The sequence below is a fragment of the Rhododendron vialii genome, chromosome 4a, assembly GCF_030253575.1.
Source record: "Rhododendron vialii isolate Sample 1 chromosome 4a, ASM3025357v1".
NCBI classification, from domain to species: domain Eukaryota; kingdom Viridiplantae; phylum Streptophyta; class Magnoliopsida; order Ericales; family Ericaceae; genus Rhododendron; species Rhododendron vialii.
This window is the reverse complement of record NC_080560.1, coordinates 12,455,619-12,521,359: the sequence shown is the minus strand read 5'-3', so window position 1 is coordinate 12,521,359 and position 65,741 is coordinate 12,455,619. Positions and strand designations below refer to the sequence as shown.

Sequence of the window (65,741 nt, the reverse complement as noted above, 5' to 3'; positions counted from 1 at the left end):
AGTGTATGCCCGTGCTTGAAGGCACAAATCGAACAATCAACACATGCAAATGATCAACACTGTATCCGTGAACAAAGTACGTATCAACCTGTTCAAGTAACATCGAGGGGTCGCATAGTTTCATGTAACACTGACACTTCTAGAGATCGACGTATCCGTGTCAGACACTTCGGAGACAAGTGACACGACAGGCACACTTTGCAAGACCCTAAATCATATGAAAATAATATCAACGTGTTTATGTTACCACACCCAGTTTTTTCGTTACCACTTTAGAGGGGAGAAATACAGATAAGGGAAAATTATCAACTATCAAAAACTTATTAAGGGCACTGCAACAAACAGAAGAGAGAAAATAGGAAACACAATTTGATTAACATAACAGAGTTACCTTAACCTAACATAAATTGACTAACTATAACCTTCCCAAACAAATAACCAAAAAAATAAAATTGTGGAGTTGTGAGATTGATCAGTGAACACGACTCTAATTTGTGCTCCAAATTGCTGCAGATGGAGTGAAAACCTAAAAAAAACCTACATTAATTGGCTAGCTACCGGTACACCACCATTAGCTGCACATGAAACCAAAAAAATATTGAAACCAACCAAGGTAATGAAACAATGATGATCAATGCAACAATCATAAAATTGAAGGGGAGATCAGTATAAAAAAAATACTTCACAATTTCCCTTCTCAACTAAATGTCCCAACCACAAATTAGAACCAACCATCATATGGGTTTTTAATCGAATGAGATATTACGCCAGATCCATACCACCACACAATCATTTGAACACTGAAAATTCTATAGCAACTAAGAAGAGCATTGTTCATGGGTACCTTACAAATGTATCTGACCATTATATGTTTTACTAGCTAAGTTTCTTGGGATTTATACATACACAAAATCGGCATGGTCTGTTGGGTTAATTGATAGGTGCGTGATATCTTGGATATGAGCACCTAAGTAGGGCAAATTAGCGCATTAGAGGCGCGTTTTATTCCATTTGCCACTTGATGCCGTGCTTTGCTTTGGTTTTGTGTTTTTATTATTTTCACAGGTAATAGGGTGGTTTTAGCGCCAAGGTTGGAATGAGTGGTTTCGAGGCCGGTTCATACGTTGCCGGGATGCCAAAGCGGAGGCGTAAACGTCGGGTGACGTCGTTTGCATGTCGGGTGGTCAAAACCCATGCAAGGATCGAAAGATGGCCACTGTAGCGGGCGGTATCGATACTGCCATGGCATGTATCGATACAATGCAGTATTAAATTGGTCCAAGGCTTAACAAAAGTTTTTGTATCGATACACCAATTCCCTGTATCGATACCGACAGCCACAGGAAAAATAATCATTCTTAATTACTTCGATACCGATGGCAACAGGAAAAGAATCATTGTTTAATTACGTCGTTTTTTTTTCCCGTTTTTATTTATTTTCAGAATATAGGGGTTTTGTTTAAATACCCCGGAGAACTTTGTTTTTAGGGTTGGTACTTTTTATTAGCAGCTATTCTTTTCACATTCTTTCTTTCAGAGCTCTTTTCTTTCGAAGCTTTCAAGTTTTGCTCAAGAACACATCTTCCGGTAACTCATATCACGTTTTGTTCTTAATTAAAGTTGCTCGTGGTTCTCTTTTTAGTTTTAATCCTTTGTTTAATTTTTGATTCCAAGCATGATGCAAGTTAAAGTTTATTTTTCTTTCTTTTTATTTTTAATAATGAGTGAGTAGTTTTTCTGAGGTTTGGTCGCTGGGTAAAGGCGCGCCGCGACCCAATTAGGATTCGTCTCGCAATTTTCTGCACATTAATTCAATTAAATAAATTTAGTTGGTGAAAACTACGTCCGTTGGACGATTCGAGGCATTACCAGGGCTCATGTGAGCGGGAACGGGGGACTAAAACTTGTTCGCCGCTGTGTACGGGACCGGCAACCTTAGGATTCGCATTCTTCAGGGTTTCCAATTCTCCCTAAATTTAACCATTTTTCTAGAACTATGAAAAGCGAGTGAATTCTGATTGGGTAGCAAGCGCCGGATTCCCTACGACCGCGTCTCTCTTTTTAATCTTTCAAGCAATTTATCAGTAGCATTAGTTAATCAATCAACCAAAAGATTAGGGGTGGCTACCTAAGAGCTAATTTAAATACTACAACCCGAGGTTCCACAGCACACACTTCACTGTCCTTAGTGGATTCGACTCCGGACTTACCGGATATTGTGCTACATCGGTCTCCGCCCTACGCTTGGGGCAACCCATTATTTTAGGACTAGAAATCGGTCAAGCATTAATCAAGGACCCAGATTTTACACTCACTCAAAATCGTCAGTGCTGGATAGAGAATTCACCACGGGTAGAGAATAAAGAACTAATTTTTTAAACAATAAATATGAACACCTTTATAGAATAAAGAGCCATACCTGTGGAGAGAGAACTGGAGAGAGGGCAAGAGTTAGAGAGACAGGAAAGAGGACCGGAAAGAAAACGATTAGGGAGGGAGAGAGAGAAATTTGTTCACCCAAAATTAGACTTAACCAAAAATTTGTTCTTTCAACGGCAAATAAATCATTACCAATTCGTTCACCCAATCAAAGGCATTATAGCATGTCATTGTATTCTCTTACCTAATATATAGCATTTCATTATATTCTCACCCAATTAATGCTAGTCAACGGCAATTTCAGAAATCATTACCAAAAATCCCATATAAAGTCTTACCCGATTTATAGCACCCAATGAAGTCTTTGTATGACTGAAATTATTGTCCATATAATCTTCCCGTAATGAGCAACTCTCGTCAACCCAATCATTACCAAAAATTCTAATTCGACTGAAACCATTTTGAGCAACTCTCAACCGTCGGATGAAATCTATCTAAGCCATCCAATGCCAAAGGTTGAATGAATGGTGGAGATTTATGCAGAAAAATGTGTACTAAATCCAATGGCCAATATATATGCAAAGAAAATGTGTGGGCTACCACACTGTCGCGATTTGTGTAATAAATAAATATATATACACACACACACACACACCCATTCATTATTATTTGAACGTGAAAGTCAGATTCGGGGAGCATGTGGTGAAGGAGGTCACCATAGGGTTGCAGCTAGGCTAAAATGACGTTGTTTCGTTTATTTAGTGAGGCACTCCCATCAAACTCTAATAGCTACGCTCAAAGTAGGGGTTAAAAATTTCCAAATAGTGATGAAAAAGAGATACGAGCCCTAAGAGCATCTCCACCCCTTACTCAAATTTTACTACAAGAAAATTGGGATCTAGTAACGATAAAAAAACGTCACTAAAGAACAAAAAAAGGGTCGCTAAAGGCTATACCAACGGTTCACCAACCGTCGGCCAAACCGTCACAATATATCCGTCACTGTAGAAGTATAGCGACGGTTTTGACGAGCGTTGGTACATAATTCTTTTTAGGTATAGTGACGGTTTTGACGAGAGTTGGTACAGGATTTTTTTTAGTAACGATTTCTTTAGCGACGCTTATAACCGTTGCTAAAGAATTTTTTTTTTTTTAAAATCACTGTTGTGGGACGTAATGGCCACGTGTCCTCCACGTGGTGCTGACGTGGCACCCACATGTCACCTGCATGGCACTGACGTGTCAACCCCAGGTCGCCTACGTGGCGCTGATGTCGCACTGCTTCGCCTTCAAACCTCGCCTTCAAATATAAGGTTGAAAGCCCCAAGCGTAGGGCTAGATCGTCGGTAGCATAATATCCGGAAGTCCGGGATCGTACCCACAGAGAATTCGAATGTAGCTTAATCGGATTGTAGGTTTTATAAGGTGGATTGTGGCGTTTAAGACGGCCAATTTGGTTTTGCTTCTAACGGTGGAAAATTGCCAAGGCAAAAGACTAGGAAAACGCTCGATTAACTTAAAGGAGGCAAGTCTAGGGATCGTCTAACCCTTGACTTAAGCCGTTACCGGTTCTCAATTATAACTCAGGCGAGAGTCACGACCGCGTGCTTACGCCCGGAAGATTTAGCTGTAAAAGACTACATTTATCGGAAGATGTGATTAACCGGAATTAAATCAACCTATTTTTGCTAATGTATTTAACACGTAGGGGGCCACGAGCCCTCAATATATCGTTTGCCAAGACCACTTGACTAAACTTCATACCAAGGAGTTAACACACCTCGCTTAGACCAAAAAGGCTAGGTTAATCCAATTCCGAAAACCATGATTTTAAGCCCGAAGTTTCGAGAACCAAATAACCGCCTAGATCTTTAGGATAGATTAGCCCAAGACTTAGCCAAAAGACTACTCACACATAGCTAAAAGACTAGACATGGTAAGAAAATGGAGCGAAAGATTTAACCGAAGAAAATGAAAATAAACTTGATTTATGCAAAGATCCAAAGCGTAGCTACAACATTAATAAACGAGAAATTAACATAAAGTAAATACTTACTTGAGTTCTAAGAAAATTTCAATAGGAAAAGCATGGACAACAATGGAGATCTCTCCTAGAGAGAGAACTAAAACTAGAACATAAAGTAGATATGAGATAAAGTGGGAGAGAAGAGTATTTATACAACTCAACTTCTCTCCCAACAAATATCTTAGAAACATACTATAAGTAGCAACTATTCCATAAATGGAAAGTCCAAAAAGCAGCAAATATCTGGCCGAGAGCTCCCCATATCGATACAGATTATGCAAAGTATCGATACCACATCGCTAAGCTGAGAAGACCAATTTCCCGTAACTCTCCTGTATCGATACGGTCCATAATCCGTATCGATACGGAACAATCTGGCTGCCCACTTAACCAACGCGTATCGATACGGTCCATAAGCCGTATCGATACGCAGAGCTTATCTCCAAAACTTCAGGCCAGCCTCCAAGACTTGGCACCTGACGGCTCCCAGCAACTTCCACAGCACCTTATTTTCATTCTCTAAAGTTAAGTAAAGACTACATTTTAAACCTTTCTTTTACCTTTTCTTTACTTTAATTTATCTAAAGTTAAGTAAAGACTACATTTTAAACCTTTCTTTTACCTTTTCTTTACTTTAATTTATTTAATGAAAATAAGAAAGTACCCCCAATTTGGAAACAATGGCATTACCAGAATTTCAAGATTCCAATTAAATCAAAATGTCAACCCCCCACTTTTAGTATAAAATGGAAATCTGTACATTTTTCGCAAGAGAAAATGGCTCAAAATATGACCTTGCTCTTCAAATAAAACCTTGTAACTTTGTAGTTACTCTTACAAAAATTCAAGGATCAATTACCGCCATTTTTAATCTCGAGAATCGATACTTTTTCTGAAAGTCATTTTTCCATACTTAAACAGATTTTAAGGGGCCGACAGGGTCTTCGGGTACTTGGAAGCACTTGGGCCATCCATGGCGTTGAAATGCGCCTTATTAGCACGTTTTACCTGAAAACACTAAAAACACACCTTACGTGCAATATCGTTATAAAAGCTAGATAAATGCAAGTTAAAGCAACATAAAACGGGACTAGTCGCACCAAATATCTACAATATTGGGTGCGCATCAGGCACCCGCGTGTTGCCCTCATGGCGTGTACGTGGCGCCCGCGTGCAACAAATTTTGCTCCTCTTGGAAATCAAATCCAAGACCTCACGTTCATACGAGCGCGCGAACCAGCTGAGCTAGCACAGCACTTGTGTAAAATGAAGCACTTACTAATATTTATACTATATTAACCAGACTTTTCTTAATCCAATTTTTAGTAACGGTTATTAAAAACCATCACTATAGTCCGGTTTATAATAACGGTTTTTGGAAACCGTCACTATAGTCTAGTTTTTAGTAATGGTTATTAAAAACCGTCACTATAGTCTTGTAATCTAGTATTGGTTGCGTGATAACCGTCTTTATAGTCCTGTTTGTTATACACCATCTATACCGACAGTTTTTCCAAGCGTTACTAAAAAAAACCGTTGGGAGATTCCAAATTTCTTGTAGTGTTTGAGTAAAAACCACCCAAAATACTACTCCACTCCTTACTTAAACTCATACCAAATTTGAGTTTTACTCAAATTTCTCACCAAATTTGATTTGAACAAAATCGTTACTCAAATTTTGAAGACTACCCCTCAAATTTACAACTATGTCATTTGAAACCTTTACTTCATATCAAATGCCCATTGGATTGCTACCCATTGGAGACTACCCACCAAATTTTGAAGACTACCCATTGAATTTTTTAATTTTTTTTTATCAGATGCCCATTGGATTGCTTCATATCAAATGAAGCTTTCACTCAATTTTTTACTCAAATATGAGTAAGGGGTGAAGATGCTCTAAAATCAGATTGATTCACTATTCCGCGTTTCATTGGCTCCCCAGTCAATCCGTTAACTCCTCACCACCACCAGTGTCGCCCACTGTCGATTCGTTCCCTCCAATGTTCCCATCTCCACGGCACCGATTCATCCCCACTGGCATCTCCAATAGATATGAACTTGTTAGAAACATTCAAGAGCAAATTAGTGAAGTTTTGGGAAGAAGAGCAATTGGCTTAGCTAGAACAAAGATTGAGAGGCTTCAAGTTCAGGTTACCAATAGGCTGAGTATTTTTGGTTCTCAAACAGAGCCCATTTCGGAATCTGGAGAAACGGGAATGGGAAATGTGCTTTTATGCAGTCATGTGGAAAGCTTCTTGTCTTTAAGAATGTAGTTTCAGAGGTTGGTGAAATTATGAATATTGCTAAAACAAGGATGACCGTGTGGATCGAATGAAATTCAACATTAGAAATGACGCAATGGAGGATTTCAAGAGGAATTTGGAAGGGATTAGAAGACTGTTGTGAAATAAACCATGTTACTGTGTTTTTCGTCAACAAACAAGGTGAGATATTTTTTTTTGCCATATTTTATAGTTAGCGGGAGTTAGTGAAATTAAAGTTAGTCAACAATGGGGCTCGGAGGCTATCCATAGCCCTGAAATCCCAAACCCTGCCCCTCCTGGAACTCGAACATTGGCCTCTACGAAAGAGGAACATGAGCAAACCATCTCACCATGCATAGTTTTTATGGGGCGTGAGTTCATTTCTCGATAAAAGGTTTATTTGATGAGGTTTCTCCATACTCTCTTCTTTAATCTTTCCTAGCAAGGCCCTTTACAAACAACCGACAATGAAAGTTTCTTATAGTGAATCACACTTACTCCACTTGTATAGGGACAAACACAAGTGGGGTCCCATGAGGGCATGGGCTCTCACACGATTTTGTAATATTATATTAATTTATTTAAATATTCAATTATTCCCAATAACTTTATGATGGTGTTTCAATAAAATTATTCTAGATTTTCTTTATGAGGATATTTATTTGATTTATTTTTTAAAATGCTAAATTGTCACACCGTCTTTTTGTGTAAACACATTCTCTCTACTAATTGTAAGATGAAGTTACATAAATACTCATCAATTTGTTATTTTAGCGGCAAAAAATGTACCCCCAATGTCCCCTTTTAAGAGTCTAACATTTCATTTTGAGCTATCCTTAATAAATGTTCATTTTGTAAAGTTGGTGGATAAAGTTGGTACATTTTCTTTTTTTTCTCTAAAAGTAGATTCTATTTTGAAAACTGTGGTGGGCCGAAATTTTCACGGCTCGGAAAGGTAAAAAGGGTCAGGGTCAGACCTGGCTTCCGCTATGCATATGATAAGCATCCAACAATACATATTCTTGGTGCTTAAGTCCTTAGTTTTATTGTATTTATATTTATAAAGTTAATGTTTTATGCGATATTGTACGTAAAGTAGGTTTTTGTATGTTTCAGGTAAATTCATATAAATAAGGCGCGTTTGAATGCCAAAAAATGCTCTGGGTGCGACCAAGTACTCAAGGCCATGTGCCACCCCGGTGTGGTGCCCAAAAAGTCATGAACAGATGGTTTGGAGGTTGTTTAGGTCGCCCAAGAGTCAAGGGAATTGAAGGAAATATGAGGGATTTTACCAAAACTATTCATTTTCTGACTAGCTGAGGGTAGAATCATCATATCTTTTGATGCCCAAATTATCTTGGATCCAAACAACTTGGGTTAGAAAGTAGACTCAATGAGCTTTTCAACGCTCCAAAGAACACCTAAATCCAAGTTCGGGAGTGTCTGGAGCTAGCCTGCAAAGTTGCCTAAAAATCTGTCAAGCAAAGCCGGTACTGGTACTGAGAAATTACCAGTACCGGTACCCACTGTCCAAAGAGCAGAAATCCAGCCCGTTGAAGCCTGGTACCGATACTGAGAATTAGTGCCGGTACCACTTGGAAAAATTTGTAAATTTTTGTTAACTTTTTCAACCTTCTATTTATGGAAAGTTTTCAATTTTGACAAGTTTTTTGGATATTTTTTGGGGCTTTTTGGTCCTTTGTAACCCATCTTTTAGGCCCTGTATATATGGGTGTATACCATTTATGGATAGGATGGCCATTTTTAGTTAGCTTTAGGCCTAAGTGTTTCTTTTTCTCTAGGAACTCCATAGTTTTAGCTTCAAGCTTTTCAAGTGTATTTCCTTAAGAATTCAAGTAAGTTTAGTTCGTTTATTGTTTTCTCGTTTATTAATGTTGTAGCTACAGACTTGACCCTTCTTAATATTAAGTTTATTTCCGTTTTTGTCGGTTGAATATTATGCCTCAATTTCTTGGCATGTTTAGTTCTTGTAAAATGGTTGAGTAGTCACTTAAGCTTGGTTGTGGGGTGACCTTTTCCCCATGACTTAATCGTTTTAATGGTTTAACTATGACTTGATCATGATTTTAGTAAGAAAAGGGCTTAATCTCTAATTTTCGGTCAAACCAAAGGGCTAATACCTTCTTTGATCGTGTGTTGGCCGGAGTTTTAACTTTCGTCTTGCACTCGGGGCCTGGAGCTTTTAACACACCCGGCGTTTGAGTTAAATATCTTCTAAATGAGATTAAGTCATTCCCGAGATAATACCAAAATTATGCTCGGCATTTAACGTTGAGTGCTTTGGGGTAAGATTGTCTACGTTTTGTCTTGGAGTTGTTAGAAAGAAACGGCAAAAACGGCTAAGTCATCAGGCAGTTTGAGCCCCTAGACCTTGCTGCTTGTTTTATTTAAGTTCAAACCTCATTTCTAGTCTTTTTACCATAGTTTTCCACTTTCTAAAGAAAAACCGACAGTTGGCCGTTTTAAATGCCGAAAACCTCACATAAAGCCTACAATCCGAACAAGCTAAATTCGAGCTCCCTGTGGATCATCTCGGTCTTACCGAGTTATTCTACAAACAACTAAAAGCCCTACACTTCGTGCTATTACATCTAGGAGTGCATCTTTCCGTCGTAAGCAGCATACGTCATCCCCCACACGTACCAGTTGTCTCAGTTCGTCTGTAACGTCATCATGAACCTCACGAAGGCATTCAATTGCTCTGTCGAACGTTCGCCAAGCCCTAGTGTCTTTGCCAAATGTACACCCACTTCGTAGTGTCTCCACCATTTGATCATTAGGCACACATGTAATACGCTCAACAGGTAAGGCTATCATTCGGCGGGGAAAGCTATCGTTTGGGAGACATATTTACGTTCGGGCATTTTTTCTCTTTAAGAGACAATGCTTGCCAGCTGATGCTCAGGAATCATCTAGAAGCTTCCATTGTTGACAGAAGGGATGTATCTGACGATTAAGGTGATATGTCTAACATTCGCATGTGCTCTCTGTTTACCTTGCACAACGCCGCTTATTTAATGACTCTGACGCCATTCAAGTAGTACTACGCAGGGGCGGTACTGTTAATGGGCTACAGTAGGCTGTAGACCAGGTGGATTTTGGAAAACAAAAAAAAAAAATTTGTAAAAAACATAGCCCATACAACTTTTAACCCATTTAGCCCAGCCCACCTTTTACAGCCTAACCTAATTGCGAGATAAAAACAAATAATGCACTGAAATATAGAAATATGTGATGTCGAAAGCAGACTTCATGGAAGCAACACACTGAATACTCGGTCGGGTCGGGAAAGCATACTTCATGGAAATATGAAACAACGCAATGAATACTCTATTACTCCGAATCGGACGAACTCGAAAGCAGAACAGAGTATTTGTCTCCTGACTCTCCTCGAAATCCATCCCATTCACTTGCGACGTTTAATATTTGTAAGTATTCACTTATTATGCAGAGCACTGGCTGGTGTGCTTAGATTTGCTCTTATGTTGTTAAATGCAGAGCACTGGCTGGTGTGCTTAATTTTTTACTGATTTAGTTGATGCAGAGCACTGGCTAATGTGCTTATATTGGTTTTAATTGTTGGTTCTTACAATGTTACTCTTTTAGGTTTAAATTATAATGGAACAACAACAAAAAAAGGGAGGAAAAACTCTTATGTCGTTCTTCAAACGAAGAGTGAATATATCAGAAAGTGATGCTCCTTCTCAGATCAATGTTGATACTTCAATTAACGATGAGCAACCTCCTCCTAAAATTCAAAGAGTTGAATTTGATGATACTTCTCTTGTACGGGAGCCGGGGTTACGTTTTCCGATATGGGAACATTCCGTTAATCAACATGATGAGATTAGACGAGCTTATATTAAAGCAGGGCCATATCAACCTAATTGTCTGGAGTTTCCACGATCCAAGTTTGGAATTCAATATCGTCGATTTCAATCCTCTTGGTTCAGCAAATTTCCTTGGTTAGAGTATTCCCCACAAAAAGATGCAGCATTTTGTTTTCCATGCTTCATTTTTGAAAAGAAGACAGCAAACCGTTCTACATTAACTGGTGCGGGGTTTACAAATTGGAAGGTTGTTTTCGATGCCTTTTCGATGCATGTAGGAGGTCCTAATTCACCACATTCCAATGCTGTGAATTATTGTGATGATTTAATGAATGTTGGTCGGCATATTGACAAAGTAATGAATGCACAATCTTCAGAAGACATTCAGAAAAATAGGGTGCGGCTTATGGCAACTATTGAGAGTATTCGATGGCTTACTTTGCAAGGATGTGCTCTTAGAGGCCATGATGAATCTGTTGATTCAAAAAACCGAGGTAATTTCATTGAATTGATAAAGTTTGAGGGAAAATTGGATGATAATATTGCGGATGTTGTCTTAGAAAACGCTCCAAAAAATGCAAAGTATACCTCACCATTGATTCAAAAGGAGATTTTGCATATTTTTGGTAACAAAGTGAGAAACAAGATTCGTGAGGAAGTTGGGATGCCAAATTTTGTATTCTGGTAGATGAAGCAAAGGATACATCTAATAGAGAGCAAATGGTAATTGTTTTGAGATTTGTTGATGTCCAAGGATTTTTACGGGAGCGTTTTTTTCATATTGTGCATGTTAAAGACACCACTGCATTAACTCTGAAGAAAGAGATATCTGATATCCTCACTCGTTACAATTTGGACATTCATAATATGTGAGGTCAAGGGTATGATGGTGCTAGCAATATGCGTGGTGCATGGAATGGATTACAAGCCTTATTTCTTAAAGATTGCCCGTATGCTTATTATATACATTGTTTTGCCCACCGCCTACAACTAGCATTAGTTGCTGCTGCTGAAACAGAGAGCTCTATCTGGTTGTTCTTTTCAAAATTGACTTCTATTGTCACTCTTGTTGATGCTTCTCCAAAACGACATACTGAGTTACAATCTGCCCAAGCCATTGAAATTGAACATATGTTAAATACCGGTGAACGTGAGACGGGTAGAGGGGCTAATCAGATTGGTACTTTGCATCGACCTGGAAAAACTCGTTGGAGCTCTAATTTTGATTCTATTTGGAGCTTGGTTGATATGTTTACTGCAACTATTAAAGTTCTTGAAATGATGTTTGAGAATGGATCCTCTAACTCTATACGTGGGGAAGCTAAAGGTGCTTTGCTTGCGATGAAGTCATTTGAGTTCATATTTATTTTGCATTTGATGCATAGAATTATGGGAATTACTGATTTGCTTTGTCGAGCCTTGCAACACAAATCTCTTAACATCATAAATGCCATGGACTTGGTCTCTACTACAAAAACACTCCTTCACACATTGAGAGAAGAAGGTTTTGACCTTCTTATGATGCATGTGAAATCAATTTGCACAGAGTACGACATTGACATGCCCGACATGAGTGCTCGTTACAAAACAGCTACTGGTCGTACTTGTCAGCAAAAGGATGTCCTCACAATTGAGCATCATTACCACATTGATATATTCAACGCCGCAATAGATTTTCAGTTGGCGGAGTTGAATGACAGATTCAACGAGGGGGTAGTGGAACTCCTTGTCCTTAGCTCGGCTTTAGAACCTAAGGATGGCTTTAAATCATTCAACGTTGATCATATTTGCACTCTTGTTGAGAAATTTTATCCTGATGATTTCACAAATCAAGAGAGACATTATTTGATATTACAGTTGGAACATTATAAGCTTGATGTACCTCGTCAACAGAAATTCCAGAATATGACCACCATTTCTGAATTATGTCAAGGATTAGTTGAGACAAAAAAGTCGGAGAGCTATCATTTGATCGAAAGGTTGATTCGCCTTGTTGCAACTCTTCTGGTTACCACGGCAACAGCGGAAAGAGCATTTTCAGCTATGAAGCATGTGAAAACTAATCTGCGCAACAAAATGGATGATGATTTTCTAGCGGATTCTATGATTATGTACATCGAAAGAGATCTTGTCCAAGACATCGACTCAGATTCGATAATAGATGATTTCTATTCTGTGAAACATCGTAGGGTACAACTTTAATAGTGTACGTTTTTTTGTACTTCACTTTTATATATTTTTGAACATTTACGTATTTATATATAAGTTTGCCTCTTTTTGGTTTATATATATGTAATTTGGATTAGCCCATGGTAAATTTAATTCCTGGTTCCGCCCTTGGTACTACGTGCGTGCAAGGCATGACCTACTTGTTCAACACTCCAAGGTTTGCCTATAAATAGTGGACTACCCCCCAGGTGGGGGGATCTTTTTCTTCATACTCTTTTTAAAAGTTCAAATTCACTCTTCCTCCATATATAACTTGTTCGTCGGAGCTTTTTTTCGGAGGTACACTCCCCTTCGATTTTCAGGTACACAGGTCACCGTTCCATCCCTCCACCGTTCAACAGAAGGAAGAAAATGGTTCAAAGTTGTTTCAGCCCCCCACAAAAAGTTAGTGGGGTAAAAGTTAAATAATGATGTCTTTATAGGGCAAATATGAAAAGTTCTAAATTTTAGAATGTAGTAATGATATCTTCATAAAAGTGGAATTTATGAAGTAGGATTGCTAAAAAGAGACGGAGAGAGTATTAATTAAAGAATTATAAACGTACGGATTAAATTTACTTATCAATTTGTGTACCCCAATTAATGCAAATTTCTGGATTGTCCCTTGAATATACGACGAACTTGCTTGGTTAGACTGCATGCAATGACAGGGTTTCCAACTAGTTAGTTTTCCACAGATGAGTTTTCTATAGAATTCTTGCATTTTGCTACTTGTGAGAGGGAGGACCTAAGCCAAATGCGGTATACAATTACAAAGCTATATGGTAGAAGAAAATCAAATACGCCATCTCATTACGCTTTAATTTTATCATGTAACTTCCACATTCTTATATCTGCATCCAACACAAGCGCACACACTTCTCAATACACTTGTGGCATTTTAGTTAAGCTAGAAGTTGTGGATCACTATTTTGAGTCAAATTGCTTTCACTAAACTATATGTAGACAATTTTTTATACTTTGGGCCTCGGAGGAAGAAAACGTGTAAGTGTTTTAGTTTAGTGAAAAAAAAACCTTAACTAAAGCTAATAAATTTTAGAGAAATATAATATGGTGGAAACAAGGCCTAAATTACTCACCCCCTCTACCCTCAACCAATTTACACTACATCTCTCGTCATCTTAAATTTCGAACTACACTTTTTATGACAACCATAAAACTCATTAATCTAGTAGTTCTCTGACATACACACCATCTCAATCTTTCCTTCTTCTTCTTCTTTTTTTTTTTAAAACTTGCATATAAAAGTATTAAATACCTACATTAAAATTAATACCAAAATAATAAACCAAATGTTACACCCAATAACATTTTCACTGAAGGAAAATACGGGGCATGGCATTAACTATGGGGAGTGTACGTTAATAATGACATCCTCAATAAAGTGTTGAATAGAATTATACGACGACCCTCCTTCCTTTATGGCAATCTTGCTCTTTTCGGTCATTTCCTTCACCTTTTGCTTGATTCCTTCAGTACTACTTTTATCCCCATTCTCCATCAATCTTCGTATCCCATTCTCTATCTCATCTGCTGTCACTAACTTAGGCTCAATACTATCATACTTCATATCTCTCTTGTAGTCCAACTTTATGTCAACGGCCAATCCCAATTCCCTTACCAGCTGAAACGCATTCATTTGTTGTTCGGCATACATCGGCCATGTGGCCACCGGCACACCGCACCACAAGCTCTCCAACGTAGAGTTCCATCCGCAGTGTGACACAAACCCTCCTACAGCCTTGTGGGACAACACTGCCACCTGTGGCGCCCAACCGATAACTTTCCCAATCCCTGCTGTACGTTCCAGGAATCCTTCTGGTAGCACTTGGTTCAAGTCTTGGTACTCACTCGGCATCTCTACTTTGCCCTTTGGCGGAGGCTGCCGGATAGACCACAAGAATCGATGCTTGCTTTGCTCTAGGGCCTCTGCTATCTCCCTCACCTGTAATGGCAGAACAAGAGTTTTTCTTGATGTTATTTATCAAAACTGAAATTCTTTTTTGTGCCAGATTTGTAGTTGGAAAAGTAAAGTGTAGGTTGGAAATTCAAGATAGACTTGAATGGGTCTTTGTTTAAAGGAAAAAAAAGGAATCATTGTTTAAAATTAACACTATCCTTTGCTTTGACATACTATATAGCTAGCACCCCCTTTTTAAATTAGAGTCCACTTTCACTATTATTAAACTTCCAAAAACAGTACTAACATTATTTATTTTTAAATTTACAAAAGTTATACATGCGGTATGGATCTTCTTTGATAAATTCAACTAGTTCTATTACACAAAATTTTTAAAATTATTTAAAATAAAATAAATTGTAAGATATAGGTGATTTGCTAATTGACACGTAGAGGTGTCAAATGTGTGCATGACACAGGCATGGTTTTAGATGGGCCTGACACGGGCATGGCATGGCATGGACACAGAAGTGGGCGAGCACGACACTAAAGTGAGCCAGACAAGCACGACAGGGAAGTGGGCCGAGCACGACACGACACAACATGGTTCTAGTTGGGCCCGGGGCACCAAAAAATAAATACTAATTTTAAATTTGTTAAATAAATTAACTCGCTATGTCAATAATTAAGGTAAAAACAAATTGACGCGCTATAGTATTAAATAAGTTGAATCGTTATGTGGCTAATATAAGGTAAAAATAGTAAACAAAGCATATTAAGGGGGTGTTTGGATCCCCACTTTTTCCATTTTCCACTTCTCCTTTTTGAGTTTTGGCTTTTTGGCAGGAGGAGGGAAAATGGGTTTTCCGGAAATGGGTTTTCCATTTTCAGGTTTCTAGAGCAAAATGTAGAAAGAGCTTTGGAGGAGCTTTTCCAATTTTCATTTTCCCGTTCTCTTCTCCTACCATGCCAAAAAGACTTATCTATCCTCTCCCTTTTGGGATTATTTCCACAAAGCCGTAGTTTTTGAACATTATCCTTTCAACTGTGATTTTCCTTCACATTCACACCATAAAAAGGGGGACACTTTTAATTCATGTACATAAGCAATTTCGGAAATTGATTAAAACATTATTTATATACACTATACACAATTATTAATAACCGGGGGCAACATAGTAAAAAACCAATTCATAATTCATTTTCATTCCATATCTCCTAAACATTACTCCTGCTGCAAAATGCATTCTGCACATGTCAGTCAAACGCTCTACCAAATACAAAATACATTTTGATCATAATCCCAAAAGCCAAAAAGACAAAAAGTTGAAAATGAAAAGCCAAAAAGTAGGCTCCCAAACACCCATTAACTTTGAAATTTAACCAAAACAAGCTTTTAAATTTTTTATACAATTAGGAATGTGTGTTTTTTGGGAAGATTTTTTTAGGATGAAAATCGGTTGGCGATGTGCCGGCATGGGCGCGGCACGACACGATTAAAAAACGGCACGGCACGACATGACATAATTAAGTAAACTGGCCGGCACAACATAACACAATTGAAAAATGACACGGCATGACATGACATCATTAAGTATATGGGCCGACATGACGCGATTAAAAAATGGCACGACAAGGGCATGATTAAGTAAATGGGCCAATACGGCATGACAAGAAACACATTTGGCATGAAGCTAAATGGGCCAAGCCGGGACGGCACGACCCGTTTGACACCTCTAGCAACACGCATGTTAAAAAATGACTCTCATTTAGGAATGATGGAGGGAGTATGTATTACTTTTCTTAGAATTTGGCTGGTTCCAAATCATTGGGGGACACATAATTTATACTCAACAGGGCTCGAATCACATCTATTTTAAAGAAATAAAAAAAAAAGTCTATAAGATAACTATTGCTACTTACTAGTTATGAGAAGAACACGAGATTGTGTATATATATATATACATAAGAATTGTAAGGTTTACGTGATCATGTATGAGTATTACATTGTGTTTTCTATTTTAAAAGAGTAATAATTATTCCATACTCTTAGGCACGACGTGGCGGTACCTAAATTATTTTCTACCTCATATTTGTGTGTGCTTCATACACATTGTGATGAAAATCACACAAATATGTGCCGAAGAAATTTTTTAGGAAACTACGCGCGTGGTGTTGCCACAAAGACATAATAATTTTCCATTTGAACCCCGCTTTTATAAATGGTCAAGTTATGCTTCAATCACTACAAGAAATTCAGGATCTCCCAACGGTTTTTCCGCAACGGTTGAAAAAACCGTCGCTATAGATGGTGTATAGTAATGGTTTACAAAACGATACTAGAAACAGGACTATAGCAACGGTTTTCGTGTGACCGTTAGTAGATTACAACACTATGGCAACGGTTTTCATTAACCGTTAGTAAAAACTAACCTATAGCAACGGTTTTCAATAACCGTTACTATAAGCTGGATTATAGCAACGGTTTTAAATAACCGTTACTATAAACTGGACTGTAGCAACGGTTTTCATTAACCGTTAGTAGAATTTTACACCACCAAAATCAATTTTCTTTCATGCGATCGATTTTCCAAACCCGAACTAACGATCGAGACCGTTGATTTTTTTTTCATGTTGATTAAATCGTTCTCGTAGAAATTTGGCTCGATCAAATTTAGAAAATTTCTTTATCGATACACAATTTCATTAATAAAATGAGTTTTTCTGTCCGATAAGTGTGTAGCGATACTCGATTAACTTCATTCTTGAACATACTTTAGCCCTTTGACCGTGAAACAATCATGATGATCGAGACCATTGCTTTTGTTAGGGGGCTATTTTTCCTAAATTTTTGTTGTGGTATTTTTTCCGGTATTGTTTATTTAACGTATTTTTTTAGCATTTTGTGGTAATTTTTGAAACTAATCTCATTTTGGGATTAATCATTCATCTTAATAAGAATAAAGAAAGTATAAAATTGTGGACCGAAGTTGAAAAAAATATCATATAAGATGACACTAAAGACAACAAATGTTAGTTGTTTGATAGTTTTTTGCCCATATTGATTTTTTATGCTTTTAATTACATTTTTATTTTATTTTTTAGACTCATCTCATAGAAATGACTTACCAATCAAAAAAAAAAAATTGTGAATCTAACAAAAATTTAGAAAAGGCAAAATTAATATTGAAAATAAATTAGGAAAACAGAGAGGTTTTTATTTTTATTTTTTATGTACATGGTGCAAGTCAATTTAATTGAAGATGAGTGAATAATGAAACTATTTTTCTCACACAAGATATCATTTTTTGTAAATGAATATTACAAAATAAAACACCTCCCAAAATTATTATCCTACTTTGCATCAATCTAAATAATTATAATTTCTGTTCAAAAAAAAAACAATTATAATTAAATATAGTATCATATATGATTACATGCATACAGTCTTTGTGCATTTATACCTAGGGGTGTATACGGTCCGGATTGGTCCGGTTCTCTAGAAAATCACTAACCGGACCATTTCCAACGGTTCTAGGAAATTGAGAACCAAAACCTAACCAATATATGCTTGGAACCTAACCAGAACCGAACCGAAAAATTGGTCCCGTTTTAATTCAGCTCCAGTTCTATCCAATTAGCATCCAAACACTTATTCACAAAACATAAACTCTTAAAATTTAAAATATCAAATAACTCATAAAATAATAATAGACTTTTTATTAAGAATCAAAACCCAATATGATTCACGAAATACTTGACACTCGACCGAAAAACATTGATGAAAACCACCAATAAAGTAGTCAAAACCACTTATGGAATAATTAAGTTCAGCGACATAAAACATTAATGACCAATTATATTTAAGACTAAAATTAACCTATATCATAAACTATAAAATATAGTAGCAAGTCTTGAAGTAAAGAACAGCAGCTCCAATGTCCAAAACATCACTTAAATCAGCAGTACTAACTTTTTCCATGTTCAAAAAGTAGACCAATCTCTACACATATATTTATTTTTATATAATTATATATATTAGTTTTAAACGGTCCGGTCTAATTCTAACCACGGTTCTTTAATTGAAAACCAGTAACTGAACCAAAATTAACGGTTCTTATTTTTTTGGAACCATAACCTGATCACAGAACTGCAGAACCGGACCAAATAGGATGGTTCGGTCCAGATCGGATCGGTTTTACGGTTCGGACGGTTTTCTTGAACACCCCTATTTATACCAATTTTAAAAGGTAATTATTGAACCTAATGAAAAAAATGATATTAGTAAGTGTTTGTATAATATAAACAGGATTTAAAAAAAAAGATTAAAAAAATCCGGTTAGTATAGTATAAATATTAAAAGGTGTATGATTTTACACAAGTTATGGGCTAGCCCAATTGGTTCGCGCGCGCGCGCACATACGCGAGGTCGGCGGTTCGATTCTCAGGAGGAACAAGATTATTTCGCCTGCCACGCAGGCTGACACGCGGGCGCCAGGGCGGCCCCACGCGGGGTGCCACGTTGGCTGCCACGTCACACAGTGGTTGCCTTTTAAAAAAATAAAAATTGCCATTAGCAACGGTTATATGGACCGTTAGTAAAAATAATAATAAAAATGAAAATTGCCTTTAGCAACGGTTTTATGAACCGTTAGTAAAAAAAAATCTGTACCAACGCTCGTCAAAACCGTTGCTATAGCTCTACAGCAACGGATATATTGCAACGGTTTGGCCAACGGTTCTCGAACCGTTGGTATAGCCTAAACAGGTCTCTACCAACGGTTTTTGGATTTTTTGGCGACACTTTCGACCGTTGTTATAGAACGATTTTCTTGTAGTGAATTTACCTGTTCGCCGTCGAAGCTTCCCATGCTCCCGAAGCACAAGAACACCACCGACGACGGAGGCTGATCATCCAACCACTTCATGATCTGGATCACCTCCTCCTCCTCCTCTTTTTCGTCCTTCACGAGGTGGAGTACGGGTCCCACCGGGTAGATCGGCGGGACCATATCATCGTTGGCGAGGCGCTTGACCGCATAGGATTCCAGCTCTTCAAATGTATTGACCATAATGCCCTTTGTTTCTCTCAACCTCTTGGCAACACCCAACATAAATGTGGACCCCCCTTCCTTGTGCAGCACTATAGAAGGCAACGCCTTTGCCGGCACTGGGTTCACAAAAACCGGTACTTCCAACTCGGCGTCCGAGTCCTTCAACTCAGTAACGTCCCAGTTGCTGTCCTGGGTTAGGGTATCGAGGTGGAGCAAGAAGCCGAGAAAGGCATAGCTGGAGGTGAAGAAAGCGTAGGTGGGGAGCCCGAACTCGGCCGCCACGTCCATCATCGGGGTGCAGAACATGTCGACGACGAACCCGGCGAGTGGACTCGACCCGGTCGAGTTCATCATCTTTGTTACGTGATCTCTCACGTGCTGCTTATTCATGTTGACAAACTCCCACATGAAGTAGCCGGGGCTCTTGGACCGGAGCTCCGCGACCGCCGCCCCGTCGTCTTGGGCGAGGTGGACGAACTTTAACCTATCCTCCGCCGCCTTTTGTAACAGCGATTGGGTGGTTGAGATGACTTTTAATTTATCAAATGGGGTTTTCATTATGAGGACCGTGATTGACAGACGGTGGTCTCGGCAGATGAGTTGCTTGGCCATCTCCACCGTGGACACCAGGTGACCCATCCCAGGGGCAGGGATAAACACCAGCTCCGCCGCCGCCGCCTTCTTCATTTCGATCACGGTGTTTATTATACTCCAACTGGGACGAGTGTTATTGTTGTTCTTTGATGAGATGGAGTGAGGGTACTTTTGTTTGAATGGTTAACTTATAGACGTCCAAGAAATTGTAGATCAGAAGAAAATTGGGGTCTTTGCCATTGGACTAGGGGTCTTTCTGGCAATTGATGTCATGGCTTTGCTGGCAGTATACAAAAGTAGGCTTAATTTCTTATCTCATATGTTCTAGAATGATTAGTGGGAGAAAAACTTATTCACAACTCCTGTGAATAAGAAATTTGCAGCCACCGAATACACTTTCCGTCACCTCACAGCCAGCTGATTATCTTTGTATTAAAAAAATCAAAAATGCTATACATATATACACGAAAAGGGGTGCTCCGATCAAGCACCCTACACACCTCGGATGACGTTGATTCCCGCGTGAGGCCCCTCGGTTTTTTTTTTTAGAATTTTTGGACGGCTCGGATCGGCCGTCCGGTGGCCGGAGACGGCCCGCCGGCGGCCGTCGGTCCGAATTCGGTCCCCAATTCGGTCCCTGTAGCAACACTCTAAAAAAATGTCCTCTCAAATGTTACCATGGTTTAATTCGTTTTTTTAATAAATTAATCAGAATGATAAATTACCCCTTTAACTCCGGCAATTTTTTAAGAGCATGCACACCAATAAATAGATAAATTACCCTATAAATAGTGCATATTTTTTATTTAGCTATTAACTTTTTTTTTCATAACTACACCAACAATACTATGTATTTTATTTAACACCAATTAAAATGTTCATTTTTTCTCTTTTTAATTTTTTATACTATTTATGTATTAAAAATGGATAGTAATTTTGCCAGTCCCCTTTTCTCTAACGGCATTCCCCTTTGTCTCCTTATTAGGTGATTTGTTTTGTGAGAGAAGTGGAGTGCCATTAGAGTAAAGGGGAGTGGCAAAATCAATTCTCTAAAAAATATGGTAAAATGGTCATTTTATGCTAAAGGGTCATAATTAATTTTTGTCTCTATGACTCTCATAACTAAGTATAGATCTGCTCTTTATCTGAGACATTGTAGAGCAGATACTTGATTATGAGACTCATAGAGACAAAAAATAATTATAATCCTTTAGGATAAAATGATCAAAAAAATAATATATTCGCATCGGTTCAAACGGATTGAAAATTTGAGCAGGTAATTTTTTTAGACTGTTTATATATTAAAAAAATGATTAAAAAATTAAGTGATCCAATTTTCAATCCGTTTAAACTGGTGTGAATATCTTCTTTTTTTAATCATTTTATCATAAAGGGTAAAAATTAATTCTGATCCTTTAGAATAATATTCTCCTCCTAAATAATAAGAACCGGTGTGAGGGATGCCATTTTCCAATTGGGACAATTTTGCCCTTTGATTTCGTCCATTTTACCAATTGCCCAAGGCATGCTATTTTCCAATAATGCCCCTCCCCGCCTACAGGATCACCTCTGGCCCAATGCCCCTCCCCGCCTCCACGATCACCTTTGGTCCAAGACCACCCAAAACGCCCTCCTCTCCTCTCCTCCTCCACGGCTCCACGACCTTTCTCTCCCCACACCACCGAACTCTACCACCCGTCACCTCCTTCTCTCGGCCTCACCACCGTCTCCTCTGTCCTTCAGCTCTCCACCGAACCGCCACCACCGCACCCAACTCGAAACCCCACCACCACAACTCCCTCACTCCGTCAGGGTGTTTACCCGACGCCACCACTACCGCACCCACCTCGAAACCCCACCACTGCAGCTCCCTCACTCCATCAGCGTTTTTAAAAAAAAGACAAACAGCCACGTACATTGGGTTTTACACCCACGCCGCCGTCGCGGGCCCCGCCAGAGTGCCGCCGAACGCCGCCTCGAGATTTCGGAACCACCACAGCGATCTACGAACACCGTGCAACACTTACCCAAGCTTAGAATCACATTTGAGGTAGTTTTTCGGAAACCCGAAACCTTAATCTCCATTTTAATGGAAATAGTACCAAAACTTAATTTTTGATGTAGATGGTGACCTGAATTTAATTTATTAATTAATGTTTAGTCCTATTTTCATTAACTTTTAGTTCTATTTGTATTGAAAAGTTCTTGGCAGGCCCTGCATTAAATTGGATGGTTTAGTTCTTTCGTAAATGATAAGTTATGGTGGATTGTGGTATTGAAATTCATGTATAGGTGTAGAATTATGCGATTAGTAAATTTATCAGAATAATCATAGTTTGTGTAGTAATTATTTAATAATTAAATACGTAAGGATTTGGATTTAAAATGTAAATGATGAGATATTTATCGGAATAATCGTAGTTTTTGTTCATCCATTTTACGAGTAGGATTTGGATACCATATAGAATTGCTTAAGATGACCTATTTGGCAATATTTATTGCATCAGAAAGATGGACTCAATGTTAGATCACATGTGAAACACGCAACGAATTCAGAAAATATTTTTCCCAAGGGCTAATGTAAGGTATTACTTCTGATTTGGCCAACAAGAAAAAAAACTTCACTTTCGAATTATTGCCTACCAAATAAACATTTATGTCATCACAATTGCAGTCCATCCATGTGTGAGCAGATTAGTTGGGGTATTGTATGCTATGTTGTTTGTCATGTTCTACTTCGCTCCACCTCGTTCATTTACATGTTGAGTATTTCATATTTGAGAATAGGTCTAATGGGGTAAAATTTTAAGATAATTTTTGGTGAAAGGGCTCCATTGGATAGTACAAATGCTCAGCATAATCATAGTCCTAAAGAGCTTCTTTAATACTAACTCATTTAGGGCTCGACTTTGAAATGTTAAATTTTAGCAAAGATAATTGCATGACAGTGCAAAATTCGACTTGCATACAAGTTTAAGTATGTGAATGCAATTGCTACTTACGTTAAAATTATTACCATTGTGCAAGGCATTAGTGCTAGATTGAAATTGTTTTTTTTAAAGCTTAAACATGGTTGGTTAAGGCAGGAGGACAAGAAACGCATCCAGGGTTTGATGATTGTATTGTTTTACTCATAAATAGAGCACATGAAAATGGATTCTTTTGGAGCTACAGACGCATCAATGTTTCTCAGGACAAAGAGCAGATGAAGAGCTTGCAGGAGAGGAAAGAGTGGTTTAATATGACTACTGCTATTTATGACTACTGCAAGCTTTACTGGTGTTATGCTCCTTCAACGTCTATAAATAAACTACACTCTGTGGTCTGTATGTAAATCATCTAATGCTTTTGCTGCTTTCATCAATCTATGTAATATATCTTCCTAGCTATTTTCATACTCTTTTATTGCTTTCAGCTCTAAAATTACAAACAAGATATATCTAACCTAAATCAAAACTTGTTCCCTTCGACGGTCATGCATTCGTGCTGTGCACGAAGGTGCACCTAGTGATCATAAAAATAAGATTTTTGTACTGATTCAAATGGATTGAAAATTGAAACACTTAATTTTTTCATCATATTTTTTAATGTATAAAAGTTATGAAAAAATTAAGACTTTGTTGTTGACCACAGTTAAGTTTAGAGGAGTTTGATTCGGTGTGTCACATAGCCTTTTTTGTTCCACATGTAGACAGGGACTATTTGGCTGATCAAGTGTTCAAAAAGCATTGGGGGCTACAATTTTCTTATTCATGAAGGAGCCGTGAATAAGTTTATCTCGATTAGTATATTGTGTCGAGAGATTATTCAGTGCCCTGGGCAGAACATGTGGTGCTCAACCACTCTACAAGCAAATGTGTGGTAGAGTGGGGTTGGGGCACCACATGTCCTTCCCGAGATGCAATGAGTCCTCTTTTTTCTATTCTAGTGATTTGTATTTGGTATTTATTGATCAGTTAAGAAGTTTTGGAACACAATATACAACAAATTTTCAAACACAATTTGTCAAAAACTATTTAATTTAAGCAAGCTAATGAAACAAACGGTCGGTTTTGAACACGTGTCTGGAGTTATATTTTGAAATTGTGCTTGTAGTAATGTTTTCATTCAATTAATATTCAGAGCGCTATGTTCATTGTGTGATACTTTCGAATCTTCAATGAATCACAATTCAACCGCTATAACTTGATGATTACATGCACACTTTTGTAAAATGAGCAGAATAGAGAAAGACCTAGCAAGTACCAACAAATCAACACGATGTCTTAATCAAATATATTGGACAGTTAAGAGTACCATCATACTGTAGACACTAAAATTTTGACGTGACTTAATTGCTATTCAATTAGTTGAGATAAATAAATTATCTTGATTAATTAAAGACAAATGTTGGTCTAAGTTTTCAAATATATATTAGGTCTATCAAATTTGTGGACTTAGTCCAATTGAGATATGATGAAAATCAAAACAAATTGGGCTAATTTAAGTAGCCAAATGAATCGAGGAATTGGGCTAGCGCAATATATGGGCCTCTTAATTTAATCCTGAAAGAAGAGTTAAAAAATAAATAAAGTGATTCTTTCTCTATTGATTTAAACTCATTTTCTTAAAGAAGAGTCAAATATTTCCTTATATATAGGAAATGAAATCAAATTAAATCAAGCAAGATATTCCTTTAAGATCTTGTCATACTTTACTTGATTTCCTCTCATGAGCATATAAATAGAAGCTCATATGAGGAGAAGAGGACCTTTGACAGAACATTCTACAAGAGCTCTCAAGCATCTTCAAGAATTCAATCACTCCCCAACCTTTGGTTTAACACTCTTTGTAGAATCCCACATCGCCTATATGTAGGAAGAGAATTCCATATATAAGAGATTGCAAGTAGTTGTTGTATAACTTGAGGTTAACTTTTTGAGCCACGTGGTTAAGCTAAGAGTTAAGCAGCTCAGTTAGAGTGGGTCGTTATACGTTGTATCAGAGTTTGCACCAACTGGAAGTGTGGGCGGGGCCTACAAAGAGATGTGCTTGGGTGGGCCCGACAAGTGAGGAGCTTGTCGTGTTTGGGCGGGTCCCACATTAGACGAGCTTGAGGAGCTTGATGTGCTTAGGCGGAACTTGTCCCACATCGCTTGGTGGGTGGAAGTGATGGACCATGTGGTGCAACGGGGACGTTGCAGTCAAGTGGAGGAGATTGTGAGACCCCAACTCTTAGTCCCACATTGGTGGGTTAAGGGAATTTGTTGTGGTATATAAGTAAAGGCCGACCAGCTATATCACTTGAGGTTGATTTTTGAGCCACGTGGTTAGACTAAGAATTAAGCAGGTCAGCTGGCGCGGATGATTACATTCTTGCACAAGCTACTAGCAGATCATCAAGCACTAAACTAGTGTGCCAAATCTTCTATGAGTTCTACAACAATTACGCCACAAGCTACTAGCAGATCATCAAGCACTAAACCAGTGTGCCAAATCTTCTATGAGTTTTACAACAATTACGCTCTATATCTCAAGACTCACAGAGCTTTCAAGTTCAATCTCTTCCTTCAGAGGTTTAATGACATTTGGTCGACATCAAGCGATTCAAGCCCTCGACCGAACTCACTTTCTTCAAGTTTCTTTACAGAAGAGTTGAAGAAATCATAAACCATTCAATCCTACAATAAGCTTCTACAACCGTTCGATTGCGACTTCATTGGAGATAAAATAAGAGGAATTTGTTCTTTTTTTTGTTATAGAGTATTGTAACCTTATTTAATTCAAATTAATAAAAAATATTATTTTGTGCATCATTTTTGTCTTCTTTATTGCAGAACTCGAATTTGTGTGCTACACTTATGTACCATATAATACGGCTTACGTTCAACACGATGTCTCTTTTACCAGTAACGTCAACCCTTAAGCTTGGTTAACACATTTTGTTCATTTTAAAAAACCCTAAAAGATTTTTTGGAAAAAGGCTGCTAAATGCATGACACTTTTGTTTCTTTGTTAAAAGCTCATTTAAAGATCTGTTAACTGAAATAGTAAGTATTTATTTGAAACTTATATTTTAAATTAAAGATGATATATTGTGAGAGAAGACCTATCTCGTAAGGCAAGAAATAAATACTTAAAAATTAAGAATCTTAGCGGAACAGACCCTAATTAATAGAACATGGAACATTTTTTAAAACCTCGTTACCTTCTCAAACTATGAACCTTACAATAGCAAGTGGAGTGGAGTGGAGTTGGTACTTCTCTTATACTTTTATGTATATTGGCTGGGTTTGATGTAATCTTTTTTTTTTTTATTGGCAAAAGAATTTTATTAATCTCCGAACAGAAAGTTACAAAGATTAAATGGGAGCGGGAAGAAAGCGGCATCACAACCAAAAACCTACATCCCAACTATGTTGGCATGTAGGCTAAGGACAATCATATGTCACCCGCTACCAAAGAAAAAAAAGAAGTTAGCTAGGAGCCAACGGAAAAGAAAAACAAGACCAAATTCTACTAGCCACATACTCCGCAACTAAACCATCGTAACCAAAAGGGAATGGATTTGAGACCACCAAGACCCAAAAGTGTCATAGGTACTAACCGTCTCGAAAAATCCGTTGACGATATTATCATCAACAGCAGCAAAGCAATGGAAGTGAAACATGGAGCACCAAACCTCTTAGACAGCTTTACTTCGTATACAGCTAAAACAAACAGGGAACTGCCAATAAAACCACATCATCATAGAGATTTTCCAGGGGAAGCAAATCTGATTTTGAACTGCACCTGGCAATGAGCTTCCTATCCATCGACAGCATGAAACATTTGGATGTTGAGGCACGAACAGAACTGGAAAGACTGTATCTAAGGAAACGAATCCCTATCATCTACAGACAAACCAGAACACGCAGCAGCCGAGCATCAGACAACAAGATCAAACCAGCAACAAAACACTACACATGACAGACCAACAAAGACCCAGACTCAACCGACGCAACCCAGAGCACACTGACCTGACCACCATCAGCAACCCAAAAACAAAGGCAGAGGGATACAAATGCCTTGTTTGGATGATGTTTTGAAAATTTTTGAGTTTAATTAATTTGTGGGTAATGAGTGGAGAGAAAAAATAGGGTGATGATTAGAGGTAGGGATAATGGGTAGAGAGAGAAATGAGAATAATGATTGAAGATAGGAGAGAGAAATGAGATTAATAATTGAAAGTAGGGGTAATGAGTATTTTTTGAGTCTGACTTTTTTTTTCAAACTGGCCCAAACAAAGCATAAACAACCAAAAGCAGAAAAAACCAGCACAAAACCAAGACAACCCAACCCAACGATAACCAAAGACCAAAGCCAAACAAGCACCACAAACCAAACAGAACACTAACCAACACCACCACGGGCACCACCCCTTAAACACAATTACCAGATTCACAAAAATGACAAAATACCAGAAGCCCAAACAAAACTCAGACACAACTAACATGACCCTGCCAAGCCCCAAAAAAAAAAAAGAGACTCCCAAAACCCGCACCATACACAGAAAACTTAAGAACTGTGAATCTTAGCAGCTTTCAATTTCCTGACTCATTGGATGCATCTTTTGATAGCCTCCACTGTGTATTCTTTAAGATCATAACAAGCTTTCAACCATAAAGCAATCTTGGTCTTGATATTCTCCACTAACTTCGCCTCATCAAAAACTTTATTCCTGAATAGGATGTGGTTCCTCTCGATCCAGATGGACCAGATTATGGCATAGAAGCATATTTCCCAACTCCCTTTTTCCACAGATTTGAATTTATTAGTGAACCACCAACACAAAAGCTCATTCAGACTAGAAGGACAAACCCACATGTTACCCCACCAATTCAGAATATTGGACCATATCTTCCAAGATATGGGACAATGTAAAAAGAGGCGAGGCACAGTTTCCAATTCCAGAGAGCAGAAAGGGCATAAACCCTCCTCACCATTCTTTTGATTCAAAATATTCCTTTTCAACAGTTCCGAACCAGTTGCAACTTTTTCTTGGATCGCTTGCCATAAGAAAACCTTAAACTTTGAAAGGACATGCATTCTTCCAAATCATTTTGCATAGAGGTCCAATATGGTTCTGTGAATTAAACACATTCTCCCACTTTTCATAACAAGATTTAACAGAGAAGTTTTCAGTTTGGTTATTCCATCTCCATCTCAAGGAGTCTTTTTTGCTGGGCTGCAATGTTATAGCATTCAAACTACATTTTAGCTCATTCTCCTCCTCCTTTTCCCAGGAGAATAATCTTCTTCTATACGTTAGATTCCATAACATATTAGAAGAATCATAAATCTCCCCAACACTGGCATTCTTTTGATTAGAAGCGTTAAATAGAATAGGGAATGCATACCTCAGTGCTTGGTTGCCATACCAGACATCTTTCCAAAAAGAAGTTTGTAACCCAGAGCCCACTTTGATCCAGAAACCCTCTGCAATGATCATTTCAAGATTTGAGCCTTCTTTACCTATTTCACAGATATCCCCCCATATTTTTCAGAAACTGCCTTGCTTGTTCAATTGAGAAGGTAGCCACATGGAACCAGATTCACCATACTTCCCATTGATTGCTTTCACCCACAGTGCATCTTTTTCCACCCCAAATCTCCACCATTTACATAGTAATGCTGCATTCTGAATTAAGAGTCTTTTGATACCCAAACCTCCTATTTTCTTGCTTTTAGTTACCCTATCCCATCCAACCATATGAAGCTTTCTTTTCTCATTTGTATCACCCCATAAGAACTGCCTTTGAATCTTCTCAAGCTTTCTTGCAACTGTTACGGGCATTTTGAATAGGGACATATAATACAAAGGTAAATTACCTAGATTAGAGTTAATAAGTGTTAGCCTTCCCCCACAGAGTGATGTACTTCCTATTATAAAAGGCTAATTTTTTTCTCAAAATTCTCAATAACAGACTTCCATGTATCAATCCTCCTAGGATTTGCCCCCAAAGGAAGCCCCAAATATTGAATGGAAGATCCACCACTTTACACCCCAAGATCTTAGCATAAGACAACAATTTCAGCTGGCATACCAATACCACATAATTGGCTTTTAGAGAAGTTGATTTTCAAGCCAGAAATTAGCTGAAAAGGAAAACAAAATTCCCATAATTGATTGGACCTCCTCCCTGTTATTTTTACAAAAAATGATGGTATTGTCAGCAAATTGTAAATGGGAAATGACTGGACCATTTACACCCAAACTGATTCCAGAAATAACACCTTCTGCCTTGGCTCTTTTAAAAAGGATGTTTAACCCTTCTGCAACAATATTAAAGAGCAAAGGAGACAGGGGATCACCCTGTCTAAGCCCCCTTTCCATTGAGAATTCAGCTGTAGGAGAACCATTGATCAGAACAGATAAGGATGCAGTTGTGATACAAGCTTTTATCCAAGAAATCCATCTTCTGCCACAACCAAACTTCCTGAGCATTGTGAACAGATAATTCCAATTGACACTGTCATATGCTTTTTCAAAGTCCAATTTAAGAACAAGCCCTTGTTTACCACTCTTCTTCCAGCTATCTATCACTTCGTTTGCAATGAGGATTCCATCCAGGATTTGTCTTTCCCCCAGAAATGCAGCTTGGGTTTCACCCACAAGGCTGGGAACAACCTTTTTGAATCTGTTTGTGAGCACCTTGACAGCAGCTTATACAGCCAACCCACCATGCTAATGGCCCTGAATTCTTTGAATGAGAATGCATCTTCAACCTTAGGAATGAGGGCAACAAAAGTAGAGTTAATACTTTTTGTTAGCTTGCAGTTGGAGTGGAAACCTGTTTAATTGTCGCTGGATCATCATATTGTATTCCCTCATATTCAATGGTTCCAATGAAATTCCTTCTATATTTGTTTTTAGCACAAATTTGAAAAAATCTTGAGTTCCTATCACCTAGTCTGATCCACTTATTCCTTGATTTCTGTCTCCAGAAGCTTTCGTTAGTTTTCTCTAGAGACAAAATTCATGTCTGCATTTCTCTCTATTCACCATTTCCCCACCATTCAAACACCTTTGCTCCGCTAGCAAGCCAAATTGATGTAACTTTTTCTTTAGATCATCCATCTTTGTCACAATATTGCAGAAATCAGAGGAGTTCCATATCTTAACCTTCTCCTTAACTTCCCTTAGCTTTTGCATGATCCTTACACCAGCCCACCTATAACAACTCCCATTTTCCCAAACCTCTTTAATAATCTGTTCGCACTTCGGATTAGAAAACCAGGCATTTATGAATCTGAAAGGTTTTGGTCCCCAGTCTTTGGAAGCATCAGATAACATGATAGGACAATGGTTTGAAGTTATTCTTGGTAGACCCCATTGAAACACAGAAAACTTGTCCAACCGTTCTTGCGGAACTAGAAATCTGTCAATTCTAGACTGAATGTTTTCTTCTTGGACATTAGACCATGTGAATTTTCTCCCAACCATTGGCAAATCGATGACCTCCATACAATTGATAAACTCCTGAAAATCTCTAATACCCCTATCAACTCTTGAACACCCTGATCTCTCACCAGTGGATTTAATTTCATTAAAATCCCCTCCCAAGACCCATGGCATATTGAATCTGATTTTACGAGCTTTGATTTCATTCCATACATCTCTTCTCTCTATATAGTTATTCGGAGCATACACATTCAAAATGACGCAAGGGAAGTTACCAGAAATGTTACCTCTTATGAGAATGAATTTTTTTCTTGAAATGACCTCTTCAAATTTAAAGACGTTATTTTTCCATATGGTAATTGCCCCACCTGAAGCCCCTTCAGCCTGAACCACAGCAAACTCAAAATCAGCATCAAACCATATCCTTTGCATGATGAATCTATCAACAACTTCCAGCTTTGATTCTTGTAGTAATAAAAACTCCGGTTTCTTGTCAGCCACCAATTTTCTAAGACATCTCTTCTTAAAATCACTAGACATGCCCCTGATATTCCAAGACACTATCTTCGTACTTCTCCATACCAGACCCTTCACTTTCTTGATAGAACTTGGAACCTGTTCTTGTGTTCTTCGATGTTAAGTTGAACTAGTCTGTTAACCACTGCTTCGTCACTCTCATGATGAATGACACCCAACTTCTTGCTTGTTTCCACTGCGTCCCTGAAAGTTTTGAGTATTACTTGGGTTCTATGACGAATATCTCCAGAATCAACGGAACCCGATTGTTCCAAATGACTCAATGGGCCCCTAACACCTAGAATCTCTGTTAAGTCTTCTCTTTTTGACTCTAGATTCCTTCGGAATACCATTTTGAACCTCTTGATTCTGGATAATATGCTCAACAAGGGGGTCCAGAATTGGATCAGGCACAGGTTCACGATTCTCCTTGTGTTGATCCTCAGCAATTTTTGCCCGCTCCACTTGGCGTTCCTCAATACTTGTTGGTTATACTCCCTCCGTCCTATAATGTTTGTCCGGTTTATAAAACGAGAACGTAAAAATTATACGATTTTTGCTAGAAAAATTCAAATTTTTTTCAACAATTCACTAGATATCAATGGGTTCTTTTAATTTATGAAAAAAGTTTGAATTTTTTCTTAAAAAGAATGCATTATTTTGGAATTCTCGTTTTACGGATCGAACAAACATTTTAGAACGAATGGAGTAATTATTAAATATTAACAGCAGATCCCCCCACCACTAACTCTCCAGATTCCTGAACCACATTCTCAGTGTTAATTACAGCCTCTCTTGGGACCTGCAATAGTCTAGAGCTACCATCCTTACTATAGTAAGGTGGTTTGATGTACTCTTTGGTTGAAGTTATAACATTATCTGTTATCTGTTATCGATCGGCCAAAAAAAAAATATAATAAAGAATTACAAATATACTGGTTAACTTTCTTTTTTTTTATCAACAAAAATATATTTCATTATCTCAAAACAAAAAGTATAAAGATAATAGGGACTTGGGTTCACCGGCCTGACCACCTAAGACCTTTTTCGCCAAACACACGAAGGAAACTGATTTAAGCTCAACAAGCTGAGTCCAACTCAGAAGGACAAATCCTAATTAAAAAACCCAATGGTCAGTAAAGAACCAACCCAACCCAAAACAAAACCTAAAAAGAAATCCTAATATCCAAACCCCAACACCACTGCCGCAAATCCAAAACCACCAAAAGCAAAACACCCCGGCCAACACCAAGCCGCCGACAAACATCCCCGAACCAACCACAACCGCCACCAATAGCAGCCACCAAAGCGAAAACCGGCGATGCACGCTCGCGCCAACCACCAAACAAACCAGAGGAGGGACGGCCACAAGGCACGGCCAAGGGTCGTTGTGCTGCCTACAAACACCCAAAACGTCACTGTAGCCCTCTTAATTAAGATTTATTAAAATCAAATTCGCCCTCTTAATTAAGATTTATTAAAATAGAGAATAACGCCATATATTTGGAATTCTATAGCAAAATTGTTCATCAAGCTCTAGTCCTATTTCTTCATTTATGTCTTACGGTGAACAAATGCAAGGCCATACATGCATATATGATATGCCCAGGAAACAAACTTCATAAAGGCCAACTACTCATTAATTTCCATGTAGCCTCCACATGCTTATATCTACATCTAATCAAAGACGGATTCAGAAATGTTGTTTAGTAAGAGCATCTAGTTAATCATAGTGACGAAAATTTATTTTTTATAGTTAACCACAATAAGATCGTATACAAATAAGGGATGCATTACAAACTTCAAAAATATATAACACATACTTTCGCTTGAATTATGTAAAAATGAGTACAAAATGTCAGACAAAATTTGACAGTATGTTTTACAAGAACGTTGACAAGTTTTAAAATGATCGATATAGTTTTATTAAAGACATTATTTTAAAATATTGCTCTTAGACGGTTAAATACATACAATATTATTGAGAAAGAATCGATCTAAATAGACAAATAATTCGGAAACCAACAAGTATAAATGTCCCATATGACGAAGTTGAAACATAAAACTAATTATATATGTATATTTTTGAGATATATATCCAAATGTGTATGTGAAGTAGCATACTTAATTTCATAACTATGCTAAATATACGAAAATATAACAAAATTATTTTATTTCAAGTGGGGCACGTGCTCCCCTTTCCCTTCGTCCCTGCATCTAACAAGAGCGCGTGCATACACACTCTTCTCAATGCACTCGTGGAATTTTAGCTAAGATAGAAGTTGTGGACAACTTTTTGTCACTATTTTGTAGTCAAGTTGTTTCGATATATAGACAACTTTTTATCCTGCTTTTGTGTCTTAGAGAAAGAAAATGAGTTGGGTGTTTTAGTTTAGTAAAATAAACTTAACAGAAGGCAATAAATTTTAGAGAAGAAATACGGTGGAAACAAGGCCTTAATTTACTCACCCCCGCTAAAATTAACACACTTTTTATGGCAACCATAAAACTCAAATTTCCTTCTCTTCCATCTCAATCCACACACCTACACGCCTTAACTCTTTCCTTTTCTTTTTTTTTTAAACTTGCATATAATTTGCACTGAAGGAAAATATGGGCGTTACATCACCTATGGGGAGTGTACGTTAATAATGACATCCTCGATAAAGCGTGCAATAGAATTATACGTTGACCCCCATCCTTTATGGCAATCTTGCTCTTTCACTCATTTCCTTCACATTTTGCTTGATTCCTTCAGTGTGACTTTTACCCCCGTTCTCCATCAATTTTCTTATCCCATTCTCTATCTCATCTGCCGTCACTAACTTAGGCTTAGTACTATCACACCTCATATCCTTCCTGTAGTCCAACTTTATGTCAACGGCCAATCCCAATTCCCTTACCATCTAAAACGCATTCATTTGTTGTTCAGCATACATCGGCCACGTGGCCATTGGCACACCGCACCACAAGCTCTCTAACATAGAGTTCCATCCACAGTGTGACACAAACCCTCCTACAGCCTCGTGGGATAGCACTGCCACCTATGGGGACCAACCGATCACTTTCCCAATCTCTGTTGTATGTTCCAGGAATCCTTCTGTTAGCACTTGGCTCAAGTCTTGGTACTCACTCGGCATCTCTCTTTTTCCCTTTGGCGGAGGCTGTCGGACAGACCACAGGAAGCGGTGCTTGCTTTGCTCAGGGCCTGTGCTATCTCCTTCACCTGCAATGGCAGAACAAATGTTTTTCTTGGTGTTATTAATCAAAACTGAAATATTTTTGTCCCAGATTTGTAGTTGGAATAGTAAAGTGTAGGTTGGAAATTTAACATAGACTTTAATGGGTTTTTGTTTAAGAAAAAAAAACGGAATCATTATTTAAAATTAACGCCATCCTTTGCTTTGACATACTAGCTAGCTAGTACTCCTATTCTTAAATGAGTGTCTACTTTCATCGGGGGCGGATCCACCATAGGGCACGTGGGGTCACGTGTCCCCACGTCCTTAAAAAAAATTGTGATTTTGTATATATATTATTTATGTCAAATGAATGTACATAGTTGTCTATTTGTGCAGTGATAAAGTGCTCTCCCTATAAACAAGAGTTCCTAGGTTTGAGACTGCGCCATACTCTCCTTTGGGATTTTTTTGCCTTTTCCCCAAAAGGCAGTAAAAAAATGTCTTCTTTTTTTTTTTTTCCAAAAGGCAGTAGAAAATAGTAGTGCGTACCTTATTTTTTATACTATTTGTGGGTTCAAGTCTACCCCCATATTGCATTTGTATACTTTTGGTCCCAAAACTGTAATCGTAGAATTAGTAATAGAAAAATAGATGATGAACATGTGACAATATTGTTTTAAAGCATATAGTCAAGGTGCGCAAATTTGCCCAAGTAGCTAGTTATTAAAATACCTATATACTTTAAAATTGTTAATTTATCATGAATGCTAAAATTATTTTGGAGTAAATGTGCTTAACTGTAACTCGTATATTACGGAACAAAAAAAATTGGTGCCCCTACTATGTCAATTCCTGGGTCTGCCACTGACTTTCACTATTATTGAGCTCTCAAGAAAATATTTTTATTTATTTTTCAATTTATGACATGTTATTCATGCAATATAGATCTTGTTTGATATATTTCAATTAGTTCTATTACACAAAATTTTTAAAATTATTTAAAATCACATAAATTCTTAGATATTGACGATTTTCTAAGTGACACTTATGTCGAAAAAAGACTCTCATTTAGGAACGGTGGAGGGAGTATTACTTTTCATAGAATTTTGTGGGTTCTAAATCAGTGGCAGACACATAATTTGGACCAGTGGGGGCTCGAATCATACCTATTTTTAAATTAATAAGAAAAAAAATAGTCTATAACATAACTATTGTTACTTACTAGATCTAAGAAGAAGACGACATTGTGTAAATATACATAATCACATTTATTTATATAAGCATGACAAAAAAATGTACTAGTTTTTTTTACACATACTCCCTCCGTCTCTATTTAAATGATCACTATTTCAATTTGGGTTATCCCAAAATAAGTGTCAAATTTGAAAAGTTAATTGGTAAAGTGAAGGATAATTTTGAAAAGTGGAGGTAAAAGTTAATATGAAAAGTGATAATTTTGGAAAATTGAGGTAAAGGTTGCTGTGAAAAGTGTAAAGTGGAGAGAAAAGTTAATAAAAAAAATGTAAAGTAGAGGTGAAAGTTGACTCCTAAAACTATGTATTTTTTCAAACTGTGACATTTAAAAATGGACAGAGGGAGTATATAGAAACTTTATCAACCTTTTTCACTGGAGAGAATTGCAGGGACCGATTCAATAGAAGTTTTGCAAATTAACTTGAAAATATAGTATCATTAGTGGGATAATTGGGAGGTGTGCAGGGACCAGGCCCCCCTTCACCTCCCTAAGTCTGCCCCTGTTTCCAATAGTCTAGCTTGAAAATATGACATATCGCCATCAGGTTTTGAAATTTTTTAACAAATAATTCGAGGAGCAATGTTTACGTGATCGTGTATGAGTATTACATTGTAAGTACCATTTGAAGTATTATTATTACATTGATAAAATGTGCTCTACTACACGGTAAATATAACACATTTACCAATAAGTGGTCATGACACATCACATGAAACTCAACTTATAATACTCAGATATAGTCACAAAACATTTGCATGATCAAAATGACTTCACTAGCAGTTGGATAGGAAGCTGTGATCAACCAACTGCTTACTAAATCCAGGAAAATGGGAAGTGAATGGAACTCAGTAGAATGCAAGATAAGTTGCTCTTAGGCAGGCACCCCGTATGTGTCCTGTCTACAACTTTTGGGGAGGGACCTCAACTTGCTAACTGAACTACTATTTGATACTCCTTTCGTTTCTAAATGAGAATTCCTCTTTAGAATTTCATTTTTTTTTAGGGAATATGTAATCATTACATGTAATTTTCATCATTACCTTTATGTTCTATCTATTTTGCATCATTTGTATTCAAATAAGAGAGGACACTTTTGGAATTTTATTAAATTTTCACTTCTATTTTTGAAAAGGAACATTCATTTTGGAACATTCCAAAATGGAATAAGGGACTCTCAATTGGAAATGGAGAGAGTATAAAAAAAAGGATTGGAATTATTTTGTTTTCCATTTTAAAAAGATAGAGCTCGTTTGGAGATGGAGGGTGTGAAAAAAAAGGATTGGAATTATTTTGTTTTCTATTTTAAAAAGATAGAGCTTGTTTGGAGTTTCCGAGCGTCTGTTTTGAATGAGTAATTATTCCATGCTCTTAAGACGCTGCATGGTGGTGTCCAAACTATATATTCTTATAGCACATTTATGTGTTATATACATGTTGCATGAAAATCACACAAATATGTGGTCGAGAAAGAATTTGGGACACTGTGTGACATTGCCCCAAGCGCATTATATAATTTTCTATTTGAACCAAGTTTGGACTTCGGAGTATAAAATGTTCAAGTTATGCTTCGACTCACCTGTTCGCCGTCGAAGCTTCCCATGCTACCGAAGCAAAAGAACACCACCGACGATGGAGGCTGTATCGGCCGGTTCGTACCGGAGTTTGAGGGTGTCAATCCATAGATTTAAATATCGGCCGGTACGAACCGTATCGGCCGGTTCGTACCGGAATTTGAGGGTGCCGATTCGGATATAGGCCAGTATACCGGGGAGACTGTAAATCGCAGGCGAACTGGCAGATTTCCAATACGTATCGGGCTGCACCGGTTTTTTGGACCGGTTCGGGGAAAAGAACGTTTTTCAGGAAGAAAAAAGGGAAAAAAACACAGGGCTAATTCTGGGGGGGGGGGGGGGAAACGTTTCGGAATTTTAGCAAAATATAGGCTTATCGCAATGTGTGCGCGAGGCTCAAATCCCGGATTTGCTTCAAATTGAAGCCCATTTTTCTGAGCGCGCGAGACATCTCCTTGAGTCCTCATTCACAAACCCACTAAAGTGCAAATTCATTTAAAAAGATAGAAGTTTTGTAACTTGTCAATGTGGGACTAGAGAAAAGTAAGCCAATGTTGGGGGCAAAAGCCGCAAAAGTATATTTTTCAAGTTTTATACATGTTGCTGATGATTTTTAAAAATTCACGACCGCGACACCCGATTCCCGCGACATATGACCGATACGTCCCAATACCGATATACCGCGACGGCGACCGATACCGCGATTTAAAACTATGGGCTGATCATCCAACCACCTCATGATCTGGATCACCTCCTCATCCTCCTCCTTTTCGTCCTTCACGAGGTGAAGAACGGTCCCACGGGGTATATCGGCGGGACCTTATCATCCTCGGCGAGGCGCTTGACCACGTAGGATTCCAGCTCTTCAAACGTATTGACCATAATGCCCTTTGTTTCTCTCAACCTCTTGGCAACACCCAAAATAAATGCGGACCCCCCTTCCTTGTGCAGCACCGAAGAAGGCAACACCTTTGCTGGGACTGGATTCACGAAAACCGGTACTTCCAACTCGGCGTCCGAGTCCTTCAACTCGGTAACGTCCTGGTTGCAGTCCCTGGTTAGGGTATCGAGGTGGAACAAGAGGCCGAGAACGGCACAGCTGGTGGTGAAGAAAACGTAGGTGGGGAGCCCGAACTCGGCCGCCACGTCCATCATCGGGGTGCAGAACATGTCGACGACGAACCCGGTGAGTCGACCCGACTGGGTCTAGATATGCATCTTCGTTACGTGATCTCTCACGTGGCGCTTGTTCATGTTGACAAACTCCGACATGAAGTTGCCGGAGTTCTTGGACCGAAGCTCCGCGACTGCCGCCGCCTCGTCATCTTGAGGGAGGTGAACGAACTTTAACCTATCCTCCGCCGCCTGTAGTAGCAGCGATTGGGTGGTTGAGATGACTTTTGATTTATCAAACGGGGTTTTCATTATGAGGACCGTGATTGACAGACGGTGGTCTCGGCCGATGAGTCGCTTGGCCATCTCCACCGTTGCCGCCAGGTGGCCCATTCCAGAGGCAGGGATAAACACCAGCTCCGCCGCCGCCGCCATTATTTCGATCACCCGTTTATTGTGCTCCAACAGTCCAACTAGCTAGCTAGGACGAGTATTGTTGTTGTTCTTTGAGATGGAGAGAGGGTACTTTGGTGGAATTGCTAATTTATAGACGTCCAAAAAATTGTTGATCAGAAGAAACTTGGTCTTTCTGTTGGGAGAAGTTTTTTAAGTTTCTGGTTGGCACGGTCACGTGGTGCCGAGCACCATTTCGGCGGCCGTCCAAACGTATTTTGGATGGTTCGAATCTGTTTAGGTAATTTTATTTTTAGTATAAAATTACCAAAACACTTCTTCAAGCTCAAATAATTTTGGACCGTCTAAAACACATTTGGATGACCGAAATGCGTGCTCGGCACCACGTGACCCATGTCCGCTCAGCACTGAAAAATTTCTCTTCTATTGGACTTGGAGACCACGAAAGAAATAGTAAAAGTATTTCTAGTATATTGTTTTGAGTGATTATTCAGTGCCCTGGGCAGAACGTGTGGTGCCTCAATCCCACTTTGCAATGTAGAGTGGATCTAGGGCACCACGTGTCTTCCCTCAGATGCAATAAATAATTTTTTCCATTTTAGTGGTTTGTATTTGGTATTTACTCAATTAAAAGTTTAGGAACACAATTTTAAAACAAATTTTCGGACACAGTTTGCCTAGAACTATTCGATTTCAGCGAGCTAGATGTAACAAATGGTAGGTTAATTCTGAACACGTGTCTGGAGTTGTGTTTCAAAATTGTACTTGTAGTAATGTTTTGATTCAATATTCAGAATGTTGTGTTCATCGTGTGATACTTTCGAGTAGAGGTATCAAACGTGCGTGTCGTGTCGTGCCGTGCCATTCAACTTCCGTGCCAACCGTTTTTCGTGTCGTGCCGTGCCGTGCCCGTTTACTTAAATCGCGTCGTACCGTGCTATTTTCAATCGTGTCGTGCCGTGCCGTGCCCATTTACTTAAATCGTGTCGTGTCGTGCCGTGCTGTTTTTCAATCGTGTCGTGCCGGGCCGGGCCCATTTACTTAAATCGTGTCGTGCTGTGCCGATCCGTTTTTTAATCGTGTCTTGTCGTGCCGTTTTTCAATCATGTCATGCCGGGTTGGGCCCATTTACTTAAATCGTGTCGTGCCGTGCTGGCCCGTTTTTTAATCTTGTAGTGCCATTTTCAATCGTGCCGGTTGGGCCCATTTACTTAAATCTTGTCGTGCCATGTTGGCCCATTTTTTAATCGTGTCGTGCTTCGTGACATGCCCGTTATTATTTGATTGCCGTTTTTAATCGTGTCGTGCCCATTTAGAGGTGTCAAACAGGTCGTGCTTCAAATTCAAGTTCCATAGGACTTGGGTTTGAATTACATGGAGGTTTTTTTCTTTAAAATTAGTTTTTTCTTTATTTATTTTTAGTTGTTCCAATTTAAAAGCTTATTTTTTATAAATTATGAAACTAAAATGCCTTGTTTTGTAATTAAAATTATTGTCATTTAATCACATTATATTCATGAGTCACAAATCAAATTAATAACTTTTTTCCCGTGTCTTGTGTTGTGCCCGGCTAGAACCGTGTCATGTCGTGCCCAGCCAAAACCATGTCGTGCCGTGCCCATTCAACTACCGTGTCGGGCCCGTGCCCGGCTAGAACCGTGTCGTGCCGTGCCGTGCCCATTCAACTATCGTGTCGTGCCGTGCTGTGCCAGGCCAACTTCTGTGCCGTGCCCGTGCCGTGCCTGCCCACTTCCGTGCCCCGTGCCAATCCGCGTGCCCACTAAAACCATGCCATGTCGTGGCGTGCCAGGGCACGACCGTACCCGTGCCCGTGCCGTGCCACATTTAACCGTGTCGTGCCTGTGTCGTGCTGTGTCAGCCCGACCCATTTGACACCCCTACTTTCGAGTCTTCGATGAATCACAATTCAATAGCTATAACATGATTACATGCACACTTTTGTAAAATGAGTGAAAAATAGAGAAACCTACCAACAAATCAACACGATGTCTTAATTGAATATATATTGGATAGTTAAGAGTTGGTCCTACTGTAGACACTAAAGTTTTGGCGTGACTTAATTGCCATCCAATTAATTGAGATAACAAATTATCTTGATTAATTATTTTGTGTGCCCCTGTTGGGAATGCAGACAAATTTCAGCAACAAAGTCAACAACAGGGATTCGCGGCAGGGTGTCACTACCAGGCAGGTCCTGTGGCCAGGAGAGGTCCAGCGACCAGTAGGCTCTCTGGTAGTGGTTCTGCTGAAGAGTCCAGCTGTCACTTATGATTTGTCTATAAATTTTAGTTTCTGTATTCATTTGTTAAGTGTTGCCGGGGAGAAAAAATTCTAGAGGGAGAAAGTGCAAGAGAACTTTTATGAGAGAGAAAAGAAAAGACTTGTAATCTTTCGTTTTCTCCGTTCATGATGTACTGATATGGTTCCCATGGTTTTTTTTTCTCGCGTTGAGATTTTTCACGTATATCTGTGTGTTTTGTTTTTCTGTTTATCTTTTTCTTCCTTTTCTTTGGTTTCTTTTTCTGTTATGATAGTATCCCAAGATCCTAAATATTTTTGTTCGTTGTGAGTCAAGTATGCAGCTGTTCGAGGGTTTTCTCCAACACCTCCATTAATGCAAAGTGCATGCAATGACATGGTTTCCAACTAGTTAGTTTTCCACAGATGATCAGTTTTCTATCGAATTCACTTTGTGACATGTGAGAGGGAGCTAAGCCAAATGCGGTGTACAATTACAAAGATTGTAAAAGAAAATCAAATACGCCCTATTAATTGGGATTAATTAAAATAGAGGATAACGCCATATAATTGAAATTCTGTAGCTAAATTGTTCATCAAGCTCTAGTCCTATTTTTTCGTTTATGTCTTACGGTGAACAAATGCATGGCCATGCATGCATATATGAGATGCCCAGAAAACAACCTTCATAAGGGCCACCTACGTTCTCATAAACTCCCATTTCCCATGTAGCCTCTACATGCTTGTATCTGCTTCTAACACAAGCGCGCGAGCAGAGACACTCTTCTCAATACACTCGTAGCGTTTTAGATAAGCTAAAAAGTTGTGGACAACTTTTTGTCCACAACTTTTTGTCACTATTTTGTAGTCAAGTTTTTTTCACATTTAGACAACTTTTTATCCTGCTTTGAGTTTCAGAGGAAGAAAATGTGTTGGATATTTTAGTTTAGTGAAATAAACTTAACGGAAAGGCAATAAATTTTAGAAAAGAAATAAGGTACGTGGAAACAAGGCCTTAATTTACTCACCCCCGCTACCCTCAACCAAATTACACTCTCTCCCCCATCTTAAATTTCGAATTGCACTTTTTATGACCACCATAAAACTCAAATCTACTTCTCTTTTTTGATCAGGAACACAAACATATCATATATAGAAGAAAAACATACAGAAGAAAAACAGTACAAGGACGGACACTACTGGTCCAAAATACAAAAAAAAAAAAACAACCAAAACAACAAACAAAACATAAAAAACAAAAGCCACAAAAACCAAAATGCCGGAGTTAGACCCATCGATCATACTCGTGAGGGTGGGTGGAGTGACAAGCGGAGAGGCCAGGTATAGGAAGAGCAACACTCGAGATGACCCGGCACAGCAACTTGAGTATGTTCTGCCGCAGACTAGAGGGCTGAATCCACTGACTGACGCTGCTACAATCTACTTCTCTGACATACACAGCATTTCAATCCACACATCTACACCTACGCCTTAACTCTTTCCTATTTTTTTTTTTAAACTTTTTTTTTTTATCGGCAAAAAGATTTTATTATTAAAACTTGATATGGGTACATCAAGAAAAAAGAAACCTAAACCATGATATTGATACATGGAAAAAGATTAAAAGGACTTCCAATAGAGCATTGGAAGAGAGGAGGCAAAGGCCGAAACACAGCAGGCCGGAAAAAGCAGTATGAATATATCCTAAATCAGAAAAATAAGCCAGACACCATACCTGGAACATCCTCCGAGCAGCAACAGCAGATAGTAGGCAGTAGGAGCACAGATTCAGAGCAGCATCAGAAATGCAAGGCGGTAGGAAACACAAATTCAAAAGCAAACATTGGTCCACCTTGAGATCTTGCTTTCACTTCAATCAACAAGGAATTTCGGACAACTTTACAGCACATTGTTAGAAATATGTAAACCCAATTTGGGTATTTCTTTGTTTACTTTTTGGGGGCTTTCATGTAATATTTTTATACTTTTGTACCTAGTATGTAATATGTTAAAAGGTGGGTCTAGAATTTAGTACTAGAAATATCTAGTGGTGTGTGTCTTTGTCTTTGTAAGAAAAAAAAGAAGAAAAAAAAAAAACGTAGACAGCGAGAAAAGAGAAAATTGAGAAAAAAGGGCTTTGTGTGCTCCTGTGTGTGCTGTGTTTGAAGGTGAAGAAAAAGGCTTTGTAAAGCTTGAATCAAGTGAAGGAAAATCAGAACTTTTCAGTGCCCAGATAAGTTTATTCATTGCTGTATTTCCTGCTCTGTTTTGTGGCTGAAAACTGCATGTTTCTAGCTTGATAGTGTGTTGAGAATTTGATCTGTTACTGCTGCGTTTCTGCTGTGATTTTACACAGTTTGTGACTGTTTTGTGGTGATATTTGTTTGTGCATTTGGGCCCTTATTTCCCCCAACAAATCTTGTATCAGAGCTTAGGGCTTGTTGCTTGAAATTAGGGCTTTTATTGGTGTATTTGTGCTTTGATCTGTGATGACTGCCATGAATAATTTCCTCCACCCCCAAATTTCTAGATTGGGGAAAGATAATTATGAAAATTGGAGTATACAAATGAAAATGTTGTTGGGTTATCAAGATTAGTGGGATCTTGTTGAAAATGGGTTTGAACAACCCGCTTCGAAGGAGGATGAAGAGAGATTGACGGAAGGTCAAAAGGTTTTACTCAAGCAAATGAGAAACAAAGATAAGAAAGCCTTGTTTCAAATCTATCAAGCCATTGATGAGTCTAACTTTGAGAAAATCTCCTCCGCAACCACGTCCAAAGAAGCTTGGGATATCCTCCGGAATGCAAATAGAGGTATTGACAAAACCATAAAGATGAGACTTCAAGTTTTGAGGGGTGAATTTGAATCTTTGGAAATGAAGGATAATGAGACCATCGCGGAGTATTTTACTAGAACCATGGTGATTGTGAATCAAATTAGAAGGTATGGTGGCAACCTTGATAATGTATGTGTGGTGGAGAAAATCTTACGATCTCTAAATGGTAAATTTGAGTATGTGGTTCCCGCCGTTGAAGAGTCAAAGGATACTTCCACCATGACGATTGATCAATTAATGACAACACTTGAAGTTCATGAGCAAAGGTTGAACAAGAAGGCTTCAAGCTCTCTTAAGCAAGCACTCCAATCCAAACTTTCTTTCAAGGATGCAAAGGATGATCAAGGGGGTACCTCTCAAAGCGGAAGAGGAAGAGGCTATGACGGTCGTGGTAGAGGCTATGATGGCCGTGGTAGAGGCTATGGAAATCGTCGAAGAGGCTTTGAAAGCCATGGAAGAGGTTATGCGAATAGAGGTAGAGGTGGAAGAAACACTAGTGAAGGTGGAAGAGGCCAAAACTCATATGCTCTAAGAGGAAGAGGAAGAGTTAGAGGAGGTGGCGATTACAACCGCTCTTATAATCGGAGTGGTTATGACAAGAGGAATGTTGAATGCTATAATTGTCACAAATTTGGGCACTATAGCTATGAGTGTAGATCAAAGTCAAGCAGTGAAGTTGGTGAGCAAGCTAACTATGTGGAGAAAGAGTACAAAGAAGTTGGGCCTACTTTGTTGCTAGCTTACAATGGGTCCAATGGAGATCAAAGCGATGTATGGCTTCTTGATACCAGGGCAAGCAATCATATGTGTGGCAAGAAGAGCATGTTTATTGAACTAGATGAGGCGGTGCAAGGCCATGTGACATTTGGCGACCACTCCAAAGTTTCAGTGAAAGGTAAAGGTAAGATTCTAATCAAACTCAAGAATGGTAATCATGATTTTATTTCCGATGTTTATTATGTTCCGGATATGAAAAATAATATCTTGAGTTTAGGCCAACTTTTGGAGAAGGGATATGATATTTGCATGAAGAATCTTTATCTTACTATTAAAGATGCTTGTGGAAATTTGATTGCTCATGTGAAAATGTCAAAGAATAGAATATTTTCTTTAAATATTCAACATGATGCTATGAAATGCTTTAATGCTATTGTTAAGGATAATGCTACTGTTAAGGATAATGCTTGGTTGTGGCACTTGAGGTTTGCGCATCTTAATTTTGGTGGTTTGAAGCTTTTATCAACTAAAGATATGGTGAGAGGCTTGCCTTTTATTGATCATCCCAATAAAGTTTGTGAAGGGTGCATTCTTGGCAAACACCATCGATTGAGCATTCCTAAAGAAGCAAGATGGCGAGCATCAAAGCCTTTGGAGCTTGTGCACACCGATGTATGTGATCCTTTGAAACACATGACAAATGGCAAGAATAGGTACTTCCTCACTTTCATTGATGACTATAGCCGGAAGACTTGGGTGTATTTTCTAAAGAGGAAGTCGGAGGTGTTTGATAAATTCAAAGAGTTTAAGACTCTTGTTGAGAAGCAAAGTGGCAACTATATCAAGATGTTGAGAACCGATCATGGTGGTGAATATACTTCCAATGCCTTCGAGAATTTTTGCAAAGAGCATGGTATTGTGCACCAAGTGACTCCATCCTATACGCCACAATTGAATGGAGTTGCCGAAAGGAAGAATAGAACAATCTTGAATATGACTAGAAGCATGTTGAAAGGAAAGCGCTTGCCTAGAGAATTCTGGGCCGAAGCCGTTGCATGTGCCGTTTATCTCTTGAACCGTTGTCCAACTAAAAGTGTTCGCTTCAAGACACCAGAGAGGCATGGAGCTCATTCAAGCCAAGTGCTTCTCATCTTAGAGTTTTTGGGTGCATTGCATATGCAAAGATTCCGGAAGCTAGAAGAACAAAGCTTGATGACAAAGGTGAAAAATGCATTTTTCTTGGCTATGGTGATAAAACAATGGGTTGTAAATTATACAACCCTCTTACCAAGAAGGTGATCATGAGTAGAGATGTAATATTTGAAGAAGAAGAAATGTGGGATTGGAAGGAAAAAGAAGCCACCAATGATGTTGAGCTTGTTCTTGAAGAAGAAGAGATGGAAGTGCCAAATGAAGTTGAAAGAGAGCCACAATCTCCTCCACATGGATCCCCCTCATCTTATAGAAGTGATTCTTCCTCACCATCATCATCATCATCGGAGGCTAGTTCAAGTGAAAGGCCAAGGAAAACAAGAAACTTGCAAGAAATTTATGAAGAAATCGAAATGGAGGAAGACAACTTGAATTTGTTTTGTTTCTTTATGGATATGGATTGTAAACCTATTGGCTATGAAGAAGCCATTCAAGAGAAGAAATTGAAGAAAGCTATGGATGAAGAAATCAATGTAATTGAGAAGAATGGTACATGGGTACTCACTAGTCTACCACAAGACCACAAAGCAATTGGAGTGAAATGAGTGTATAAGACAAAGAGAAATGCAAGTGGTGACGTTCAAAGATACAAGGCAAGATTGGTTGCTAAAGGTTACAAGCAAAGAGCCGGAATTGACTACGGTGAAGTGTTTGCTCCCGTTGCCTGAATGGAGACTATTAGATTGATGATTTCTTTGGCCGCCCAACATAAATGGAAGATTTATCAACTTGATGTGAAATCAGCGTTTTTAAATGGCTTCCTTGAAGAAGAGATTTATGTGGAATAACCCTTGGGGTATGTCAAAGTTGGGCAAGAAGACAAAGTGTATAAGTTGAAAAAAACTCTTTATGGGCTAAAACAAGCACCACGTGCTTGGAATGCTAGAATTGATAAAAACTTTGTGGAGAATGGCTTTGAAAAATGTCCTTATGAGCATGCGTTGTACACTAAGGTGGATGCCAATGGAAATTTTTTGCTTGTGTGCCTATATGTTGATGATTTGATCTTTACCGGGAATGCTCCTAACATGTTCAAAGAGTTCAAGAAAAGTATGATTCGGGAGTTTGAGATGACTAACATTGGCTTGATGTCTCACTTTCTTGGCTTTGAAGTTGAGCAAATGGAAGATGAAATTTTTATTTCGCAAAGTGGCTATGCAAAGGAAGTGCTTAAAAGATTTGGAATGGACTCTTGCAATCCGGTGAACACTCCCGTGGAAAGTGGAGTAGAGCTTCGAAAGAGTACTAATGGTGGCAATGTTGATCCGACTTACTTTAAAAGTCTTGTTGGAAGTCTCCGGTATCTCACTTGCACTAGGCCAGACATACTTTATGGTGTTGGGTTGATTAGTAGATACATGGAAGAACCGGACCAATCACATCTTAATGCGGCAAAGAGAATCCTTCGTTACATCAAAGATACACTCAATGATGGCATGCTTTATTCTTGTGTAGATGATTTTAAGCTTGTTGGATATTCCGATAGTGATTGGGGAAGAGATTTAGATGAAAGGAAAAGTACTTCGGGCTTTGCTTTCTTTATGGCAAATGCGATTTTTTACTTGGTCTTCTAAGAAGCCCATTGTTACTTTGTCTACTTGTGAAGTGGAGTATGTGGCCGCTAACTCCGCCGTTTGCCATGCTATTTGGTTGAGAAATTTGTTGGAGAACTTGGGATTTCCACAAGGAAGTCCCACGGAGGTGCATGTTGATAATAGATCGGCAATCGCGTTGGCAAAGAATCCGGTATTTCATGAAAGGAGCAAGCATATTGATACTCGTTTTCACTTCATCCGGGAGCATGTGAAGCAAAAGGAAGTGGAGCTAGTTTATTGCAAGTCCTATGATCAAGTTGCTGATATTTTCACAAAACCTTTGAAGCATGACGTGTTTGGAAGATTGAAGTTGATGCTTGGCATGAAGACTTTTGGAAATTGGGTTTAAGGGGGGATGTTAGAAATATGTAAACCCAATTTGGGTATTTCTTTGTTTACTTTTTGGGGGCTTTCATGTAATATTTTTATACTTTTGTACCTAGTATGTAATATGTTAAAAGGTGGGTCTAGAATCTAGTACTAGAAATATCTAGTGGTGTGTGTCTTTGTCTTTGTAAGAAAAAAAAGAAGGAAAAAAAAAAACGTAGACAAAGAGAAAAGAGAAAAGAAAAAAGGGCTTTGTGTGCTCCTGTGTGTGCTGTGTTTGAAGGTGAAGAAAAAGGCTTTGTAAAGCTTGAATCAAGTGAAGGAAAATCAGAATTTTTCGGTGCCCAGATAAGTTTATTCATTGCTATATTTCCTGCTCTGTTTTGTGGCTGAAAACTGCATGTTTCTAGCTTGATAGTGTGCTGAGAATTTGATCTGTTACTGCTGCGTTTCTGCTGTGATTTTACACAGTTTGTGACTGTTTTGTGGTGATATTTGTGTGTGCATTTGGGCCCTTATTTCCCCAACACACTTATCATCTTGAAAGAGAGGTACATAGCTGAAAATCTCAGGATAGAAATCTTCACCATAGGGAACTTGGAGAAGACTTTCGAAATAGGAGGAAATAGAGCCTCTAAGTCATCGCAACACAGAGATTATCTCCCAAAATCCAACATGAATCCACCAACACATTATTAGAGACCATCAGCACCAACACTATGAAAACACAATTGGGACACCTGTTGATATAGGACTTGAGCCTTTGATTTACTTTAGACGTAGCACCTTCCTTCTGAATTAGCAATCCAAAACATCTCTTAGCCCTCCCAAATTAGGAGTTGAAAGAGATAAACTCCCAGCAGTTCATTCACAGAGAAAGATACAAACCCCTCATCATAGGAGCCTCTTAACAGAATGTTAAAAACAAAATGTTACAGTCAAGATCATTTTCCACGAAGGAAAATACGGGGCATTACAATAACTATGAGGAGTGCACGTTAATGATGACATCCTCGATAAAGCGTCCAATAGAATTATACGACGATCCTCCTTCCTTTATGGCAACCTTACTCTTTTTGCTCATTTCCTTCACCTTTAGTTTGATTCCTTCAGTACTACTTTTATCCCCGTTCTCCATCAATCTTCGTATCCCATTCTCTATCTCATCTGCCGTCACTAACTTAGGCTCAATACTACTATACCTCATATCCCTCTTGTAGTCCAACTTAATGTCAACGGCCAATCCCAATTCCCTTACCAGCTGAAACGCATTCATTTGTTGTTCGGCATACATTGGCCATGTGGCCACGGGCACACCGCACCACAAACTCTCCAATGTAGAGTTCCACCCGCAGTGTGACACGAACCCTCCTACAGCCTTGTGGGATAGCACTGCCACCTGTGGGGACCAACCGATCACTTTCCCAATCTCTGCTGTACGTTCCAGGAATCCTTCTGGTAGCACTTGGCTCAAGTCTTGGTACTCATTTGGCATCTCTATTTTTCCCTTTGGCGGAGGCTGTCGAAGAGACCACAAGAATCGGTGCTTGCTTTGTTCTAGGGCCTGTGCTATCTCCCTCACCTATAATGGCAAAACATGAGTTTTTCTTGAGGTTAATTATCAAAACCGAAATTCGTTGCGTCCAAGATTTGTAGTTGGAAAACTGAAGTGTAGGTTGGAATTTAATATAGACTTTAATGGGTCTTTGTTTAAAGAAAAAAAAGGAATCATTGTTTAAAATTAGAAAAATGATTTTGCTACTCCAGTTTCTTTTAATGTCAATCCCTTGAAAGTGTATTTTTGCACAAAAAAAATACTTGCAGGAGAGTGTCGTTAACAAAAAAAGGAGTAGCAAAATCAGCAGTCTAAAATTAATGCTATCTTGAGGTTAATTATCAAAACCGAAATTCTTTGGGTCCAAGATTTGTAGTTGGAAAAGTGAAGTATTGGTTGGAATTTAAGATAGACTTTAATGGGTCTTTGTTTATTTAAAGAAAAAAGGAATCGTTGTTTAAAATTAATGCTATCATGTGCTTTTGACATACTAGCTAGTACTCTCTCCCTTCTGAGAGTTCACTTTCATTATTATTGAGCTCTAAAAAAAAAATCTATGTTTTTCAAATTAGGAGGTATGCAGAAGCACGGGCCCAGGTCCCCTTGCACATCTCTATGTCTGCGTCTGGTTCAAATAGTCTAGCTTGAAAATATGACATATCACAGTCAGGTTGTTAAGAAAATAGAGTCTCATATTGTTTGGGACTGAAATGGGTGATCACTAAATAACATTTGGAACCTTTTCACTCATTGTCAATTGGTTTTGAGATGGATATAAAGTTTTCACATGGTATCAGAGCGGGACCCGTTCCACCCCACATTTTAAAAATTAACAATCCACACCCCACGATGACAGACCAGCAAAAAGGTTGCACGATGATAGGACCTAAAAGTGGCCACACGTGACAGACCTCAAATGCGGCTGCACGTGAGGGGTGATGTTAAGAAAATAGAATCCCACATTGCTTGGGAGTGGAATGAGTGATCACTAAATAACATTTGGGACATCTCCACTCATTGCCAATTGATTTTGAAATAGATATAAAATTTCCAGATAGGTATTCAAAAAGCAATGCTTTTAGTAACTATGTATAAGTATCATATTTTGATTACCACGTGAGATGTTAAAATTGAAAAAATTGGATGCATGTGCTCCACTATTTTTGATGCTATATATAAATGCTTGATTATAATTATTGTTTTCTATTTTAAAGAGGGAGAGCTCATTTCGAGTTTCCTTAGAGCGTCTACTTTGAACGGGTAATAATTCAATGCTCCTATGATACTACGTGGCAATACCTAAGCTATTTTCAATTGCACATTTGTGTGCGCTCCATATACGTTGTGATGGAAATTATACAAATGAGTGATGGAAAAAAGCTATACAAATGTATGAGTGGTGAAGAAAAGAATATGGGATACTACGTGACAAGTGCCCAGGGGCATTAAATAATTTTTCATTTGAACCAAGCTTTTGTTGAAACGGTAATGATTCCCGCACATACTTTTGTGCACATATCATGCACATACATTTTTGTGGGGCCCATATCAGGGTTCCGCAAAATGATCCAAACCGCTCATCTTTTTTAAAATATTTTTTGGAGGGTTTCTGTAAAAAATCAGCTCCAACGGATATCGGTAAGGGCTTTATTAGAAATCGTAGGGCGAATCATTCTGTTTTGCCCTACGATTTCTGAAAAAGCTCTTACCAATATCCGTCGGAGCTGATTTTTCACAGGAACCCTTCCAAAAATATTTAAAAAAAGATTGAGCGGTTTAAATCATTTTTTAAGACTCCGATATAGACCCCACAAAAATGTATATGCATGATATGTGAATGAAATATGTTCAAATTATGCTTCGACTCACCTGTTCGCCGTTGAAGCTTCCCATGCTCCCGAAGCACAAGAACACCACCGACGACAGAGGCTGATCATCCAACCACCTCATGATCTGGATCACCTCCTCATCCTCCTCCTTTTCGTCCTTCACCAGGTGAAGTACGGGTCCCACCGGGTAGATCGGAGGGACCATATCATCCTTGGCGAGGCGCTTGACCGCATAGGATTCCAGCTCCTCAAAGGTATTGACCATAATGCCCTTTGTTTCTCTCAACCTCTTGGCAACACCCAACATAAATGTAGACCCCCCTTCCTTGTGCAGCACCACTCCAGGCAACACCTTCGCCGGGACTGGGTTCACAAAAACCGGTACTTCCAACTCAGCGTCCGAGTCCTTCAACTCAGTAACATCCTCGTTGCGGCTTAGGGTATCGAGGTGGAATATGAGGCCGAGAAAAGCACAGTTGGAGGTGAAGAAAGCGTAGGTGGGGAGCCCGAACTCGGCCGCCACGTCCATCATCGGGATGCAGAACATGTCGACGACGAACCCGGCGAGTCGACCCGACTCGGTCGAGGCCATCATCTTTGTTACGTGATCTCTCACGTGGTGCTTGTTCATGTTGACGAATTCCGACATGAAGTTGCCGGCGTTCTTGGTCCGGAGCTCCGTCGCCGCCTCCTCGTCTTGAGGGAGCTCGACGAACTTTAACCTATCCTCCGCCGCCTTTAGCAGCAGCGAATGGGTGCTTGAAACGACCTTGGATTTATCAAATGGGGTTTTCATTATAAGGACCGTGATTGACAGACGGTGGTCTCGGCCGATGAGTTGCTTGGCCATCTCCACCGTTGACACCAGGTGACCCATCCCCGGGGAAGGGATAAACACCAGTTCCGTCGCCGCCACCTTCATTTCTCGATTTATTATGCTACAACCGGCTAGGACTAATATGTTGTTCTTAACTTGGTTGTGGCTGTGATTTCAAATTTTATTGAGTGGTTAATTTATAAACGTTCAAAAAGTCAGTAGATCGGAACCTTAGGTCTTTGGTATTGGACTTGTAGACCACGAAAGCCACGAAAGTATGTGCAGTGCGTGGAATCCGTACACTTGTATGTGGAGTTCATACACTTGTGTGTGTGAATGTGTATTTGAATATGTATTTTGACGCGGTCCTAGAATAATTGCAAAAGAAATAGGTAAGAAACTAATTTTCTGGCAATTGATGTCATGGCTTTGCTGGCACTATACAAAAGTATTTCTTATTATATGTCCAGAACTATTCATCTAAGCGAGCTAGATGTGTCAAACGGTTAATTCTAAACACGTGTCTGGAGTTATGCAGTGATTGCGGGTCAGATTCATTTGGTTGACCACCGCACAAATTATGTAGTGATTGCGGGTCGGATTCATTTAGTTGACCACCGCACAATGAGGACAAACCCCGAGTTCTTGAAAGCACCCGGAGAGTTTATCACATGGAGCCTTTTTCTCTCCTATATATAAAGAAGACATCCCAAGAAAGAGATAATTACATGGATTAAAATAGATATGCTTTTTTTTATAATATAAATAGATATACTTTGATACTTTTGCTTCGAGCTTTGATAAAAAAATAATTTACAGAAAGTAAGAGGCGGCGGAGGCCGGTCTCAACAACCTTCCTGATTTATTTATATTCAATTCCTTAGGTTAGAAAAATAATTAATCATCAGTTATCAAATACTCCCTCCGTCCCATTTTAAATGTCCCCTACGAAAATTCTTAAATTTTCAAACCCCAAAAATTAAATTTTCTTTATATTCTTTTTTTTACACTAATTTAAAGTACTCAATGAATATTTTAATTTGGTGTAAGAAATTAAAATATACTATAAAAAATATATTTTTTGGGAGTTTGAAAATGCACGAACACCCATAGAAGACATTTAAAGTATGACAGAGAGTATCATTTTGCATTGATTTTTTCCCGTAAGGTTAGTTGTAAATTTATTTATGAAGCTTATTGTATCAAACATGTCCATCACATATTTTTCACAGTATCAAAGTATATCCTTATCAATGGTCTTGTAATCTAATGACACTTCCTCACATCTTTTACATAGAAAGTAAAGATTTGATCTCATCAAAAGCGTGAGTACTTGAAATGATGGTCGGTGTTTTTTGGGCTTACTCCACCCATACGCCACAGCAGTAAATTAGGCTAGAGTCCAAAAGGAGTGGGCTATTGGCCTTTTAATCCATGTTATATTTTGATAATGCCCAGAATCCATAGTTTTAAAAGTTGTAACGTATTAGGTCCATTAAGAGCATCCGCATTAGTGTCGCCTCTTTCCTCTTTAAACTAAAGTAGCAAGTGAAAATTGGAAAAACACCCCAAAAGACTTCAGTATCAGCCTCGCTTCCTCCCTGGTTATTTTACAAAATATGTAACTTTGTAACAGTGCCTCGTCTAGCTAGACGAGCAACTGTTCATGTAGTAAACACAATATACTCTCATATTCAAGCAATTGAAGCTGGAGCAAGTGGACTCTGGACCAAACGTTGTCATGTGGCCGATCACACAATTAGTGGATCTGGTTTGTCACCGTAGCTTGGTCGTGGTGGATCTAGTCCCAAGTCTTGGTGTATCTGGAAATTTTCTTTGAGCCACACCAAGAGTGAATTCTGCCGAGCTTGGAATCCTAGCGAAAGTGCAGGTGGGCTTGGGCAAAGAAGTCATAGTGGATTGGGGGAGGAAGTCGGTTGCTTGCCGTTTGAGACAATTTTGTGATCAGTTTTGGGGCTGGGGTTGAGAACCGAATTTCCGACGTCTCGACAAGCCCACTCTAGCCACCGGACGGTTGATCGGAGCCGATCAAAAATTCTAAAAAAAAAATCGAGTGGTAAACAACGTCATGCGATGTGTGTAGGTGGCCGATCCAAACACTTAATTTTTTGTATACAATGCTCCGATCAGCCGTCCGATGGCCGAAGTGGGCCCGGCGTGGCGTCGGGAATTCAGTCGGGAATCCCCGGTCGGAAACTGTAGTCTCTCTCTTTTCAAGCTCAAGTCTGTAAACACTTTTTTTTTTGGAAATGATAATATCAAAACAGGTTTTTATTAGTATCAAAATCATTTTTGTTTGTGCCAAAATTCTAGTGTACAAAATGTTTGTACCATTTGTAATGTACGAGACGTTTATACGCTAGAGTTTCGACACTAATAAAAACAGTTTTGACATTATCATTTTCTCTTTATTTTTTTTGAAAAGTTGAAACTTTACGAAAACTCGTCAGTAGTCTTTCTTTTTTTATTGTCCCGTGTTAGGAATCTAAAGATTCTCAGGGTGGGTTCCGCATTTTTTTTTTAAACCTTATTTTAAAAAAATAAAAGTTAATTTCAAATTTAAATATAATAAAAATAAATAATAATTTTTCAATTTTTTTTACCGTTAAAAAGATCTCGATGAGACCTATCAAACAAGGTCCATATTGGTAGAAAAATTATTTACGTACACACATAATTTTTGAGCTTGAAATTACCTTCATTTTCTAAAAATTTCTTTTTTAGAAAACTAGATCGGCACCTAAACCACTCATTTTCTCTCTCTAGTATCCACATATTACAACAATAATGTAGGGGCTTCTAAATGCATTCCTCAAAAATACTCTTTAAGCTAAATATTGTATTGGACACTTGTTCAATTTCTGTGAGAAAGACAACAATGTCCTTGTTTCACTAAACTCTTTGGGTTTTTTTTTGTTTTTTTAACTTTTTAATTTGTCTTCACAAGACGAATCAATAACCTACAAAAGTTAGGCGCAAAATTAACAAACGCAAAAAAAAAAAAAGAATAAGAATCTTATATGTTCATCTTTTTGTGATAATGAAAAAAAACATAAATTTGGACGGTTAATCATATTTGTTTGGATTTTATTGCTATTGTACATAGTACAAATTTCGCATAGATAACCTTATTAGTGTGTTTTTTGGGTCACACATATAACATTATTTGTCTATATTTTTTTTGATCAGCAAAAAAAATTTCATTAATCTTGAAATTGTTACAAGACTAATAAGAAAAAGGAAATGACATCATGCTCAACGAGCATTCATTTGCCCAATCCTAGACCTAATTCCTACATTTTCGCAAGAAGTCAAAACAATGACACCTATTGGGCCGAAATCTACCAAATAAGCCGAATCCCAAACACCCAAAGAGTCTAAAAAACTCAGATAAAACAGTCAACACAAAAAACAGCCCAAACCACCCAAATCCTAATCCTAAGGACGCGGGGGCTCTGCTGCCCACCATACCCACACTCATACACGGCACCGTTTTGTATAGGAAAAAAGAAAAATTTCTTCCGCTTGCAATCCTATTGAACAGAAACGTGATTATGAGAGCCCTAGAGTTAAAATTTAATTATGTCTCTTTAGAATAATATGATCAGAATAATAAGATCTTCACGTCAATTCAAACGGATTGAAAATTGGAGCACTTAATTTTTTAATCATATTTTTTAACATATAAACGGTCTAAAAAATTAAGTGTGCCACTTTTTAATTCGTTTGAACAAGTACGAAAATCTTATTATTCTAATCATATTATTCTAAAGAGATATAATTAACTTTTGTCTATAGGACTCTCATAATCACGTTTCTGATCTACAGGATTCTAAATAAAGAGCAGATACTTAATTATGAGAGTCCTAGAGACAAAAATTAATTATGATGCTTTAGAATAATATGATTAGAATAATAAGATATTCGTACTTGTTCAAACGAATTAAAAAGTGACACACTTAATTTTTTAGACCGTTTATATATTAAAAATAATCACGTTTCTGCTCCATAGGATTGCAAGCGGAAGAGTTTGATTTTTTTTCCTATATAAAACGGTGCCGTGTGTGAGTGTGGGTTGGGGCTGCTGCCCATGGTGGGCAGCAGAGCCCCCGCGTCCTAACCCTAACTGCACCCATACCAACCCAACCACTGACCGCTACCACCGCTGAAAACCACTGGCCACCAACAACCATCCCAGCCCCCGCTCCACCACCCAAGGATATGATAAAGTGAAACACATTTGGTAAAACACCTAGCGGTTCACATTTTTCTGGGAATATAAAATTGATATAGAGGGAGAATTTTAACACAATTGGCAACAAAAGTCTATACACAGGAATGACTATCATTAATAACATTTGTCTTACCTAACTCAAGTGTGAGATGCGTGTAAATCTATTTTGTCCTACCAATAAAAAATGTACCTCCTTACAACAACAAAATTTGGGCCATACGTCAAAAAATGAACACATATGTTGACTTGAACAGATAACCTTATTTGTTAGTAAAATTGAAATTGTACGGAGCACATATTTTGCAGAAATAATATTATCTGTTTGTCTTTTTGAAATAATATAGAGTATAAACTTGGATAGATAACCATACACAGAACACATTTTCGCTGAGATGACCTTATCTATTTGTAGGGAGGTATTCCCGACCAGATACATTTAGTTACCGAACACGTGATGTTTGGGAACACGTGGTAAATACGACTGGACTTATCGCCGGGCAGTATGAAGAACAGCGATATGGAACAATGACATGTGAAGTCCTTGGTCCATGCAATCTGTTCGGCTGAATAAAGGCCAATGACATGACAAGTCACTGGTGTAAACTATCTGTTCGGCAGATAAGAGACATTTTGATTACGTTTGGACCAAGTTACATGTGAAGTCCCTGGTCCAGGTAGTCTGTTCGGCCATGAGGCAGCCGAACAAAGAAGGAGCTCCAATCAAGAGTAGGAGCAGAGGGAATACTCTAGAAGATTCCAGAGTAGTCATGTCCCATAAAGGGATAAAGATCCCAAGAATATAGGATCTGAGAAAGATACCCAACGAGTATGGGATGTTCGGCTCTTAAAGGAAAAGAATCCTAAAAGGACTCTTTTCCATAAACTGATAAAGGAAACGAGACTCCTTAATATCCTGGGTTTCCTATACGAGTTAGGAATCCTATGGCAACAAGGATGCTTGGACAGCAAGCATCCATAAATCTATAAATATGAGGTAAACCTAGAGGTGAAAGGTACGCAATACATTGCATTATTATTGCTTTCCTACTGAAAATTAGGGTTGAGTTTTCTAGTACGTGATACTAACAAAGGCATCGGAGGGCCTTTGCCACGAGAGGCAAAGGTGCACTCACTCCCTATCTATTTTGCAGATTAAGGTTCAGACGTCGAACTAGGGTTCCGGTGAAGAGGCACGAATAAGCCGTTGCAATCCAGTTGATCCGAAGTATCAATTGTTTTCATCCCCCTACAATTGGCGCCGTCTGTGGGAAACGAAAGAATTCCCTTTTGAAATACGACCATGGTGGAAGTAACTCCAGCAACACCGCATGAACCAAAAGATGTGTTAGATGGAGGAATGGACAAATCACCACCTGGGGCTCCGAGAAAGCCCCAGGGTGGGCACAGGAGGAACACGAGTAAGGACCGCCCCCTCACCGTACATCATAACTCCAAAAATAGAGGAGATGGAGAGACGGCTTCGAGATCCACGAGAAGGAGTAAATCCCGTCAAAGGGATGAATCGATCGCGCACTCCAGGAGTGTGCACCATAGCGACGACGTTCTTGATAGAAAGAGGCAAAAAGTCGAGGAGTATGCTCGTCTGATTAAAAAACAAGAGCATGAGATTAGAGAATTGGAAAGAATTAGGGAGCATCCGGAGGATTCTGGACTATCTCGAAGAAATTCTAGAGGCAGTAGGTATGCTGTGGTACAATACAGAAAAGCTCCTTCACGAGGAAGAAGGAGCAGAAGCAGGAGCAGAAGTCCTGTTATAGGGCGTCATGAGGCTTCTCCACGAAAAAGGGGAAGAAAAAGTAGAAGCCGAACACCAGAGAGAAGGACTTCTTCACGAAAAAGGAGGAGCAGAGACCGAAGTTCTACCCCCGAGGAAGAGGACACGAGAAAGCATCATCGAGACGGGTATGAGAGACCTGATGCTGATTGGGTCAAGGCTTCGGCCCACAAGTCAAAGGAGCAAGAGGATGGGACAGTAACTGCACGAGAAGCAGCGCACAAGGCCCTGAGTAATATTGCAGCCTCCCCCTTTACAAAAAGGCTACAAGAAGCAAGATTGCCGAGCAGAGTGAAGCACGGAGCGTTCATACTTTATGAGACAAATACGGATCCCATGGCTCACATACAGCATTATCAACAGGCCATGTTTATGCATGAAGGGGATGATTCCATCTTGTGCAAGATGTTTCCCTCCAGTCTTGGCAAGGTGGCTTTATCCTGGTTTCATAAGTTGGCCCCACGATCCATACGAGGATGGAGGCAGTTGGCAGAGGAATTCACTGCTCGGTTCTTAACGAGCAGAAAGGCCCCAAAGACTTTTGAGAGTCTTTCCACCATGAAGCAGGAGGAAAACGAGCAGATCAGGGATTACGCAAAGAAGTACTGGGAAACTTTCAACGAGATTGAAAGTTGCAGTGAGGAGTACGCGATTGCTACCTTCAAGACTGGTTTGCCTGTTCGGGGAGAGCTGCGCCGTTCATTGAATAAACATCCGGTAGCCACCTTGGCTAAATTGATGGAACGGATAGAGCAGCACGCCAGAATGGAAGATGACATACTCCGTGAGGATGGCAGGACGGTTGCCGAACAGCCGAAGGCACCTGCCAAAAAAGTGGATAAGACAGAGCCCAAGACATACAAAGACAGAAGGGAGTACGGGCAGGCTAAGAAAGAGCCATACAAGGACAAGCAAGCTCCTGACCCCAAGTCCTTCTTTTCTATCACTACGGTTTGGAAGGAGCCAATTTACAGGATTCTTTATCGAATAAAGAATCAGCCATATTTTAAATGGCCCCCAAGTCTAGGCGGAGACAAAGATGCAAAACATGCTATGAATCAGCACTGCAGTTATCACAAAGATTGGGGCCATATGACCGAGGACTGTGAGATATTCAAGAGGCACCTTGATGATTTGGTCTCTCGGGGCTATCTCAAGGAGTTTATCCAGGAGGACCCTAAAGAGAAAGGGAAGGCTATGGAGCTGGGTTACGAGCAAATCCCTAAAGGCGTGATCCATATGATACATGGGTTGGCTGCACCTTATACGAGGAGTGAGGTGAGGCTGTTGCAAAAACAGGTCAAACACGATCAGCACGTGATGCGATTGGGAAACAAGAGAGGGCGAGAGACTGATGTATGCAATGAGAGCTTGGCATTCAGTGATGATGATTTGGGAGAGGTCCAAATACCCCATAACGATGCATTGGTCGTAACCCTACGAGTTGGGGAATATGACATCGAGAGAATTCTAGTGGACTCGGGGAGTTGTACAGAGGTATTGTACTATGATGCATTCAAAAAGCTGGGCCTGGCCCAATCAGACTTAGAGCAGTCAACAACACCTCTTATTGGGTTCGGTGCAGGAGCAGTCTGGCCCCTTGGAAAGGTAACATTACCTGTTCGGGCTGGATCAGTGGTGTTGAGAACAGACTTTTTGGTGGTCGATGTCCCATCTTCTTATAACGCGATTATAGGGAGGACGTGGTTGCACAAAATGAGAGCAGTCTCCTCGACTTATCACCAGATGGTGAAATTCCCAGGTTCAAATGGGATTGAAGTCCTTAAAGGCAACCAGAAGGTGGCACAACAATGTTTGATTTCTATCATCAAAACAGCTCCAAAGGCCCTCCATGTTCATACATTAGAAGTACCAGATCAACCAACCATCGAGGATGTTGGAAGGAGCCCGGCTGAAAAAGTGATTGAAGGATTGGAAAAGATTCAGATCAACGAGACCGATCCTGAAAGATATTTTTTAATTGGGGAATCACTACCAGCCTCGATAAGATTTCTAAAGGAGTATATTGATGTTTTTGCATGGGTGCCAGAGGAAATGCCCGGAGTGGATGCAGATGTGATCTGTCACCATTTAAACATTGACCCTCAGCACAAACCGATCATTCAAAAAAAACGAAGGGCAGCCGTGCAGCATGTAGATGTTGTGATTGAAGAGGTCGATCGTTTGTTGGAAGCCAAAGCAATACGTGAAGTCTATTACCCCGAATGGTTATCCAACACTGTTGTGGTAAAGAAAAAGAATGGGAAGTGGCGTATCTGTGTGGACTTCACAGACCTAAACAAAGCGTGCCCTAAGGATAGTTTTCCTTCGCCCAGGATTGACCAATTGGTTGATGCAACCTCTGGCTACGAGCGAATGAGTTTTCTCGATGCATATCGAGGGTATCATCAGATTGCTATGTTTGAACCTGATCAAGAAAAGACTTCCTTCATCACACCTCGAGGATTATACTGCTACAGTGTCATGCCGTTTGGGCTGAAAAATGCTGGGGCCACATACCAAAGACTTGCAACCATCATATTTAAAAAACTCATTGGGAAAACTTTGGAGGTTTACATAGACGATATGGTGGTAAAAAGTCGAGAAAAAGGAGGGCATATTACTGATTTAAAAGAAGTCTTTGAAATTTTGAGGAAATACAAGTTGAAGCTCACCGCCTCGAAGTGTGCGTTTGGAGTTGGTTCAGGAAAGTTCCTGGGCCATTTGGTAACTATGAGGGGGATAGAGGCAAATCCCGAGCAGATCGATGCTTTGCAGAGATTACAGAGTCCCAAAACTACCAAGGAAGTCCAAAGGCTGACTGGGATGGCAGCAGCACTAAACAGATTCATCAGCAGGTCAAGTGACAAGTGCAGACCCTTTTTTCAGCTACTGAAAAAGAGGGAGGGATTTGAATGGGGAGCAGAATGTGAGCAAGCTTTCCAGGATCTGAAGAAGTACCTGGCCGAACCCCCACTGTTGTCAACTCCACAGCCAGGTGAGTCTTTAATTCTGTACTTAGCTGTTTCCGAGCACGCAGTAAGTGCAGTCTTGTTGAGGGATTTGGGGATCGATCAAATCCCCATTTATTATGTTAGCAAGACATTGTTGGATGCAGAGACGAGATATCTGCCTTTAGAAAAACTTGTCCTGACACTTAGGACAGCAACCAGGAAATTGCCACACTACTTCCAAAGCCATAAGGTTGTGGTTTATACGGAGTACCCATTGAAATCACTGCTTCGAAAGACAGATTTCTCGGGAAGGATCTCGACGTGGTCCGTGGAGTTAAGTCAGTATGATCTCGAGTATCAGCCACGCACAGCAATTAAAGGCCAGGTGTTGGCTGATTTTGTGGCAGAGTTTTCCCCCACTGTTGCTCCCTTGCCTCCTACAAAAAAGGAACAGGCAGCTAAGACATCATCCTTGAAGGATCAACCCATAGCCGAACAGGATCCCAAAGAATGGAAGTTATTCGTTGATGGATCAGCGTGTAATACTGGTTCTGGAATTGGAGTTGTCCTCTTTCCTCCTCAAGGAGTTCTGATTGAACTCTCTGTTCGGCTTGGATTCAGTGCATCGAATAATGTGGCTGAATATGAAGCACTCTTGGCAGGATTGAGAAGTGCGAAGACCCTTAAAGCAGAACGGGTCAGGGTGTATTGTGATTCCCAGCTTGTTGTGAATCAATTGTCCGACGAGTACGAGACTCGGAATGAAAAGATGGTAGCCTACGTGCAGGCAGCAAAAGACTTGCTTGATACCTTCGAGAGGGTATATATTGAGCAAATAAGTTCTGGACAGAATGCTCATGCAGATTCTTTAGCTTGGTTGGCTGCAGCAGTACCAACAGAGTTCAAAAGAAGGGTGGCAATAGAATACCTAAATGAGCCGAGTATTGGGAGGAGTGTAGACTTGGTCTTGGACGTGAACCAAGGACCAAGTTGGATGGACCCAATAATGGAGTTCTTACGAGACGAGATACTCCCTTCTGATAAAAAGGAGGTCCACAATATAAGAGTCAAATCTGCTAGGTTTTGGCTGTCCCCAGAGGGTAAGTTGTATAGGAAATCCTTTACAGGTCCCTATTTGCTATGCATACATCCTAAGATGGTACAGAAGTTCCTTCATGAGATCCACGAGGGAACATGTGGGAGCCATGCTGGAGGGAGATCCATTGCCCACCGAGCAATTACTCAAGGCTACTGGTGGCCACACATGCAAGAAGATGCAAAGGTTTATGTAAAGATTTGTGAGAAGTGTCAAAAATTCTCACCAATGATTCGAACACCTGCCGAGGATCTGGTGCCTTTAACGAGTCCCTGGCCTTTTGCCCAATGGGGAATGGATATCGTGGGTCCATTGCATAAAGCAACTGGGAATCGAAAATTCCTGCTTGTAGCAACTGATTATTTTACGAAGTGGATTAAGGCAGAACCATTGGCCAAAATCACTGAACCTATGATAGAAAGGTTCGTGTGGAAAAGCACCATCACTCGCTTTGGGGTCCCTTATTCATTGATTACAGACAATGGATCCCAATTTCAGAAGAAATTCAAGGCTTTTTGTGCCCAGTATGGAATACGAAATTATTACTCCACTCCGGCCTACCCTCAGAGTAATGGGCAAGCAGAGGCATCCAATAAAACTATCCTAGATGGGATAAAGAAGAGGCTGGACAAAGCAAAGGGAAAATGGCCTGATGAGTTACCGTTAGTTTTGTGGGCTCACCGAACAACGCCCAGGAGGTCTACGGGAGAGACCCCCTATTCGTTGGCATTTGGAACAGAGGCTGTCATACCTCTGGAAATGGGTCTGCCGACCAACAGGACAGCTTTGGTTGAAAGTGGAGGCAATGACAGAGCCCTTGAAATCGAGCTTGATCTTGCCGAGGAGAAGAGAGAAAAGGCCTTGGTACATCTTGCTTCTTACCAAGAACAGCTGATGAAAAGCTACAACAAACATGTTCATCCTAGAGAATTTGGTGTTGGGGACCTCGTGCTACGAAAAGTGTTCGGCAACACCAAGGTAGCAAATGAAGGCAAGCTGGGGGCCAATTGGGAAGGCCCGTATAGAGTAACTGAGATTGTGGGCATAGGAGCCTATAGATTGGCAGATCTGGATGGTGATCCAATTCCGAGGCCTTGGAATGTTCATAATTTACGAAAGTTCTTTGTTTAGAAGTATTAAAATCTGTTTTGGATTTACACTACATGATTGTGTGGGAATTACATATAATTCCTTTGTTCTAGTTTTGATTATTTTTGCAAAGGGTACGAGTAACGCCCTCTTGCGTTTTACAGATTATGAATAAAATCACTTTTTTCGAATAACTGTTGTGGTATTTAAATACGAGTTTGGTTCTCCTTATTCGTATTGGGGAGCAGGGTATACCTTTTGAGTATGTGAAACTTAAAAGTTTTATACATTTTTAAGTACGTGACGCTTAACGAATACAAGTACGAAACACTTGTATAGAATTTCAAGTATGTGAAACTTGGGTATACATTTGAACGCAAGTATGAAAACACTTGTATGTATTTTCTTAAGTACGTGATACTTAGCAAGTATGAAAACACTTGTATGTTTTCTTTTAAAAAATACAAGTACGAAATACTTGTATGGACGTTCAAAGTACGAGATACTTATATGGTATTTTAAGTACGTGATACTTGAGAAACTATATTGGCTTGACTTAAATGTAAGTCACATTTAGTTTAAGTACGTGAAACTTATGTGAAACTTGAGGGAAACCTTTATGATCAAGTGTTTGTATGACAACACTTGAAAGACTTTTAAAACATTTATTTACGAGAAACTTAAAAAATAACTAAGTACGTGAAACTTAGAAAAATTACAAACTACGAAAAACACTTGTATGTTCTGTTGCAAATTATATGTTTGCTCTTAAGTACGTGAGACTTAAGGAACAAATTGTATGTTTGTTCTGGCTCTTAAAGTATGTGAAACTTGCATAACATAAGACAATCAACAGTACGAAATACTTGAGATTAAAACAGTGCATCCGAACAGATGCAACAAACAGAGGAGAGCCGAGCAAGTGCCACGAAGGGCCGAATACCTGTATTATCCAGAGTATTACCAAAAGAAAGTACTGGTACCACGCAGGGTTTGAAAGCTACGATCACGCAGGACCGGCTCAACTGTTCTAAAGAAAGTTTTTTTTTCAAACCTACCAAAGGTTTAGTCCAGGTTTTGGACATCTGAGTTTGCCCTGTCTGGTTCTTCAGTTGTGACATCTCCTTCAGTCGCATTTTCCTCCAAGTTAATAGGTTTAGGATTTGAATCCCGAACAGGAGACTGGACAGTCTGAGATCCAGAGGGAATATCTTCTTCCATTCCAGTAAAGTCTTCAATTTGTTGTTCACAGTCATCTTCCAAAGGAACTTCTTGCTCTTGGGAAGCTGCAGCACGGCTGCTCGGTAGTTCATTGTCAGTCCAGAGAGGAGAGTCCTCTGCAACGCCAACCTTTGTTAGACAAGTTTCCCAGCAAGCAATCCAAATCTGATCTTGGATAGCAGGAATCTGTTCAACATAGTTAGCAGTTGTGGTGTCGAATCCCTTCTGGTACCCTTCTTCATATGCAGCTTTCTTGGCATTGTCAATCTCTGATAAAGCCTGGTTGAGGCTCTCTTCGGCAACTTCAAGTTTTTCTTTAGTTTGGTTGAAATCAGATTTGGCTTTGTCTCTTTCTCTTTCCAACCTGGTGATTGTTCGGAGCAATCTGGTGTTATCGTTCATCAGCCTCACCCTCTCAGCATCTGCTTCTTGGTACTTCTTACCCAGAGTAACCATCTTTTAAATAAACTGACAAAAATATCAAATAGTCAGAAACAGGTGTAGCAATACAAGTTTGATAGCAAATATACGTATAGACCTTACAAAGAAAAATCAAGTAACAAATACCTTGATACCGCTGACAAGTCCAGTAGAAACGAGCCGATCAGGTGCAGATGCATTTTCTTTTTGCATATCTACTGGGAGCAGCAATCCTTGAGCTAAGGCAAGTGCGGTTTCAGATGAACCAGCACTATCCCCGACGTGAACGGGACGGTCCCCCCTAGTGAAAGGAGGAGTCCACGTCTGAGGGAGGACTTGAGTGGTTGGTGAGATGGGATGATGAGTTTCGGTATCTGCTTGTGTGGTAGTACCATCTTGATTATCTACCCTTGGGCGTTTGTCTCTATGAAGGTCAGCAGCCTCTGTAGTGGCGTCCACTTCTCGAGGAGAAGATGATGACCGTGCGGACCCCCCCTATTACAACGAGATCGTGGGGGAGGGGCCCCAGTTGAGGCCACCCGCCCAGTCCCACGTCCCCGAGAAGAGACGGTGACGAGGGAGCTGAGATTTAGGGCTGGCGTGTCATAATGCTTGAGATAGGAGGAGATGGAGAATAACCTGAAGACGAGGATTGGCTAGTCACACAGATCGGAGCTGGCTGTTCGGGTAATGGTAGAGAGGAGGCCTGACTTTGTGAGGATCTTCGAACTCTCACTCGTGGTAATGGAATTCCTTCAGAGATTGGGATTTCACCCAATTGACCAGCTACAGTTACTCCTGCGTTAGCTCTTGTGCTCCTAGGCTGAGGAGCAGTGGATGTAGAGGCAGCACTGGTGCTAGGATGAGCAAGCCGCCTGTCGATGACACCTCTGTACGCAGGATCGTATCCCAGAAGCACGTCAGCGTCACGACCCCGACCAGCTGTTCGGGTACCAGGCACGCCTTTATATTTTAGGACTTTGTTAATG

The 65,741-nt window shown here is 39.4% G+C and overlaps 7 protein-coding genes and 2 long non-coding RNA genes across 9 annotated transcripts; 3 read left to right on the top strand and 6 right to left on the bottom strand.

The window, feature by feature from the left end:
- The first annotated feature begins 10,311 nt into the window (after positions 1-10,311).
- Positions 10,312-11,396, top strand: LOC131323691 (uncharacterized). Its single transcript, XM_058355538.1, has 2 exons — positions 10,312-11,017; positions 11,212-11,396. The coding sequence occupies exons 1-2, from the start codon at positions 10,312-10,314 to the stop codon at positions 11,394-11,396; spliced, it is 891 nt and encodes a 296-aa protein (XP_058211521.1).
- A 27-nt stretch (positions 11,397-11,423) lies between these two features.
- Positions 11,424-12,725, top strand: LOC131323690 (uncharacterized). The gene has a single exon (XM_058355537.1). The coding sequence runs from the start codon at positions 11,424-11,426 to the stop codon at positions 12,723-12,725; it is 1,302 nt and encodes a 433-aa protein (XP_058211520.1).
- Positions 12,726-13,968: 1,243 nt separating this feature from the next.
- Positions 13,969-20,537, bottom strand: LOC131324371 (anthocyanidin 3-O-glucosyltransferase 2-like). The gene is made up of 2 exons (XM_058356315.1): positions 19,500-20,537; positions 13,969-14,697 (listed from the first exon to the last, which is right to left on the bottom strand). The coding sequence occupies exons 1-2, from the start codon at positions 20,391-20,393 to the stop codon at positions 14,098-14,100; spliced, it is 1,494 nt and encodes a 497-aa protein (XP_058212298.1). The 5' UTR covers positions 20,394-20,537; the 3' UTR covers positions 13,969-14,097.
- Positions 20,538-26,583: 6,046 nt separating this feature from the next.
- LOC131324381 (uncharacterized) lies at positions 26,584-29,607 on the bottom strand. The gene is made up of 2 exons (XR_009199317.1): positions 27,575-29,607; positions 26,584-27,346 (listed from the first exon to the last, which is right to left on the bottom strand). It is a non-coding gene; the product is annotated as an uncharacterized LOC131324381 (long non-coding RNA).
- A 113-nt stretch (positions 29,608-29,720) lies between these two features.
- LOC131323689 (uncharacterized) lies at positions 29,721-31,263 on the bottom strand. The gene is made up of 3 exons (XM_058355536.1): positions 30,325-31,263; positions 29,841-29,973; positions 29,721-29,758 (listed from the first exon to the last, which is right to left on the bottom strand). The coding sequence occupies exons 1-3, from the start codon at positions 31,261-31,263 to the stop codon at positions 29,721-29,723; spliced, it is 1,110 nt and encodes a 369-aa protein (XP_058211519.1).
- Positions 31,264-34,145: 2,882 nt separating this feature from the next.
- On the bottom strand, positions 34,146-37,276 carry LOC131323688 (anthocyanidin 3-O-glucosyltransferase 2-like). Its single transcript, XM_058355535.1, has 3 exons — positions 37,253-37,276; positions 34,373-34,465; positions 34,146-34,283 (listed from the first exon to the last, which is right to left on the bottom strand). The coding sequence occupies exons 1-3, from the start codon at positions 37,274-37,276 to the stop codon at positions 34,146-34,148; spliced, it is 255 nt and encodes an 84-aa protein (XP_058211518.1).
- A 1,034-nt stretch (positions 37,277-38,310) lies between these two features.
- LOC131324380 (UDP-glycosyltransferase 71A16-like) lies at positions 38,311-38,909 on the bottom strand. Its single transcript, XM_058356323.1, has one exon. It carries the CDS (start codon positions 38,793-38,795, stop codon positions 38,454-38,456), a length of 342 nt encoding a protein of 113 aa, XP_058212306.1. The 5' UTR covers positions 38,796-38,909; the 3' UTR covers positions 38,311-38,453.
- Positions 38,910-48,277: 9,368 nt separating this feature from the next.
- LOC131324374 (anthocyanidin 3-O-glucosyltransferase 2-like) lies at positions 48,278-52,127 on the bottom strand. Its single transcript, XM_058356317.1, has 2 exons — positions 51,146-52,127; positions 48,278-49,303 (listed from the first exon to the last, which is right to left on the bottom strand). The coding sequence occupies exons 1-2, from the start codon at positions 52,025-52,027 to the stop codon at positions 48,704-48,706; spliced, it is 1,482 nt and encodes a 493-aa protein (XP_058212300.1). The 5' UTR covers positions 52,028-52,127; the 3' UTR covers positions 48,278-48,703.
- LOC131324382 (uncharacterized) lies at positions 49,149-50,939 on the top strand. The gene is made up of 3 exons (XR_009199318.1): positions 49,149-49,334; positions 49,610-49,946; positions 50,335-50,939. It is a non-coding gene; the product is annotated as an uncharacterized LOC131324382 (long non-coding RNA).
- Positions 52,128-65,741: the final 13,614 nt, after the last annotated feature.

What these genes read in the sequence shown, in the direction of transcription:
- LOC131323688 (XM_058355535.1), bottom strand. Translation starts at nt 37,276, where the DNA reads ATGGGAAGCTTCGACGGCGAACAG. An exon ending in GAAGCTTCGACGGCGAACAG is followed by an intron (nt 34,466 to 37,252) that starts GTGAGTCGAAGC and finishes CTGCCATTGCAG; the next exon opens with GTGAAGGAGATAGCACAGGC. An exon ending in GGGAAAAAGAGAGATGCCGA is followed by an intron (nt 34,284 to 34,372) that starts GTGAGTACCAAG and finishes TGGTCCCCATAG; the next exon opens with GTGGCAGTGCTATCCCACGA.
- LOC131323689 (XM_058355536.1), bottom strand. Translation starts at nt 31,263, where the DNA reads ATGTCTAGTGATTTTAAGAAGAGATGTCTTAGAAAATTGGTGGCTGAC. An exon ending in GTTTGAATGGTGGGGAAATG is followed by an intron (nt 29,974 to 30,324) that starts GTGAATAGAGAG and finishes GCTGCTGTCAAG; the next exon opens with GTGCTCACAAACAGATTCAA. An exon ending in AGATAGCTGGAAGAAGAGTG is followed by an intron (nt 29,759 to 29,840) that starts GTAAACAAGGGC and finishes CACAATGCTCAG; the next exon opens with GAAGTTTGGTTGTGGCAGAA.
- LOC131323691 (XM_058355538.1), top strand. Translation starts at nt 10,312, where the DNA reads ATGGAACAACAACAAAAAAAGGGAGGAAAAACTCTTATGTCGTTCTTC. An exon ending in TGTTGATTCAAAAAACCGAG is followed by an intron (nt 11,018 to 11,211) that starts GTAATTTCATTG and finishes GTATTCTGGTAG; the next exon opens with ATGAAGCAAAGGATACATCT.
- LOC131324380 (XM_058356323.1), bottom strand. Translation starts at nt 38,795, where the DNA reads ATGGCGGCGGCGGCGGAGCTGGTGTTTATCCCTGCCTCTGGAATGGGC.
- LOC131323690 (XM_058355537.1), top strand. Translation starts at nt 11,424, where the DNA reads ATGCGTGGTGCATGGAATGGATTACAAGCCTTATTTCTTAAAGATTGC.
- LOC131324371 (XM_058356315.1), bottom strand. Translation starts at nt 20,393, where the DNA reads ATGAAGAAGGCGGCGGCGGCGGAGCTGGTGTTTATCCCTGCCCCTGGG. An exon ending in GAAGCTTCGACGGCGAACAG is followed by an intron (nt 14,698 to 19,499) that starts GTAAATTCACTA and finishes CTGCCATTACAG; the next exon opens with GTGAGGGAGATAGCAGAGGC.
- LOC131324374 (XM_058356317.1), bottom strand. Translation starts at nt 52,027, where the DNA reads ATGAAGGTGGCGGCGACGGAACTGGTGTTTATCCCTTCCCCGGGGATG. An exon ending in GAAGCTTCAACGGCGAACAG is followed by an intron (nt 49,304 to 51,145) that starts GTGAGTCGAAGC and finishes TTGCCATTATAG; the next exon opens with GTGAGGGAGATAGCACAGGC.